Below are 72,089 nucleotides of genomic sequence, written 5' to 3'. Positions count from 1 at the left end.
TACTCAGATAATATACCGCGTGCTCCACACCGGTGTCCCCTTCTTGGGCCAGCATTGCCCCAATAGATCGCTCCTCCATCGCTACATAGAGGAGAAGCGGTTTTCCTAGTTTAGGCGGTCTCAGAACTGGTGGATTAGACAAGTAGTCCCGGACCTTCTCTAAGGCTTGCTGACACTTATCATTCCAAATCGTGGGTTGATCCTTCCGTAGCAACTTAAAGATCGGCTCGCAGATTGCAGTGAGTCTTGCTATGAATCGACTGATATACTGAACCTGCCCCGGAAACCCTCTCACTTCTTTCTCATTCTTTGGCGCTGGCATTTCTTGTATGGCCTTTACTTTGTCGGGATCTACCTCAATTCCCTTGTTTCCGATTATATAGCCTAAGATTTTCCCCGACGAAACGCCGAAGAAGCACTTCTTCGGGTTTAACCTTAGTTTGAATTCTGCAATTCGGGCCAAAAACTTCTCGAGTGCAGTGAAATGCCCCTCTCTCATCTCCGACTTGACCATCATGTCATCCACATAAACTTCTACCTCTTTGTGTATCATATCACGGAATAGTGCCGTAGCCATTCGCTGGTAAGTTGCCCCGGCATTTTTCAAACCAAACGGCATCACCCTATAGCAGTATGTTCCCCACTCAGTTGTGAACGAGGTTTTCGCTTTGTGTTTCTCAGCCATCTGAACTTGCATGTAGCCCATGAAACCGTCCACATTAGTGTGTAAGACGCTTGATGCTGCACTGTCGACCAACACGTCAATATGAGGCAACGCGAATTCATCTTTGGGGCACGCCTTATTAAGATCTCTATAATCGACGCACATTCTCACTTTGTCGTCCTTCTTTGCGATGGACACTACATTTGTGACCCAAGGGGGATAGTCGATTACTTCGATGAACCCTACTTCTAACTGCTTCTTCACTTCTTCTCTGATCTTATCTGCCCATTCCGGTCTCATGCTTCGGAGTTTCTGCTTCACGGGCTTCGCGTCGGGGTATGTTGGAATACGGTGAGTTACGATTGATTGATCAATTCCTGGCATGTCTTCGTATGTCCAAACAAACACTATTTCGTATTTTTTAATTATTCTCTCAAATTCTTTCCTCTCTTCAATAGTTAATTCTTGAGCAATTTGTATAAGTTTAGGATTTTCATCCGTACCAAGATTGAAAGTTGACATTTCTATTGTATTGATTTCAAATGTAGGCATGTTATATGAATGAGAATGCATGGAATGATCACGATCAACATCAAGCAAGTAAGCAAAATCAGAATTCATTTCATTGATAGTGTTGGCGAGTACATCATCGGATTCAAATAAAGCAGTAATACAATTCTCATCCTCAGGGTTCTCGGGTTTCTCATAAGCTTTGGAGGTACCGGGTTCATCTACCGCTCTCGCAGTTGCTTCAATAGTGATGACCTGTTCCTCGGCATTCAAATCTAACATCATGATCTCCTCGACGAAGCAGCTTGCCTTTCCTTTGCCCCAGTCGGTAACATCATTGAAGATCTCAAAACCTGGCAGAATCTTTCCTTCGGTGCTAGTCCATGACTCGGGAGTCCCCAAATAAACCTTTCCGTGCCCCTCATTCACAAAATACTTCTTTAGGCCCACCTTTCCTTCACCACTTGTGTTGGACGGACCCCCCAGCTCATATCCTAAACCCCTCTGGGTTTTCTGACTCTTGAAATCCGGAAATTCTGGCAATCCTTGATGGTGTGCTCCCAAGCCCATACCGGGGATGAAACCCCCCTTCATCATTTTCACCACATCGGAGGTCATGCTAGACTCGTAGATCCCAGAAACTTGGAATCTGGAGAAAAGTTGAGGCTCAATTCCCAATGCCGCCACCGAGCTCAATTTTTCTGCTCTGATCGTCACTATCTCCTCCCCGAAGGGGAATTTGATCATTTGGTGGAGCGTGGAGGGCACACCTCCCAACTTGTGGAACCATGTGCGTCCCAACAACACAGCGAAGGTCACCGGTATATCCAGCACAGTGAACTCAGTCTCCTCCTCATGCGGCCCTACTTTCAGCTTTGCCTTAAAAACTCCTTCGATATGCCTACGGCTATCATCATAGGCCCTGATCACGGTTTCCGAGGCAGTCAAATCTCCTCTTTCTACCCCCAACTTGGACAAAAGTTTTAGTGGGCAAACATTAATGGCCGATCCATCATCGACCATCACACAGCTAGTCTTTTTCCCATTAATTTCAGCTCGGATGTATAAAAGCTTGTTATGAGCCTTCCCCTCTTCTGGGAGATCTTCGTCAGTAAACATGATTTCGGTCTTCTTCCGGGCCATAATTGCCCCTACTAACGCTGCCGGCTCAGTATCGGTAGAAATAACCAAATTCTGCAGCTCTTTCATCAGATTTTCACGGTGGTACTTGGAATGGCATAGGACTTCCCACACCGTGGACTTAGCTTGTGTTTTCTTCAACTTCTCGAGGACTTGGTCATCTGGCTTGGGAGCCGATCCTTCCCCTATCTCAGTCTCAACCATAGGTGCCTTTCCCTTGGCCACTCGACCTGATCTTGTCATGACGGCGATTTCCGACTCATCATCAGATTCATCCCAAATATTGATAGGAATCCTCCGATCAGTATCCTCCTCATCCGAGGAACTCTCCCAAATGTCCACAATCATTAGATCCATTACGTGAGGAACGTTCGGATTCAAATAAAAGGGATCCGCTGATCCATATAAAGCCCAGCCTATCAAATCATCATAATCCCTGAGGGATACTCTACTCATCCTCCTTGCCGCCAACGGAATTGCACCTCTCTGTATGCACATGAGATGCACCTTATCACTCATCGTTTCATGACACTGCTCATAGCGGTGCCTCCATCTCCTAACATAATCCATGAATGGTTCCTCGGGGAATTGCCTGATCCTATCTAGATCTTCCAGGGATCCTGTCCATGGAACATACATCTCGTATCTCGCCACAAAAGCATCCCTAAGCGGTATCCAATGACCCATTTCCTCCTCTAATAGGCCTTCGTGCCACAACAAGGCTTCTCCCATGAGGGTTTCAGGGAAATGTTCATGTAATTCACATTGAGGGAACCCGGCGTCATACATATGGTTGCGGAATATCCTCGCATGCTCAATAGGATCTCGGTATCCAACATACCTAGGCATTGCCAACACTGCCTCGGGTGTTTCATAAGAGGGCGAGTCCGGGGTTTGCTCTGCCAGCATCCATACCGTATACTCTTTGATAAACCTCTTTGTCATTACCGCCCAATCGGTCTTGACATGCATCGGAAGTGACATATACCACATCAACGGCTCACCCATCAATGAATTACATAACAAACTGGTGATCTCTTCCTCCTTAAAACCCAAAGGCCCCATGGCCGACAAGTAGAAGTGAATGTGTTCCATGGGATCTTTGTTGCCATTATACTTACTGACCCTCGGTAGCGGACGCTTGATAGGTCCGATCTGCATCGCGAAGCGCTCTGCAGTCCTGTCCTTAGCTCTTTGGTACTTTTCTAGAAATAAATCTGACAATCGATCCCAATCATACTTGCAAGAGTCGGGTAATGAGTGGAACCACCCCAAAGGCTCGCCTATCAGCGAATGGTGGAACCACTGAGCAATATCGTCCACCCCGAAGGATTCAACAAACATATCGCGCATATATTCACGCAAGTGCACATCGGGATTCTCTCCACCACTAAACAGACCCAATTCTGGCACAATAGTTCGAGACGACCCTTCCCTGGTCTCTTCAGCACTATCTTCATCATACGGTGCTCCACCATCCAACCCTTCATCCATCGGTTCACCCTCCTGTTCCTCGCCAAGGAAGGACACATATAGACCATTTCCTATATTGCCTCTTTCATCGGAGTCCAGCAGCTCCTCTTCATTTTCCTCGAAGGATTTCATCACTACACTTTCTTTCAGACCGAATCCGATCATGCTCACCCTATGATTAGGCAATGGATTACGCCTAGTGGAAGGGTTTGCTGATGAAGGATCAGCTATCTTTTTCTCCTCAATCAAATCTTGGATCTCGTGCTTCAACCTCTCACAGTTCTCAATAGTATGCCCATAACTGCCGTGGAATTCGCAGTATCCCCTAGCTTGTATCTGCGGAGAAGGTGGAGCTTTGTTATAAGGAGCAAGAGCTTTCAGCAACCCCTTTTTCTGCAATCGTTCAAAAACTTTTACGTAGGTCTGATCAAATTTGGCGAACTGCCACTTTTCGATAGCATTAAGATCAAGCACTTTCACTGCTGCAGATTCTGCACTCGCACTTGGCCCTCCGGCACTATATCCAGACTTCGTCCACTTGGTATACGCCTTTTTTGGTTCTCCATCCCCCTCAACTGTCAAGGCGCAGCTATACATTTGGTTGAAATCGGTAAAAGGCATGTATCGCAGCTCATTCTTAATATACGGCAAGGTGTTACCGACTACCATTCGGATTTGATCCTGCTCAAGCGGCTTCTGCTTCATAACCGCGGCCTTGGCCCTCCATCTTCTTACAAAATCGGAGAAAGATTCCCCAGTCTGTTGCTTAGTGCTCTCTAACTCTTTCAAAGTAACCTCAAGCATGGTGTTGAAGCTATACTGAGCGATGAATGACTTTGCTAACTCCTTCCAATCTCTCTTCGTCACCATTGGCAACGCATGAAACCATGTGAGGGCCGCCCCCTCCGGATAAGTGTTAAACAGCCCCAGGACTTGATCCTCAGTCAGGATCGTGTGCTTCATCACAGCAACATACTGATTCATGTGAGCAGTAGGATCTCCAGTTCCATCGAACTTTTTCATGTCCGGGAGCCAGAATTTCAAAGGCAAAGCAATTGCCGATAAACAATTCTTCAAGTTATAAAAGTCTTGGCTCCCGGAACTTCCCCCACGTAGATCCTTCACCTCCTGAGTGATGTGTTGCTTCCACTCCTCTTCCTTAGCTTTCTCTTTCTCAAGCTGTTTACGGATATAGTCCTGATAGTCATCCTCGTTCCCAAAGCGAGGACCATCGTTCACCTCATTCTCAGCGTGCTTACTGCCACTCTTGTCATCCTTTATGGCCAACTTAGCTATCTGGGCCAAAATTGCGGCCAAATGATCATTGATATTGTTCACAGAGTTTTCCAATTCTGCCACTTTTTCGTCAGTCGCAGACATACTGACTGAAGACTGAGTATACTCGGACGAAGATGATTCAGAAGCCACAACTGCCGATTCAGAACTGTCAATCTGTAGCTGATCAAACTGCCTGACTAACCGGTTACTCTCGCGAAACCACAACCGCTTAATGATGACGTCTGCGCGAACGGTCATCCATTAGTATGTATGCATGATTTTATATGCATGATTCGTGGTGTGTGCATTTATTTATTTACGGATATATAAGATAAGAAGAACAAACGTTAGTCTAATTTACACGTATCACAACATCTCTCTTCCACCCTTATTCCTCCACACACTCGATGGTCCAAGCTTCTTTCCTAGGATTTTGGTTTGGGGCTCACATTGCGGTCCAGGGGATGCGTGATGCCATCGATTATTGCGGAAAAGTAAATCACTCATCAGACAATACAGTTCGTTTTGATGTATCAACGTTCAGTGACTAAGATATCGACCAAGCGGATTGTCCTTTCGGGATAACTCGTCTTTTGTCATTTTGCGAGATGCATTAGTTCGGGTTTTGACTCCCTTTGAGCGCATCTCGGTTTTTTAGACGTGGTACGAGTTATTCTTTCAGTCCAACCGTTCGTTATTGACAATGACTCGTTCCCTTTTATTCGCGTGGGTTCGTGTCTCGATTTTTGGATTATGACGGGATCTTTTGGATCTATCGAGAGACGTAACCACGTGTTTGTTTAGTGATGAAATCACTTTTTTAGGGAACAGACTCATCACGTAACGTGTTTGTTTTTAGCGTTAAGAATTCGTTTGCTCGTTTCGGCTACGTAAAAAGACGGCGAGTCTTATTTGAGCGCACGATAATCTTTCGGCTAACAACAATTCTTTATTTCTTCCAATTTACGGGATATATCATCCTAGTGTGGTTATAGAAAGTCAACGTTTCGTTTAATCGCATGCTTATTCGAGGCAGGGATATTACCGTTCTTTTTCATTTAGGCGCGAGTTAAGCAACCACGCAGATCGGGCCATATTTCTTGTAGTTTTGATAACGGTCGAAATGATCGAGCCATTAGTCAAACCCACAGTCTCGTCCATATGGTGCAATCATGTGGTTTAGCTTAATTCGCCTTTATGATTTTAAACGGCGTACATACCGGCTCGAGGCACGTATTTAACAGCATTGGTTTATTTTCTTTAACTACCCCCGAGATGGATATATATCGTAGATACAGAATGACTTTGGTCGTTTATTTCTGTTTTTCTTTTATTTTCTTAGTCACTTTTGCGGACACGTCCATTTCTCTTAAGAACGACACGAGGCATAACGTAAGAGCTCGTCTTTTATTCGGAAGGGACGGGCCACGTTTGTGAAACTCTTTACGTTACAACGGGGTCGTTCAAAACACAAATTTTCTTCGTTTTCGTTTCGTCATAATCTCGTTTTATCCCAACCTATTTAAAGAATGTGAATAACGGCTACTGTTAATATAGTCTTTTGAATCGAGATATAACTATCCTTAATACCAAACCAATTCATACTAATATGTGCTTACATCATAGCGCATTTCCTGAACATGTGCCTTCTTCGGGACACGGAAAGGGACCAGGCGGGTCACACAAGTTCATTCATACGAGATGACTAAGTCGTCTTTAGTTTGAATCGTTTCGACGTTTTGGGGTAGTTTGTATATCGGTTTAAGAGTATATATTAACGTATCGTTTCATTTTCTTTACATATTTTAGGATCAGACACGTATCATGGCAATTTGAAAACACGAACTGATTCATTTATCACATCAAAAATGGTAACGGGTAATCCTATGGCAACTTCTAAGGCTACTATATACTGACACGGCTGATCGTGGGACCGCACAAATTCGCCCCTAACGAATGGATGGGGACCCTTTGGCGCCTTACTGTAAGGGGGAACTTACACTAGCCTCTTTCGAGCGACGAATGGACTCTCGCTAGAGGTTTCGCGGAAATTACCCAAAAGGTTTGCAATAATGCTTATGAATGCATACGAAAAGAAATAATACGATCCGTCCCCGTTAAGGGCTTAATACACGCCTTCCGGAATCAAATTTCTCACTTCCCCAACAGAGTCGCCACTTGTTAGACGAGGTGTCGCGGCCTAATCTACCGGGCGGACCGGAGGGTGGACACCTCATGGCGACGTAAGCGGTGATTGGCGCCGAACGCAACCAATCGTGGAATCAAGCTGCTCGGCAGGACCGGAGCTCGGAGTATGGAAGAGTCGCCACCCACGAATGGGAAAATGAACACCGATCCCTTGCGGGAGACCGGTGAGGGTTCGGAAAACTTAGGTACGAGCTGAGAAGGCTAGCTCCTTTCCGGAGAAAGGCTACTAGGCACCCCGACATCGCCCGGTTATGAACCACCGGCCTCCTACTCAGCGTGTTAGGCGATAACGGACTAATCGCATATTTCTTTAAGTTTAAAATTCATTTGAAACCTTTTCTTTCTCATTTTGAAAACCGTTTTGAGCATATATTATCGAAAGCCATTTTGGTAAAGAATCACCCATTTACATCAGTTCAAAATACATAGGAGAGAGAGGGGGGAGAAGAAAGAATTGATTTATTTTACAGTGTGTCTTATGCTTCGATTCACATGTTAACCCTACACTAAACTCACTCTCCGAAAACGAGTTTATTTACATGGTTCGTACCTTAATCGCCGTTGGAACGATTTAGGTACGTTTCAAAACCCCATTGATTTACATGGCATCTACTCGAATCGCCGTTGGAACGACTCGAGCGTTTGAAGATGTGGAATAAATAATTTTAACCCAAAAACGTGGTTAGGCATACAAGTCAATTTATTTTGTACAAATCATTTAAGAAAACGATTCAAAACTTTATTATTTACAATAAAAATGATTTTAATTACAAGGTTCGCCTAATCCGTCGTTGGAACGGATTAAGGTTTCAACACGTGATATTTTGGAAATAGTTTAAAAAAGGTCAAGAAAACGTTATTTACACTTTAAGAATATCTAGAAAACTTAAGTTTAAATAAACAAATTAAAGTCTATTTTTGTGATTTTATTTTCCCTTTTTCACTCAATCAACTCTTTATTCACACATAATTACACCAATGAACCAATTAAACCAAAATTCACCAAGTAAAACTCATTTGGAATATATACATATATACCAAAAATAAAATAGAAATACATACATATATATATATGATTTTATCTAAAAATAAGGATATATTTATATATAAAAATAAGTGAGAAATACTATATGATATAATAAAGAAAATGAAAAAGAATACAAAATATAATACATTTTCATCCTAACTAAAACTATGTGAAAGTAATGGAAGACCATAAATGCAAAAAATTGATATAATAAGTATATAGAAAACCCCTCCCCAAATAATAGCTAAACCCCACATTTTGATAACCCAAAAATATATATATATATGTACAAATAATGAATCAAAACAAATTAAATTTCAAATATGGAGTAAATAACTACATAATAGATAATTAATAGTTATATGACCCCAAAAATAATTTTTATAATCATATTATATAATTACATACTTATATATATAAGAATCAAATACCAAAAGGTGGAGAAAATGGGCTAAAAAGATGAATTTTCGTTTTCCAGCAGATTACCAACGGAAACTCCGTCGCCAATCTGCTATTAGTGACAGAAAAGGGAGAATTACAGCAGCAGTCCAAAACTTTCCAGATTCGTTCAAAAGCTTTAAATTAAGTCTAATTCGATCGTTTTGGATCTCCGAACTACAAAAAATGGATCATAGTCTATAACGGAGTTTCCTAAAATGACGTTTTTATTTTAAAACGTTATTTGGAAATATCTTTTTAAACTTATAATTACAACGTTTTTAATACTCGAACTACCTTTGAATCGGATCACGGTTCATATTGGGATATCAAAACGAGGTTTTTTATTTTAAAACAAAACCGAATTTTTATTTAACACGGGATAAAAATAAATAAATACGGGAAAGTAAATAAAACGTGACAAATAAATAAACAACTAAATAAATAAAACTATAACATAAAAATAAATAAATAAATCAAATAAAATAAAACGAGTCTAGTCCTCGGATAATACCTCAAGTTCGGTATCTGACAGTCGAAGTCGGTTGATTCTACAAATCGTGATTTTTTGGGTTTTTTGTGTTTTTTCATCTTTTTTAGTAAAAATTTAACTTTTGGGAAATTCGGACTTTTTGAGAAAAAAAATATTTTTCTCAAAAAAAATCACTTTCTCTCTCTAAAAATGTCTAGAGTGAGAAAGTCTCCAAAAATCCTCTCTCTAAATGCATTGGAATCCGTGCCTTAAATAGGCAACGGATCCCGGAAGCTTTGGGCGACGCCCAAATAAAGTTGGGCGTCGCCCAAAGCCGGTTGGGCGGACGCCCAACATTAGTTGGGCGAATGCCCAACTATCGTTGGGCGCGCGCCCAACCAGCGTTGGGCGCGCGCGCCCAACTGACGTTGGGCGTTCGCCCAACGATCGTTGGGCGTCCGCCCAACGTTGCTGGGCGCTCGCCCAGCGGCCATCGGGCGTGCGCCTCGCGCTATCGGGCGCGCGTGCCCCACGGTCGTCGAGCGCGCGCTCCGCGCTGCCGGGCATGCGCGCCCAACGGACGTCGAGCGTGCGCCCCGCGCTGCCGGGCGTGCGTCCAACTGTCGTCGGACACGCGTCGGCTGACGCTAGGCGCTCGCACCAAGTCGCTGAGCACTCGCGAGCCGTCCACTTGACGACCGCGACTCACATTAACTTTTCTTTTCTTATTATATATTTTTGTTTTAAAACTTCCGAAATCAACCGCTTCGACCGTCCTGTTTATAGGTTTTCGTCACAGGTCCTCCGACTCGGTGTCTACAGCTGGGCTTCTTTCGAATTAGATCCTCCTGCAAACTCTTACATGTTGTGTTTTTTACCAGGGATTCCACTGCCATGGAGATATCCACATAAACAATTTGTATACACAATTTGTTAAAATTGTTTACATACTCCCGAAGGGATTCATTCGCCTTCTGCTTTAATTTAAAAAGCTTCCGTGACTTGACCACTGGAGGGATACATCCGGCGAATTTAGCACAAAACTCTCTGCTTAGTTGATCCCAACTGTCTATCGTTCCAAGAGGTAAAGATTGGAACCAGTCATAAGCGGGACCTCCTAACGTGGTGATAAACATCTTGCATAGCACCGGTTCCGTTGCACGGTTAAGGCGAAGCAGTATTCGATATTTTCTGGCATGGGCCTCTGGGTTGTCAGCACCCGTGTATATTGGGAGATTAGGTATTTTAAAATGCCTATCCGTTTGCTCCGCTTCGATCCAAGCCGTAAAGGGCGAATCACGATTGGCGAATGGATTATGTCGAGCATCCTCCTTATTCATGCGGAGCACCGCAGCTCGAACTCTATCATTAAATTCTCCGGACCTGCCCTTGGACGTCCTCTCCGTGGAGATCTACTTGGAGAAGATGAAGAGCTGGATCTAGAAGACGGATCCGATGGTGAATGTCCGCCTCCGCTTCCACGTCTGTCGCCACCTCCACCTCCACCTCCTCCTCCCTGTCCGCCCGGAGGAGCTTGACCGTTACCCCCTCCATGGCCTCCTGAGGGAAGGCATGCCTATCATCCCCTTGGTGTGGCGGTGGTGGTGGCCTATCCGAACGTGGTATTTCTACTGGACTTTTGCTCTGTCTACGTCCAGTAGATGGGGGTGATCTACCCTTGCGGGAGGATCTCGGTCTCCGAGGCGAAGGTGATTCGGACCGCCTACTTTTCTCTTTTCTACGCTTTTTGTGCCTTCGCCCTTCTGATCCACCCAAGGAAAGATTTGACCGTGGCCGCCTTGGGACACTTGATCCGCCTAGGTTTATCCCCTGGCTTACAGACCCGCCAGGAAGAGTTTGATCGTTCCTTTGATTTCCTCTTGCGCCAGCAGGGAATAGTTCCCGATTGAGCGGTCGATCCCCAAGCGCTGTCGTGGAAGTTATCATGGATTCTGTATTATGAGCTTGGAGAAATGAAGAATTGAGGGCGTTTGATCCTATAGTCGCTTGGGGCCACGAAGATACCGTAGACGTGGGCGTCATGCTCCAAAATGGAGGAATGATCATGAATGATCGTAGGCGATTACCCACCTCAGGACCAAACTCCCTACCTATTGCTTCAGCACACATGTTGATGAATGCATCTGGTGGCACACTACCTTCAGCTTGTGTTGTGGGAGCACTTGAATCAGCACGACCAGCACTAGTTACAGGTTGGCTTGATGGTGTTACTAATGGTGTTTCTTCCCCCGATGTGGGGTTCGGTTCCCCATTTGCCATGTCCTTTTAAAGTGAACGAAAAACCCTTTATTTGATTAAGGATTCCACGTTCACCGCACCAATTGATGACTTATGGAGAAATTCTGATCAGCTTCCGTCCCTATGGGGGCGTCGTTGGGTTCGACGGGGGGAAGCTCCGATGCCAAAGTCAGTAAGGAAGAACAAGAGAGCAAACTGAATTGACAGAGGGTAAGTGAATGTGTACCTTGATAGCCTGAGACATAGGCTATATATAGTCATGAAGTTGTAACTTTTGGTAACTAGAAAGTCTCCATTAATGTCCCATTAATGGCGGTTACAGGTTACTCTTAAGTCGGTGGTTAGCTAATTGATAGCTCATTAATGGCCTTTATTGCTAGATCGGCCCAGCCGTTCTAATGGCGGATTGAGTGTTTATGGAGATCCGCCTCATAGGTTCGCCGGATCCCTTTATTCCCATACACCGTGGTATTCCCGTATTACGTGACCAACACGTGGCGTTTTTTAGGCGAATATCCCTTTTGATCCTTGGGATAATATCACGATGTTATCAGTAGTTAATATTCAATATCTTTACAAGGAAACTTTTGATAACATCGAGATATTATCCTGAGGACCAAAAGGGATATTCACCTCAAAGTACGCCACGTAGTGATCCCCAAGGGGAAGCTGGCTGGCGGATCTCCGCGGATCAGCTCCAAGAGATCCGCTGGCAGACCTATAAGGCGAATCTCTCCATTCGCCTCTATAACGGCTGGCCGTCGACTCGGCCATAAAAAATCATTAATGAGTTATTAATTAGCTAAACCGCCAGGTTAAGGATAACTCGTAACCGCCATTAATGAAGCATTAATGGAGGCTTTCTAGTTACCTGAAGGTTACAACTTCCCAGCTATATATAGCCCGATCCCCTAGGCTATCGAGGTACACCTTCTTATAACCTTTGTCAATTCAGTTTGTTTCCTTGATTCATCTTACTGACTTTGGCATCGGAGCTTCCCCCCGTCGAACCCAACGACGCCCCCACAGGGACAGAAGTAGATCAGAATTTCGCTACCTGTTATCAATTGGTGCGGTGAACGTGGAATCCTTGACCAAACAAAGGGTTTTTCTTTCACACTAAAAAACTATGACAAACGGAGATTAAAATCCCTCCTCAGGGATTGAAACACCATTAGTTACACCATCTAGTGCTGGCCGCACTGATTCTACTACTCCTGCAATGCACGTCGAAAATAGTATGCCTCCAGATGCTTTCATCAGTATGTGTGCCCAAGCAATTGGAGAACGGTTTGGAACCGAGACATGGAATCGCCTGCGATCATTTATGACCCTCCCTCCACACTGGAGCATGGCGTCCACATCGGCCATATCATCTTGGCCTTTGTTAAGCTTTGGACCGGGCGCCCAAAGTTCTTCATTCCTTCAAGCTCACAACACGGATTCTATGATAACCACCACAACGTCGACTGGCGAACGGCAAATCAATCGTGAGTTATTTCCTAATGGCGCTGAAGGAAGTCAAAGAAATAATTCGTCCTTATCGGGTGGATCCGCGAGACCTGGATTAAATCTGGACGGACCCAAAATCCCCAGGCGTCCACGGACGAATCTTCCCCCTGGCGGATCCAAAGGGCGAACACACAAAAGGCACAGAAAGGAGAAAGGCAGGCGGTCCAGGTCACTTTCGCCCCGACGACCGAGATCCTCCCATCGTGGTAGATCGCCCCCATCTACTGGTCGTGGACGGAGTAAAAGGCCAAAAGAGACACCCCATCCAAGTGGACCACCACCACCACCACCTTCGGGAACTGTTGGACACATCCCGTTAGGAAGCCAGGGAAGGGGAAATGGGCCGGCTCCCCTTGGCGGAGGAGGTGGAGGTGGAGGTGGCGGAGGAGGAGGTAGTGGAGGAGGTGGCGGACGCGGTAATGGGGGAGGGCGTTCGCCATCAGATCCTTCGTCTGATTCAAGTTCTTCTTCTTCTTCTCCAAGCAGATCGCCACGAAGAGGTCGTCCCAGGGCAGATCTAGAAAATTTTGATGATAGAGTTAGGGCCTTGGTGCTCCGTATGAATGAAGAAAATGCTAGGCATAACCTGTTCGCCAATAGGGATTCGCCTTTCGCAGCTTGGATTGAGGCGGAGGAAACAGACAGAGCCTTTAAAATTCCCAATCTTGCAATATACACAGGAAGTGACAATCCAGAAGCTCACGTTAGAAAATATCGAATACTGCTTAGACTCAACCGTGCCACCGAGCCCGTGCTCTGTAAAATGTTTATCACCACGCTGGGGGGCCCAGCCTATTTGTGGTTTCAATCTTTACCTCCAGGTTCGATAAACAGCTTTGATCAATTGAGCCGGGAATTTTGTGCTAAGTTTGCTGGCTGTATTCCTCCAGTAGTGAAATCTGGGAAACTTTTTGAGTTAAAGCAAAAGGCGAATGAATCCCTTCGGGAGTACGTGGACACTTTCAACCAATTATGCATACAAATTGTTGATGTGGACATCTCCGTAGATGTGGAATGCTTCGTAAGAAATACCACCTGTAAGAGTTTGCAGGAAGATCTCATTCGAAAGAAACCCACCAGTATGGTAGAGTTGATGGAGCGTTGTAAAGATTTTATTGAGGTGGATGACATTCGCCGAGGTTCACCGTTATCACCAATGAGGGACAAGGGTGAATCTCGTCCCCGAGATAGAGACAGAGACAAGCGTCAGGATTCTTCCTCTAGAAACAGGCGAAGAGATTCTAAGAACAAATCAACGTTTGTCACCTCTTTCACACCTCTTAATGATTCTAAAAGTGAAGTCCTTATGTGGATCGAGAACAATCAACACAAACGGAGCATTTCATACCCCGAACCGAAGGGAGGGGAGTACACCAATAATGGTAAAAATCCTAAAAACTATTGTAAGTATCACAGGAAAAATGGCCACGACACTGATGCATGCTGGGAGTCAGCTCGAGAAATTGAGCGTCTCATAGAAAGGGGCAAATTGGATCGGTTCATCCAAACTGAAGGCAAGAGAGGAGATGGTGACAGATCCAAGGAGGATCCAAAGAAGAAAGGAAATGGTACCATCAATGTCATAGCAGGCGGACCTGGGTACCAGCCAATGTTAAAAAAGGCAAGGACTACCGCCCTTGACAGGACATCGTTAAATCGCCCCTTTTCCGATGCAGGTCCTGAGATACCACCCCACGTAGATGCACTGGTCGTCACTATGATGGTGGAAGGCTGGGAGATGAAAAGGGTAATGATTGATACTGGGAGTTCATGCAATATCATCACCAGAGGAGCTTTCACCAAACTCATGATTGATCCTGTTCAAGTAGAGCCAACCGTGGTCGATATCTTGGGAGTGACAGGACATACTATTCAAACAAAAGGCCAAGTTACTTTGGACTGTGAGCTTACAGACGATGATCAAGTTTGGAGGGGAGATTTAGAATTTTCGGTCTTGGATGGTCAGTTAGCTTACAATATCATCCTCGGACGGCCTTTTATCTCCGAAGTTGTAGCTCTTATCTCCATTCGCCACTTAACACTTTACATTCCCACGGCCAAGGGAGGTGTAATGATCAAAGGTAGCCAAAAGGTGGCCCAAGAGACGTATTCGACATCACTAATGATTCGCCCTCAATCTAAGGAGGAAGATGAAGAAGAACGCGTCACGATGGCCTTGGGCGAGACCGAAATGTACCTTATGACGGATGAAAAGCAATTGCGAATGGCCAAAGGGGCACAAAAATGAAATTAAAAATGCAATCACCAAAGTGCTCCACGAGGCAGAAGATGTCTTCGCATGGAAGGATGAAATTCTCCCCGGAATCAGCCCAGACGTAATCACTCACAAGCTCAACATTGATAAGGATGCAGTTCCTGTGGCTCAGAAATGGAGAAATCATGGCCCAGAAAGGCAGAAGGTGATAGAAGAAGAGATCACCAAGCTCCAGAAGGCGGATGACATTGAGGAGGTGCTTTACACTCAGTGGTTGGCGAACGTCGTTTTGGTAAAAAAAGCTCGCGGATCTTACCGCATGTGCATTGACTTTATAGATCTCAATAAAGCTTGCCCCAAAGACAACTATCCTTTGCCATGTATTGATATGCTTGTAGATGGAACTGCCGGTCACGCAATGTACTCCTTTACTGATGTGAAGTCAAGTTATCATCAGATCCCTATGGAGCCCTCAGATAGAATCAAGACCTCATTCGTAACACACCAAGCCACTTATTGTTTCAAAGTTATGCCCTTTGGGCTTAAGAACGCAGGTGCAACTTATCAGAGGATGATGAACAAGATATTCGCAGATAGTAAAGGGGGTAACTATTCTGTCTATGTAGATGATATGATCATCAAAAGTACGACAATAGAAAAGCATGCGGCTGATATAAAGGAGGTACTGGACATACTCCGACGCCACAACATTAAGTTGAACCCAGAGAAGTGTACTTTCGGGGCAACATATGGAAAATTCTTAGGGTTCATGATCAGCGAAAAAGGAGTTAGCCCAAATCCTGACAAAGTTAAGGCAGTTCTGGAAATGCAAGCACCGCGGAATATCAGAGAAGTACAACGCCTTAACGGGCGTATCATAGCCTTGGGCAGGTTTATCTCTTGTTCAGCCCGCAGATGCCAGCCCTTTTACGAGGTCATTAAGAAGCAAAAGGCATTCGAGTGGAATGAGGATTGTGAAAGAGCCTTCAAAGGAATCAAGCGGTTCCTCACGGAGCCACCCATGATGAGTCGACCTTTGAAGGGAGAAGACCTCTACATGTATGTATCGGTTACGGACAAAGTCGTATGCACGGTCATGATACGAGAAGAGGACGGCCAGCAGTTTCCGATTTATTACGTGAGCAAGGTTCTGAAAGACACCGAAACCAGGTATTCAAAGCTTGATAAAATGGCACTGGCTGTTGTAACCACGGCAATCCGCCTTAGGCCATATTTTCAGGCGCATACTGTAGTGGTTCGAACAAATATACCAATGAGAAAGGTGTTGCAGAAACCAGACACTTCGGGAAGGCTGATGGAATGGGCAATCCGCCTGGGCGAATTCGATGTGAGGTATAAAAGCAGGTCAGCTTTAAAGAGTCAGGTCCTGGCGGACTTCGTGAATGAATTCACTGACGAAGGGATAGATCATCCCAAGCCCCCGATAGAGGAATGGTCGATGTACACCGATGGCGCCTCCTCGGCGGATGGAGCTGGCGTAGGCGTTGTGATCAAGGGTCCCCAATACATAAAATTACAATACGCAGCAAAATTAAATTTCCATGCTACTAATAATGCTGCTGAATATGAAGCTCTGATATTGGGATTACGCCTACTCAAAGAAATCACTCCGGAGCGGATCGTGATCTATAGCGACTCTAAACTAATGGTCAACCAAGTAATTAAGAATTACGAAGTGAAAGACGAGGTTCTGGCCAAATACGTAGCGGAAGTCAAAAAGTTGCTGGATCACCTTGAAGCTAAGGAAACTAAATGGGAACTGATTCACGTACCGAGGGAATCCAACACAGAGGCAGATCATTTGGCCAAAATGGCCTCTTGTGAGGAGAACTGGACGGATCCGGATTGTCCCTTCGAAGTTAAAATAGCTCCAGCATTCGCCTCAGAGGAAGTTTCTCTACTCACAACAGTGGAAGATGATTGGAGATCAGTCATCCGCCAATATCTGCTGAATGGAACCTTACCTGAGGACAAAGAAGAGGCACGGCGGATAGTTAGGAGAGCGGCTTATTTCTCCGTGATCAATGACTGCCTTTACAGAAAGTCCTTTAGTCATCCTTGGTTGAAGTGCATTCTACCGGAAGAAGGACAACAAATCCTCAAGGAGATACATGAGGGATCATGTGGGGCACATGAAGCATCCGCCGCCATCTTGAAAAAGTCCAGGTTAGCAGGTTTCTACTGGCCCACGGCTGAATTGGATGCCCAAAAATTGGTAGAATCTTGTCACAATTGTCAGATTCATGCGAATGAATCACATACTGCCAAACACATTCAGAGGCCAATCATAGAAGGACGTACATTCGCCCTCTAGGGAATAGACATTGTCGGCCCATTTCCTCTGACTCGTCGGCAGAGAAGGTACGTGGTAGTGGCAGTGGACCATTTCACCAAATGGGTAGAAGCCGAAGCTGTTTCCTCCATTACTGCAGAACGAATGGTGGAATTCGTCAAAGACAACATCGTAGGAAGATACGGTGTTCCACATACCATCATCACCGATAATGGAACACAGTTCAACTGTGGCGAATTCAAGGCTTTCTGTGAAGGGTTGGGCATCCTGAACAGATTCGCCTCCGTTTATTATCCCCAATCCAATGGAATGACTGAAGTTACTAATCCGACGATCGTGAAGGGGATAAAGAAGAGATTGGGAGAGCATGATAAGAAGTGGGCGGATTAGCTGACAAGTGTTTTATGGGCTTATCGTACCACCCTGAGGACGGCTACGGGGGAAACACCATTCGCCCTTTCTCATGGCATTGAAGCCGTTATTCCAGTCGAAATACAGGTCCCCAGTGATCGAGTGGCCTTTTATTGTGAAGAGGACAACGGCAAACGGCTAAGGGAGCACCTAGATCAGATAGAAGATCGCAGGGATCAATCCTATGTGCGCATGGCAGCATACAAACAGCGGATTGCGGCTTACCATGATAAAAATGCCAAGCTTGTGGATCTAAATGTGGGAGATCTTGTGCTCCGTAAAGCTGATAAAGTCCAATCTCGAGAAGGCAAGGGCAAGTTAGGACTCAACTGGACAGGTCCATATCAGATAGTGGACAAGATTGGATCTGCCATGTTTAAAATACAAGACATGGAGGGCAATACATTGCCACGCACATGGAACCTCCAAAACCTCCGCAAATATTTTGTCAGAAAATGAAGTGTATATACGGTCTTGAGTACTCTTTTTCCTTTAATAAGCTTTTTCCCATGTGGTTTTTCTTATTAAAGGTTTTAACGAGGCTCACCTATAAGACCTACATGCTGTAATAAGGCATTTCTCCCATTAATAAACATCATTTGTTCTATTATCTGTGTTCTTTTTATTGTTTACTGCAGCAATATCAATATTCCAGTCTTAAAAAGAGGGGGGGGCATCCAGCGCTCTCCACATTTACAATGTATCGCTATCTTAGAGATACGTCCTCGATGCCTTAAAAGCATAAGAAGATCAATTTTGTGAGTGGATCTCAATCTCCAATAGAGTTAAAACGATCCTTGGACGCAAGGTCTTTACACTCTCTTATCCTTTCCAGAGAAAGATTCACAAGTCCTACGGGCGGATCATTTCACCTCAAAGATAGGTAGCAAATTGATCCCCTGGGCAGCTTTACTTCCTCTAGAAGGAATAGAACAGCTTCTAACCTTCACAAAGGTTCATAAAATGGAGTATGGCTGGCCACCTACTTCAAATCCTAGATGCCTATATATTTCCTTACGCAAACGTAAAGGTAAAATAACATAGCTTCCATAAAGGATCAAAACAAATTGTACTTAAAAATGTTTTTACAATGTCACAAATAAAAGCAAGCTAAGCAACAATAGGAGCATCCTCCTTTGCGCTTTTTTTGCCCACAGAGCTTGCTTGGGGATCCTCCTTCTCCACATCCGCAGACATGCCATCAGGAGATACCTCCTTATCCACCGAAGATGTGGGACCAAGGAGAAGAGCCTGATCAGGAATTGGTCCTGCATCCGCCTTGAGGGGCACTTCTTCAAGCTCATCCGCCAAGACCGTAGTAGAGGGTTTGGTTTCTTCCACAGGCCCCTTCATCCATCTCCGAACGTAATCATAGAGGTACTCCTTAGCGTCTGACATTTTATTGAACTTCACCACATCTTCTGGTTCGGGGACGGCGAATTGCGGATCGGTGAAGTTAGTCTCAGGATGCGCCAAGGAGAAGTACGCCGTAAGCATCTCGCCATAATAAAAGGCTTGTTCACCCGCCATGTATTCAGCTTCTCCAAGGGCGTCTTCATGGCTTTTGGCATCAGACACAATCTTTGCCTTTAACCTCTTAATTTCCTCATCCTTGAGAACTAGGGCGGCTGTGGCGAAAGCAAGGTTGGCATTCGCGGAAGCAAGACCTGCATTAACAGAAGCGATAGTGGAATTGGCTTCCACTATCTCTTTCTCTAGCCTCTCGATAGTTGCCTTATCCGCCACATTCTGAAGGAGCTCAGTTTCCATGGTACGTAGGCGGGCATACAACTGTCCAAAAACAAACGATTCAATCAAAAGGCAAAAAGGATTAAGGAACTAATATTGTCTGTATCCTTTCTAAAGAAACTCACCGAAAGGAGCTCCGTCTTCCCCTTTTGGGCATGAATTGAACCAGGAATCTGGCTATAGTTCCTCTGCACTTCGCCCACCTGACCCAAGGCCTCATCCAAATCGTTTAGAATGGATTCATTCTCGAAAGAACCTTGGGCTCCAAATTTGGCGGACCAGTATCCACCGATATCGGGCTTCGCCGTCTACACAAACGTTCTAGGGTCAGAACTCAAGTCCAAAACTTAATAAACAAATAAAGATCAAAGGTAACCTACCTGTGCAATCTCCCCAGCAGGCTTGGCGGACCTCAGGGCATCCGCCATAAGCTTAAGACCTCCAGTGGTGTTAGGCTTCCTCCTCTTTAGTGGCGGCTGAACCACTGTTTCTGCAGGACGTTTTCCAGCATCCGCTTGAGGATTCGCCGCTTGATCTTTCTTGCGTGCTTCAGCCTCCAGAAACTTCTTAAGCTTCTCTGCAAGAGCGTGATTGGCCTTAGATAAACCCCTGCCAAGGAAAACATTAAAGTAATCAAAGTTCGCGAAGAAATGAAAGGTACCTTGGTCAAATTGCGTAATCTTTGAGTAAATGAATTGATCCCCTTCCCGGCGAATCAATGGAATATCACTCATCATGAAAGCTAAGGCATCCGCATATGTCCATGCATCCGCCTTGATCTGCTTCATGAGCTCCGTCACCTTCTCATCACTATCCGTTAAAATTCACATATCGCCCGCCATATGCAACGGCCTGGGATTCCAAAATGAAGGAAAACCCAGTGGTTCGCCATCTTTTATCTTCACGTAGAAGAATCTCTCATCCCAGCAATGAACATTGGACATTTTGTCACTAAAGGGCGAATACACTCCGAATTTGGCGAACGAAAGATAGGATTCGGACTTCCGTTTTGATGGTTTGTGAAAAGCTCTAAAGATACGACCCGTATATACTACTCCTAAATTTGAGGCGAGGTAGCAGTCTAAAGCGATATCCAACCAGCAGTTGGGATGTAGCTGGCTAACCGTAATGTCAAAGTAGGAGAGGATCTCCGCCATCATCTTTGGAAGAGGAAGTCGGAATCCTCTCTCCACGTGACTACAGTATACTGTAAGGAAACCGCTAGGCGGACAGGAAGGACGTTGATGAGATGCGGCAAGCTGAGTTTCATAGTTCTTGATCCAGGGGAAGCGATTCGCCAGATCCACTAGATCCGCGGCGCTCATACGAGACGGAGTAGACTCCGCTCGGGGATTCTTTTTCTTAGGAGGAATTGAAGAAGAGGCCATTGTCCCCGGAAACCACCTAGATGCACCGGCCGGAACGGCGCCGGAGACAGAAGGAAAAAGAGTCGGGTTCCTAGTGGAACGAGTTTGATAATGATTACGCGCCGAGTTACTAAACCCAGCTAAATCAGAGTTAATCGTGCCCTCGGAAGAAGAAGAGTTCTCCGATGACGAAGTAGTCCAATTAAAATCGACTTCTATTTCAGGAGGGGAGGTTGAATTAAAAAGTTCTGAAGTTGATCTAGAAGATGAAGAAGAACTTCTAAACATCCAGGAAAAAGTTAAGCGAAAGAAAATGAACTTACATGAGAAATCGGAAGCTTGGTGCGAAACTCTGACGAAATCCCAGAAAAAGCTTCGAGCGCAGGAGAAAAATGAAGAAATGAGGAAGAAAGAGAAAGCGCAAGAAGAAGAAGAAGAGAGTTTTCTCCTTCCTGGGACAGTGTGTCCACTACACGTGTCGATCGTCCAATGGCATTGAACAGTGTGCTCATTAATGCAAGTGTTTATGACGGCGTGCGGAAGTCCAAAAGCCCTAAAGGACTTTAAGGGCATTTTGGGGGGCTTCTGATAACATCGAGATATTATCCTGAGGACCAAAAGGGATATTCACCTCAAAGTACGCCACGTAGTGATCCCCAAGGGGAAGCTGGCTGGCGGATCTCCGCGGATCAGCTCCAAGAGATCCGATGGCGGACCTATAAGGCGAATCTCTCCATTCGCCTCTATAATGGTTGGCCGTCGACTCGGCCATAAAAGATCATTAATGAGTTATTAATTAGCTAAACCGCCAGGTTAAGGATAACTCGTAACCGCCATTAATGAAGCATTAATGGAGGCTTTCTAGTTACCTGAAGGTTACAACTTCCCAGCTATATATAGCCCGATCTCCTAGACTATCGAGGTACACCTTCTTATAACCTTTGTCAATTCAGTTTGTTTCCTTGATTCATCTTACTGACTTTGGCATCGGAGCTTCCCCCCGTCGAACCCAACGATGCCCCCACAGGGACGGAAGTAGATCAGAATTTCGCTACCTGTTATCAACTTTGTCGAACACTTAGGCAAATTCATTCTTAAGGACGATATGCTCGTTAAGTCGGCTTATCGGAAATAAGTATTAATTTGGTTAAGGTAGCAATCTAACCCGACCGTAGGAGGATTGTCTGCGGTTCAAAGCCTTTTAATTGAATGAGTTTACGTTATTACACTTTTATAATTTATACAAAGTTTAAAGTTCTTTTCTTTGCTTAATGCAAACGAACACAATTAATCTCTTATTTTAAACACTAAACGTTTCTGTTTTTTAATTCATATTCAAAATAAAATTGATTTCTAACATTCTACATATATTCTATCCTAATTCTTATTAAATCAATCTCAAAACCAATTTCAAATAACGATTATCTATTAAATAAACCTTAAGTCTTATTTAAACTGTATTAATATAAGTTTTCGTTAAAAAAACGTTCCCTGTGGGTTCGATATCTTTTTATTACTACAAGCGAAACCGTGCACTTGCGGAAATCGCTCAACAAGTGAGTTAAACCAATTAAATAAAGCATAAGACAAAGATTAAACAAATAAACCATTGAACAAAATAAGAGCTAAAATATTATTAAAGATGAAGAACATTGTCACGGGGATACAATTAGCCTAGGATTCATAGACTGTATCAAGGGATAAAAATAAAGTAAGATGAAAGAGATGAGAAAATCCCTTTCAAGGAACCTGTCTACCCTGCAGCTGGCTTCCTAGGACTTAAGGACGGACCTTGAATAATCCTCGGTGGATGGAGCTTCGGAAGTTCTTCAATGGAGGTTGAATGAGATGGAGGATGTGGAGAGGATTCTTCAAGGGTGAAAGCTAAGGAGATTACAAGAATGAAAGATACCTAATTTACAATAAAAAGGTCCTATTTACAGTTGTGTTTGAGTCCCGATGCTAATTGGATTTGTTTCCTATTGCAGGTGGGAGAGTTGGGACGCAATCGTGGAGTCATGGGGTCAGGAATCAGTCAAAAGACTGATTCTCGAGGCGCAGCTCGCCGAACTGGCCTCTGGCAGCCAGCTCGGCGCGAGCTGGGCACCAGCTCGTCGAGCTGGCTCTCTGTAGGCCAGCTCGCTGAGCTGGCCTACAGAGGCCAGTTTTTGCGCTCTGGACATGCCCAATTCGCCGAGCGACTGCCGGGGGGTCTCTAAGATGCCATTTTTTACCAAAATTGATCCCGTTTTAACCTGCACACGCACATAAACTCCAAACAACGTTAGTCCAAAGGCTAAATTGACCCACCAGTCATTAGATTTGAGTGAAAACTCCATTTAGTGAGACCTTTGGTGGATCAATTAGCCATAATAAATAATTGGAAATTATCATACGTGCTATTTTGGCAATATTTGCCCAAAAACAATTAGAAAGCGACCTCAAACTACAAAAGTAAATAAAATATATACAAAATCTAACTAATATGCACACATGCATAAAAATGCGAGAATTGCTCGCTTATTGAAGGAAAATTAAACTAAACCGTTGTTAGACGAGGTGCCACGGCCTAATCTCCCGGGCGGACCGGGGGGTGGACACCTCATGGCGACGTAAGCGGTGATTGGAGCCGAAAGCAACCAATCGTGGAATCAAGCTGCTTGGCAGGACCGGAGCTCGGAGTATGGAAGAGTCGCCACCCACGAATGGGAAAATGAACACCGATCCCTTGCGGGAGACCGGTGAGGGTTCGGGAAACTTAGGTACGAGCCGAGAAGGCTAGCTCCTTTCTAGAGAAAGCCTACTAGGCACCCCGATATCGCCCGGTTATGAACCACCGGCCTCCTACTCAGCGTGTTAGGCGATAACGGACTAATCACATATTTCTTTAAGTTTAAAATTCATTTGAAACCTTTTCTTTCTCGTTTTGAAAACCGTTTTGAGCATATATTATTGAAAGCCACTTTGGTAAAGAATCACCCATTTACGTTGATGCTAAGTATAAAAGAGAGAGGGGAAGAAGGAAGAATTGATTTATTTACAGTGTGTCTTATGTTTCGATTCACATGTTAACTCTGTTGAGAAAATTAACTATTAATTTAAAACAATTAAATAAAAAAAAGTGGAATTGTTGTGAAGTCCCAATTAATGAGAGACTATTTTTGTAATTTGTATTAATAGGAGATTGTTTATGTAATTTGTATTATTATTAAAAAAATGGTCAAACAAGTTGTGCCATGATTTATGGGCACAAATCATGGCACATATGAAACCTTGACTTTCTCAACTAATTAGTTGAAAAAGTCTTCAAGAATATGGCTATATAAGGCCATGGATTTAGAGTGCCAATGAAAACAATTGTGGGAAAAAATAAAAAGAGAGATTGGAGAGTTGAGGAAGATGTAGTGAGAGGAGGCACAATTGTGCCTTGTGAATTTTGAGAGTTTATTTAGAGAATAGTCTAATTATTTTGGGGAGAGATAAAAATAGTAAAGATAATTATTTTGGGTAGTTTTGGAAAACACCCGAGTGCTACTATTTTTATTTTATCTCATTGTAACTCTAGAAAATTTCTAGAGAACACCCTCTTGTAAACCTCATAAATTCAATAAAATTCTTATGTTTGAGATTTATCGCTTCCGCTAAATTGTCGCAATCAAGAAAAATTCCCAACAGTGGTATCAGAGCTATGGTTCAATGTTGCGGCTCCTGCTGATATTAGCGTCACGCACCAAATGAATTGGGCGTGAGAAAATAGAGAAAACGAGCAAGCAGTTGATGGAGTTTTCTTTGTCCAAGGTTCAAAAAGGACAAAGGGAAATTCCTCGATGTGGTCATTGCAAAAAAAAAAAGCATGGTCGTGATGAGGACTGCTGGCAAGGGGAAGTCTCAATGTTTCGTGTAAAAAGTTTGGGCTCGTGCAACGGAATTGCAGGAACGAGAGAAAAGAAAGTGTCAATGTGGCAAATCATGTTGGCGAAGAAGAATTTGTTTAATTTGGAGAGAAGTGCTCCAATAGTTGAAGGTTGATGAGAAGTGCATCAACAAATTGATTCGGTGAAAAGTGCACCGAGAAGTTGTTTGCGGAGAGAAGTACTCCGTTTACAAGGTGATGATGGGAAAGTACATCATTGATTCGGTGAGAAGTGCACCGAAAAGTCGTTTGTGGAGAAAAGTGCTCCGTTTACAAGATGATGATGGGAAAGTACATCATATATATATTTTAAAAAAAAAAGTTTTAAATTAATAGTTAAGGGGAAGATTGTTGAGAAAATTAACTATTAATTTAAAACAATTAAATAAAAAAAGTGAAATTGTTGTGAAGTCCCAATTAATGAGAGACTATTTTTATAATTTGTATTAATAGGAGATTGTTTATGTAATTTGTATTATTATTAAAAAAAATGGTCAAACAAGTTGTGCCATGATTTATGGGCACAAATCATGGCACATATGAAACCTTGACTTTCTCAACTAATTAGTTGAAAAAGTCTTCAAGAATATGGCTATATAAGGCCATGGATTTAGAGTGCTAATGAAAACAATTGTGGGAAAAAATAAAAAGAGAGATTGGAGAGTTGAGGAAGATGTAGTGAGAGGAGGCACAATTGTGCCTTGTGAATTTTGAGAGTTTATTTAGAGAATAGTCTAATTATTTTGGGGAGAGATAAAAATAGTAAAGATAATTATTTTAGGTAGTTTTGGAAAACACCCGAGTGCTACTATTTTTATTTTATCTCATTGTAACTCTAGAAAGTTTCTAGAGAACACCCTCTTGTAAACCTCATAAATTCAATAAAATTATTTTATCGCTTCCGTTAAATTGTCGCAATCGAGAAAAATTTCCAACAAACTCTACACTAAACTCACTCCCCGAAAACGAGTTTATTTACTTGGTTTGTACCTTAATCGTCGTTGGAACGATTTAGGTACGTTTCAAAACCCCGTTTATTTATGTGGCCTCTACTCGAACCGCCGTTGGAACGACTCGAGCATTTGAAGACGTGGAATAAAGAATTTTAACCCAAAAACGTGGTTAGGCATACAAGTCAATTTACTTTGTACAAATCATTTAAGAAAACGATTCAAAACTCTATTATTTACGATTAAAAGCTATTTTAATTACAAGGTTCGCTTAATCCGTCGTTGGAACGGACTAAGGTTTTAAAACATGATGTTTTAAGAAATGGTTTAAAAATGTCAAGAAAACGTTATTTACACTTTAGGAATATCCAGAAAACTTTAAGTTTAAATAAGCAAATTAAACTCTCTTTTTGTGATTTTACTTTCCCCTTTTCACTCAATTAACCTTTAACATTATCATAATTACAACAATAAACCAATTAAACCAAAATTCACCAAGTAAAACACATTTGGAATATATACATATATACAAGAATAAAATAGAAATACGTATATACATAGTTTTATCTAAAAAATAGGGATATATCTATAGATGAAAATAAGTAAGAAATATTATATGATATAACAAAGAAAGTGAAAAAGAATACTAAATATAATACCTTTTTATTCTAATTCAAAATATGTAAAGACAATGAACCAAGTTTATGAATGGGAAGAATAACATTTAATCTCCAAAATAGTTTTACCCAATGATAACTAACATAATTCAAATGAGCCAAAAACCATATATATATATACATATATACTACTTTATAATATTAAATCCAAACGAATTAAATTTCAACATGAAATAAATAAATATATAGTACATAATAAATAGTTATAGGATTAAAAAATAATTTTTATAAACATATTACACAATAATATACATATATATATAAGTAGAAATGTCAAAAAGTGGAGAAAGGAGGGTAAAAATGGTGATTTTCGGTTTCCAGCAGATTACCGACGGAAAATCCGTCGCCAATCTGCTATTAGTGACAGAAAAGGTAGAATTACCGCAGCAGTCCAAAACTTTACAGATTCGTTCAAAAGCTTTAAATTAAGTCTAATTCGATCGTTTGGGATCTCCGAACTACCAAAAATGGATCATAGTCTATAACGGAGTTTCCTAAAACGACGTTTTTATTTTAAGACGTTATTCGGAAATATCTTTTCCAAACTTATAATTACAACGTTTTTAATACCCGAACTACCTTTTAATCGGATCACGGTTCGTATTGGGATATTAAAACGAGGTTTTTTATTTTGAAACAAAACCGAATTTTTATTTAACCCGGGATAAAAATAAATAAATACGAAGAATTAACTTTCCCGCGGACGCCGAGCGCACGCCCTGCGCTGCCGGACGTGCGTCCGACTGTCGTCGGACACACGTCGGCTGCCGCTAGGCGCTCGCTCTACGTCGCGGAGCGTCCATGAGCCGTTCACTCAACGACCGCGATTCTCGTTGACTCACCATTTTATTATTATACGTTTTTCTCTTTCAAAATTTTCCCGGAACCAACCGCTTCGACCGCTTTGTTAAAGGTTTTCGTCACAGGTCCTTCGACTCGGTGTCTACAGTTGCCCCTACTTTCCTATTTTGACAGTGATGTGTGTGTTTTGAAAACGTTTTTTGCTAACGCAACACATCCAATGTAAAACATATAAAAGTAAGAGACACGTAAAGAGTAGGAGGAAGAATACCTGACCTTTGCGCTGCGCGTTCCGGCGTCATTCTCGATTCTTTCCGTCCTTGCCTTTGAATCGGATGCCGACGGATGCTCTTCTTACGGACCCTAGCCTAAGTGGACTGCGGGTAAAAGTGGTTCAAAAGCTACCCTAGTCTACGACTGTGGGTAAAAGTGGTTCAAAAGCGACCCCGGTCTACTACCGTGGGTCAAATGGCTCAAGAGCAACCCTGGTCCACGACCGTGGGTGAAAATGGCTCAAAAGCAACCCTAGTCTACGAATGTGGGTAAAATGGCTCAAAAGTGACCCCGGTCTACTACCGTGGATCAAATGGCTCAAAAGCAACCCTGGTCCACGACCGCGGGTGAAAATGGCTCAAAAGCAACCCTAGTCTACGACTGTGGGTAAAATTGCTCTTTCCAGCTACCCTAGTTTCTAAATCAACCGCAGGTAAAATTGCTCTTTCTAGCTACCCTAGTCTCTAAATCAACCGCATGTAAAATTGCTCTTTCTAGCTACCCTAGTTTCTAAATCAACCGCAGGTAAAATTGCTCTTTCCAGCTACCCTAGTCTCTACATCAACCGCTGGTAAAATTTCTCTTTCCAGCTACCCTAGTCTTTATCTCGACCGCAGGTAAAATTGCTCTTTCTAGCTACCCTAGTCTCTAAATCAACCGCAGGTAAAATTGCTCTTTCCAGCTACCCTAGTCTTTACATCAACCGCAGGTAAAATTGCTCTTTCCAGCTACCCTAGTCTTTATCTGGACCGCAGGTAAAGTTGCTCTTTCCAGCGACCCTAGTCTTTATCTCGACCGCAGGTACTCTTTCATTTTGCATATCTCAAAATCCATCGTTCTACCCTAATCTCTACATCGATCGCAGGCGTTTTCTTGTATCATAGATCTCCAAATCGAACATTCGACCCTAATCTATACATCGATCGTAGATGTCCTTTTGTTTGTATATCTCCAAATCAACTGTTCGACCCTAATCTATACATCGATTGCGGGCGTCCTCTCGTTTTGCATATCTCTAAATCAACCTTTCAACCCTAATCTATACATCGATCGCGGGCGTCCTCTCGTTTTGCATACCTCAAAATCCATCGTTCTACCCTAATCTCTACATCGATCGCAGGCGTTTTCTTGTATCGTAGATCTCCAAATCAAACATTCGACCCTAATCTATACATCGATCGCAGGCGTCCTTTCGTTTGCACATCTCCAAATCAACCGTTCGACCCTAATCTCTACATCGATTGCAGGCGTCCTTTGTTGATGATAGCTGGGCTTTATCACTCGTCCGAGAGTTTTTGACCGCAGTCGCTTTGATATTTGGGCTTTATCACTCGTCCGAGAGTTTTTTTTTTTTTTTGACCGCAGTAGCTTTGATATTTGGGCTTTATCACTCGTCCGAGAGTTTGTGACCGCAGTCGCTTTGATATTTGGGCTTTATCACTCGTCCGAGAGTTTGTGACCGCAGTCGCTTTGATATTTGGGCTTTATCACTCGTCCGAGAGTTTGTGACCGCAGTCGCTTCTTTTTACCAGGATCGTCTGCGTTTGATCGGAGTCGATGATGTCGTAGACCGAAGTCCGTAGCAGGGCCTGTGCCTATTGATGATGCCGTAGACCGCAGTCCGTAGCGGGGTCTGTGCCCATTGATGATGCCGTAGACCGCAGTCCGTAGCAGGGCATGTGCCCATTGATGATGCTGTAGATCGCAGTCTGTAGCGGGGCCTGTGCCCATTGATAATGCCGTAGACCACAGTCCATAGCGGGGCCTGTGCCCATTGATCGAATTTTAATTTACCTATCGGAGCCTGCCTAAACTCACACGGATTTCTTAGAGCTATCCGCGTATTTCTGCATGCGGCTTGACTTGAGTCACGCCCATCACCTGGTGAATATTTTTATGGTATGACCTAGTGTAGTGATATGTATGCACATGATTATGAATGAATATTTTTCTCTATTTTTCTCTTCTTTTTTCTTTATACATTGCTTTCCTCCTATTTTCTTTACAGGGAGACCTCCATTCTATTGACCGAAGATTACAGGAGAACGTGGCGGTTGGGCAAGGGGAGTGGCTACTGGATGCTGACGCTCAGATCGGACGTCGTTGTCGGGATAGGGAGGATGAGTGCTCCAACTGGGAGGAGCGAGGCTGAGCAGCCGAGGAGAGGAGCCGTGTGGATATAGAAGCCCAGCGAGCTGCTGCGGGGAGTTTGCGGATTGGGGTGGAGAGCCGCCGAGTTGCCATGGAGCGGGAACCTTACTTCGGAGGCTTTGATTCGTTTGAGGGCTTTTGGGACTTTGGGATTCCTTCTCATTGATAGTCCCGTCATTATTTTGGTTTACAAATCTATTAGTACTACCGTGATGTACGGCGGGTATATGTGAAAAAGATATTTGGGTAGGCTTTTTATTTGGTGGTGGGGAAAAGAAATGTATAACTCATGACTTACAATACCATGCATTCAATCGATCATAATAATTCCAATCATTCTCTTCAAATATATTCATGCCTTTATTTATTTACAAACAATAGAAATACTTAGCCGCTTATACATTATTTTTATAATTGCTCAAGATACAACTACTGTTACCAGGACCTGCCTTTTTCGGTTTTCAGATCCCAGCGATTTTTCATCTCTCCTTTTACTATCCCGGAATTTTCAAATGAGTGCCCTTTCGGGTTTTCACCCATTGGGATGTCCCTTATTGTTGCATAGGCCGCCCTTTGCGGGTTTTCAACCTATCGGGAATTTTTCTTTCTTTTTTTTTTTTTTACGAAAAGTATTTCTTAAGCCTATCCAGATTGGTAGGTGTGGAGAATTCAATGCCATCCATCGTGGTTAGTTTCACGGCCCCTTTGCTTAGGATCTTCTTCCCGAGAAACGGTCCTTCCTAGTTTGGCCTAAACTTGCCCCTAGGGTCGGTGCGCGTCATTCGGATCTGTTTCAGCACCATGCCTCCTTCTTCGATAGGACTGACCTTAACCCTTTCGTTGAAAGCCCGGGCCATCCTACTTTGATATAGCTGTATATGGTACAGGGCCTCCATCCCCTTCTCATCTACTAATGCCAGCTGTTCATAACGCTTCTTCACCCATTCCACTTTAGGGATCTCTACTTCTACCGCGATTCTCAGCGATCGCTTCTCAACCTCAATAGGCAGAACCGCTTCTGCCCCATATACTAAGGAGAACGGCATTGCCCCAGTTGACGCTCTAACCGTCGTGCGATAAGCCCATAAAGCGAGTGGAAGCTGCTCGTGCCAATTCCGATGCGATTCTACTGTCTTTACGAGAATCCTATTAAGGTTCTTATTGGCCGCTTCTACTGTCCTGTTAGCTTGTGGGCGATATGGAGACGGTCTATGATGCTCAATACCGTACTCTTGGAAGAGACTTTTAACTTCCCCTCGAAACTGGATCCCATTATCCGTGATCATGTGGTGAGGCACCCCAAACCTGGTGATTAGATGCTTTTCAATAAACTTTCTCATCTGCTTCGATCCTAGCTTACTAAACAATTCTGCCTCTACCCACTCGGTGAAGTAATCAATGGCAACCACGATGAACTTGTGTCCATTTGATGCATTAGGCCTCACCTCACCGATGATATCAATGCCCCAAGCTTCAAACGGCCAAACGAGTGCTAACACGTGCAGTTCCATAGCTGGTAAATGATTATAAACTCTGTGGATTTGACAATCATGGCATTTCTTCGCATACTCGTTACAATCTCTTTCCATGGTGAGCCAATAGAAGCCTTGTCTTATGATTTTCTTTGCCGATACCGCTCCTCCCATATGGGCCCCACAAATTCCCGAGTGTACTGACTCCATTGCCTCACGGGTTTCTCCCGTATCCAAGCACCTCAGTTGTAAACCATCGGTGTGCCTTTTGTAAAGCAAGTCGTTGTGGATGACGAACTGCTGAGCTAACCTCCCAATCACAGCCTGATCCCTAAGTTCTGATTCTGCCGGGTATGTTCCACTCTTCATGAAATTTACGATATCGAAATATCAAGGCTTTTCATCTGCCCCCAATAGCATTACATCTTCGTAGCGTGGTTTGTGAGACCTCCTCAATACCAAAGGCTTTGAGGCAAGGTTCCGAGGGTTATCCCATACTGATACCAAAGTGGCCAAAGCATCCGCTGCCCGGTTCTACGCTCGAGGAATGTGATAACAACGACACTCGCTGAAGCTCTGCGCCAATCCCTCCAACTGGTCTAGGTATGGACGCAACCTTTCTTCCCTTACTTCCCAGTTTCCCTGCGCTTGTTCGATAATCAGTTTTGAGTCGCCCCAAATTTCAACACATGATGCTCCCAGCGCTGCTAATGACTCCAACCCATAGATGCACGCTTCCCATTCGGCCATATTATTGGTGAGAAGGAAGGATAGCTTCTTTGCCATTGGGATCCTTTCCCCTTTCAGTGAGATAAGTAGCACTCCTACCCCGGTTCCATTCGAGGCAACCACTCCATCAAAGAACACTTTCCACGGTATAACTTCTATGGCGCTCAAATGCTCGTCGGGAAAATCATAGTTCGTCTCCTCTTCTTCCGCACTTAGGGGCTGATTGGCCAGAAATTCTGCTACGGCTCTCCCCTTGATAACCTTCTTCGTTACATATTCGATGTCGAATTCCGACAGAAGCAACAACCATCGGGCCAGCTTTCCGATTAAGGATGGAGTTCGGTACAGATACTTCACGGGATCCATCCGGGAAATAATGACCACTTTGTAAGACTGAAAATAGTGTCACGGCTTCTTCGTTAGGCATACTACTGCCACGCATGTCTTTTCGATCATATTATACTTAAGCTCGTATTCCAGAAACTTCTTTCTCAGATAATACACCGCATGCTCCACACCGGTGTCCCCTTCCTGGGCCAACATTGCTCCAATGGATCGCTCCTCGATCGCTACATATAGGAGAAGTGGTTTTCTGAGTTTGGGTGGCCTCAAAATTGGCGGATTAATCGAATAGGTCCAGATGCTCTCCAAGGCTTGCTGACATTTGTCGTTCCAAACCGTCGGTTGATCTTTCCGCAGCAGTTTAAAGATTGGCTCGCAGATCATGGTGAGTCGTGCTATGAACCGACTGATATACTGAACCTGCCCCAGAAATCCTCTCACTTCTCTCTCATTCTTCGGTGCCGGCATTTCCTGTATGGCCTTTACCTTGTCGGGATCCACCTTGATCCCCTTGTTACTGGTCACATAGCCTGAGATTTTCCCCGATGAAACACCAAAGAAGCACTTCTTCGGGTTCAACCTCAGCTTGAATTCTGCGATTCGGGCTAAAAACTTCTCGAGTGCAGCGAAATGCCCCTCTCTCGTCTCCGACTTGACTATCATGTCGTCCACATAACCTTCCACCTCCTTGTGTATCATATCATGGAACAGTGCCGTAGCAATCCGTTGATAAGTTGCCCCGGTATTTTTCAAACCGAACGACATTACCCTATAGCAGTACGTTCCCCACTCAGTTGTGAATGAGGTCTTTGCCTTGTGCTTTTCTGCCATTTGAACCTGCATGTAGCCCATGAAGACGTCAACATTTGTGTGCAAGATGCTCGATGCAGCACTGTCGATTAATACGTCGAGGTGAGGCAATGCGAATTCTTTGGGGCGAGCCTTGTTGAGATCTCTATAGTCGACGCACATTCGCACTTTGCCGTCCTTCTTTGCGATTGGCACTACATTTGCCACCCAAGGGGGATAGTCGATTACTTCGATGAACCCTGCTTCTAACTGTTTCTTCACTTCCTCTCTGATCTTATCTGCCCATTCCAGCCTCATGCGTCGGAGTTTCTGTTTCACGGGCTTAGCCTCGGGGTATGTTGGAATACGGTGAGTTACGATTGATTGATCGATTCCTGGCATGTCTTCGTACGTCCAAGCAAACACTATTTCGTATTTTTTTATTATTCTCTCAAATTCTTTTCTCTCTTCAATAATTAATTCTTGAGCAATTCGTATAAGTTTAGGATTTTCATCCGTGCCAAGATTTAAAGTTGACATTTCTATTGCATTGATTTCAAATGTAGGCATGTTATATGAATGAGAATGCATGGAATGATCAGAATCAACATTAAGCAAGTAAGCAAAATCAGAATTCATTCCATTGATAGTATTGGTGATTACATCATCAGATTCAAACAAATGGGTAATCTAGTTGTCATCAACAGGGTTCTCGGGTTTCTCATAAGTCTTGGAGGTACTGGGCTCATCCACTGCTCCCACGGTGGCCTCAATAGTGATCACCTGCTCCTCGGCATTAAGATCTAACATCATGATCTCCTCGATGAAACAGCTTGCTTCTCCTTTGCCCCAGTCGGTAACATCATTGAAGATCTCAAAACCTGGCAGAATCTTTCCTTCGGTGCTAGCAGCCATTTCCAGCTCATCATCAGACTCATCCCAGATGTTGATCGGAACTCTCTGATTGATACCTTCCTCGTCGGAGGAACTTCCCCAAATATCCACGACCATCAGATCCATTACGTGAGGGACGTTCGGATTTACGTAGGAAGGGTCCGACGATCCATACCGGGCCCAGCCTATCAGTTCTTTATAGTCCCTGAGGAACACTCCATTCATTCTTCTAGCGACGAGTGGAATAGCACCCTTTCGGATACACATGAGTTGCTCCTGATCACTCAAGGTGACCGGACATGAGGCATACTTGAACCTCCATCTCCTAGCATAATCCACGAATGCTTCCTCGGGAAATTGCTTGATCCTTTCTAAATCTTCCAACGACCCAGTCCACGGGATGTACATCTCATATCTCTGCATGAAAGCCTCCATGAGGGACCCCCAGTCCCCTCTTGCCTTTGCCGAGAGCATTCGGTGCCACATCAAAGCTTCTCCTACGAGTGTCTTTGGAAAATGCTGAACCAACTCACTTCGATAGAGTCCTGCGTCAAACATGTAAGCACGGAAACAGTTTATGTGGTCGATGGGGTTCTCACCTCCTTTGTACTTAGCCATGGTTAACACCGCCTCAGGTATCTCCTCATCGGGTAACATCGGCACTTCCTCTGGGTATCCCCCTGCGGTGTACTTCTTGATGAATCTCTTAGTCATTTCAGCCCAATTCACTTTAACGTTCATCGGAAGAGACATATACCACACTAGTGACTCTCCTGTCAACGAGTTGCAAAACAAACTCGTGATTTCATCCTCTTTGAAACCCAAAGGACCCATAGCGGATAGGTAAAAATGCAAGTGTTCCATGGGGTCCTTGCCTTCATTATACTTGCTGACAGTCGGAAACGGACATTTGATAGGCCCAATTTGCATCGCACTATGTTCCCCCACCTGTGTTTGGGCTTTTCGATACTTCACCAAAAACAAGCTTGACATCAGTGACCAATCATGCTTAGTCGAGTCAGGTAGCGATTGAAACCACTTCAAAGGTTCGCCCACCAGCGAGAGATAGAACCGTGGAGCGACTTCTTCCACTTTGTATGGCTCCCCAAACATAGCGCACACGTATCCATATAAATGAGCTTCGGGGTCTTCTACCCCACTAAACAGTTTCCACACAGGCATGATCCTCCGAGATAATACTTCCTCGGTTTTCTCAGTTTTAGTTCTATCATCCATGACTTCTTCCGTTGGCTCTTCCTCCAAAACAGGCACGTATAAACCGTTTCCCACATTACTTTTCTCATAGGAGTCCAACAGCTCCTCCTTAAACTCGCAGAATGACTCCACCACAAAGCTCTCTTCCAACCCAGATCCAATTGCGCTCACCCTATGACTAGGCGATGGATTGCACCTAAGGGGAGGTTTTGCTGACGATGGGTCGACTATTTTCTTTTTCTCAATCAGATCCTGGATCTCATGCTTTAGCCTCTCACAATTTTCAATGGTGTGCCCGTAGTTACTATGGAACTCGCAATACCCCCTGGTTATCATCCGTGGTGTGGGTCTTGTCTTGTTCTTGGGAGTAAGGGCTTTCAACAACTCCCTTTTCTGCAATCGTTTGAAAACTTTCGCATAGGTCAGATCAAATTGGGCGAACTGCCTTTTCCCGATAGCGTTAAGTTCAAGAACTTTCACTGCGGTAGGTTCTATATTAGTACTTGGCCCTCCGGCACTATACCCCGACTTCGTCCATTTAGTACACGCTCTTTTCGACTCTCCATCCCCCTCAACTGTCAAAGCATAGCCATACATCTGATTAAAATCGGTGAAAGGTATGCACCGCAACTCATTCTTAACATACGGCAAAGTGTTGCTGATTACCACCCGGATCTGATCCTGCTCCGATGGCTTTTGTTTCATAACTGTTGCCTTAGCTCTCCACCTACTCACAAAGCCAGACAAAGACTCCCCAGCCTGCTGCTTGGTGCTCTCTAGCTCCCTCAAAGTAATCTCAAACATCGTGTTGAAGCTATATTGGGTGATGAATGTCTTCGCCAGTTCTTTCCAATCTCTCTTCGTTCCCAGCGACAATGCATGAAACCACACAAGGGCAACTCCTTCCAGATAGGCACTGAACAGCCTTAGGAACTGTTCCTCCGTCAGAATTATATGCTTCATTGCTGCCATATATTGGTTCACATGGGCGGTAGGATCCCCAGTTCCATCGAACTTCTTCATGTCCAGGAGTTGGAATTTCAAAGGCAAAGCAGTCGTCGATAAGCAGTTCTTCAAGTTATAAAAATCCTGACTCTCGGAGCCTACCCCGCGTAGATCATGCACTTCCTGAGTGATGTGCTGCTTCCATTCCTCTTCCCTTTTCTTTCTCTTCCCCAAACTGCTTGTTACGCAATCCTGATAGTTATCCCCAAAACGGGGACCCGTGCTCACAATGTTCTCAGCTGGTTTACTGCCACTCTTGTTACTCTTAATTGCAAGCTCGTCCAGCTGGACTAAAATTGCGGTTAACTGATCGTTGAGGTTGTTTACCACTCTTTCTAACCCTGATATTCTCTCATCTGGCGTAGACATACTGACCGAAGACTGAGCTGATTCTGACAACGATGATTCGGACGTCACAACTGCTGATTCGGAATTGTCAACCCGTAGCTGATCAGACTGCCTGGCTAGTCGGTTACTCTCGCGAAACCACAACTGCTTAATGATGAAGTCTGCACGGACGGTCGTCCATTAGTATGTATGCATGATTTTAAATGCATGATTCGTGGTGTGTGCGTTTATTTATTTACGTATATATAAGATAAGAAGAACAAACGTTAGTCTAATTACATGTATCACAGCATCTCTCTTCCACCCTTATTCCTCCACACACTCGATGGTCCAAGTCTCTTTCCTAGGATTTTGGTTTGGGGCTCACATTGCGGTCCAGGGGATGCGTGATGCCATCGATTATTGCGGAAAAGTAAATCATCCATCAGACAATACAGTTCGTTTTTGACGTATCAGCGTTCAGTGACTAAGAATCGACCCAGTTGGATTGTTCTTTCGGGATAACTCGTCTTTTGTCATTTTGCGAGACGCATTCATTCGGGTTTTGATTCCCTTTTGAGCGTATCTCAGATTTAGACGCGGTACGAGTTATTCTTCTGGTTCAATCGTTCGTTATTGACAATGACTCGTTCCCTTTTATTCGCGTGGGTTCGTGTCTCGATTACGACGGGATCTTTTGGATCTATCGAGAGACGTAACCACGTGTTCATTCAGTGATGAAAGCACTTTTTATTTTAAGGAACGGACTCATCGCGTAACGTGTTTGTTTTTAGCGTTAAGAATCCGCTTGCTCGTTTTGGCTACGTAAAAAGATGGTGAGTCTTATTTGAGCGCACGGTAATCTTTCGGCTAGCAACAACTTTTTATTCTTTCCAATCTTCGGGATATATCACCTTAGCGTGGTTATAGAAAATCAACGTTTCGTTGAATCGCATGCTTATTCGAAGCAGGGATATTACCGTTCTTTTTCATTTAGGCACGAGTTTAAGTAAACATGCATATCGGGCCATACTTCTTGTAGTTTTGGTAACGGTCGAAATGATCGAGCCATTAGTCAAACCCACAGTCTCATCCATATGGCGCAATTATGTGGTTTAGCTTAATTCGGCTTCATGATTTTAAACGGCGTATATACCAGTTCGAGGCACGTATTTAACGGCATTGGTTCATTTTCTTTAACTACCCTCGGGATGGATATATATCGTAGATAAAGAATGACTTTGGTCGTTTGTCTATTTTTGCTTTTCTTTTATTTTCTTAGTCACTTTTGCGGACACGTCCATTTCTCTTAAGAACAACACAAGGCGTAACGTAAGAGTTTGTTTTTTATTCGGAAGGGACGGGCCATGTTTGCGAAACTCTTTACGTTACAACGGGGTCGTTCAAAACAGAAATGTTCTTTTTCGTTCTGTCATAATCTCGTTTTATCCCAACCTATTTAAAGGATGTGAATAACGGCTACCGTTAATATAGTCTTTTGAATCGAGATATAACTATCCTCAATACCAAACCGATTCATACTAATACGTGCTTATGTCATAACGCATTTCCTGAACAGGTGCCTTCTTCGAGACACGGAAAGGGACCAGGCGGGTCGCACAAGTTCATTCATACGAGATGACTAAGTCGTCTTTAGTTCGAATCGTTTCGATGTTTTGGGGTAGTTTATATATCGGTTTAAGAGTATATATTAACGTATCGTTTCATTTTCTTTACATATTTTAGGATTAGACACATATCATGGCAATTTGAAAACACGAACTGATTCATTTATCACATAAAAAATGGTAACAGGTAATCCTATGGCAACTTCTAAGGCTACTATATGCTGACACGGCTGATCGCGGGACCTCACAGGACCGCATAAATTCGCCCCTAACGAATGGATGGGGACCCTTTGGCGCCTTACTGTAAGGGGGAACTTACACTAGCCTCTTTCGAGCGACGAATGGACTCTCGCTAGAGGTTTCGCGGAAATTACCCAAAAGGTTTGCAATAATGCTTATGAATGCATACGAAAAGAAATAATACGATCCGTCCCCGTTAAGGGCTTAATACACGCCTTCCGGAATCAAATTTCTCGTTTCCCCAGCAGAGTCGCCACTTGTTAGACGAGGTGCCACGGCCTAATCTCCCGGGCGGACCGGGGGGTGGACACCTCATGGCGACGTAAGCGGTGATTGGCGCCGAAAGCAACCAATCATGGAATCAAGCTGCTCGGCAGGACCGGAGCTCGGAGTATGGAAGAGTCGCCACCCACGAATGGGAAAATGAACACCGATCCTTTGCGGGAGACCGGTGAGGGTTCGAGAAACTTAGGTACGAGCCGAGAAGGCTAGCTCCTTTCCGGAGAAAGGCTACTAGGCACCCCGACATCGCCCGGTTATGAACCACCGGCCTCCTACTCAGCGTGTTAGGCGATAACGGACTAATCGCATATTTCTTTAAGTTTAAAATTCATTTGAAACCTTTTCTTTCTCGTTTTGAAAACCGTTTTGAGCATATATTATTGAAAGCCACTTTGGTAAAGAATCACCCATTTACGTTGATGCTAAGTATAAAAGAGAGAGGGGGAGAAGGAAGAATTGATTTATTTACAGTGTGTCTTATGCTTCGATTCACATGTTAACTCTACACTAAACTCACTCCCCGAAAACGAGTTTATTTACTTGGTTTGTACCTTAATCGCCGTTGGAACGATTTAGGTACTTTTCAAAACCCCGTTTATTTATGTGGTCTCTACTCGAACCGCCGTTGGAACGACTCGAGCGTTTGAAGACGTGGAATAAAGAATTTTAACCCGAAAACGTGGTTAGGCATACAAGTCAATTTACTTTGTACAAATCATTTAAGAAAACGATTCAAAACTCTATTATTTACGATTAAAAGCTATTTTAATTACAAGGTTCGCTTAATCCGTCATTGGAACGGACTAAGGTTTTAAAACATGATGTTTTAAGAAATGGTTTAAAAATGTCAAGAAAACGTTATTTACACTTTAGGAATATCTAGAAAACTTTAAGTTTAAATAAGCAAATTAAACTCTCTTTTTGTGATTTTACTTTCCCATTTTCACTCAATTAACCTTTAACATTATCATAATTACAACAATAAACCAATTAAACCAAAATTCACCAAGTAAAACACATTTGGAATATATACATATATACAAGAATAAAATAGAAATACATATATACATAGTTTTATCTAAAAAATAGGGATATATCTATAGATGAAAATAAGTAAGAAATATTATATGATATAACAAAGAAAGTGAAAAAGAATACTAAATATAATACCTTTTTATTCTAATTCAAAATATGTAAAGACAATGAACCAAGTTTATGAATGGGAAGAATAACATTTAATCTCCAAAATAGTTTTACCCAATGATAACTAACATAATTCAAATGAGCCAAAAACCATATATATATACATATATACTACTTTATAATATTAAATCCAAACGAATTAAATTTCAACATGAAATAAATAAATATATAGTACATAATAAATAGTTATAGGATTAAAAACTAATTTTTATAAACATATTACACAATAATATACATATATATATAAGTAGAAATGTCAAAAAGTGGAGAAAGGAGGGTAAAAATGGTGATTTTCGGTTTCCAGCAGATTACCGACGGATCGTGCTTTTCCGGTGTTTTTGTGTTTTTGGTAAAATTTTAACTTTTAGGAAATTTGGAATTTTTAGGAAAAAAAATGTTTTTTCCCAAAAAAAAGATTTTCTCTCTCTAAAAATGTTTAGAGTGAGAAGCTCCTCCCAAAAGTCCTCCTTTAAATGCATGGGGATCCGTGCCTTATATAGGCAAACGGATCCCCGGAACTTTGGGCGACGCCCGAGTAAAATTGGGCGTCGCCCAAAGGGGGTTGGGCGATCGCCCACACTGGTTGGGCGAACGCCCAACCTATGTTGGGCGAACGCCCAACTTTTGTTGGGCGAACGCCCAACATTGTTGGGCATACGCCCAACTGATGTTGGGCGTTCGCCCAACCATCGTTGGGCGTCCGCCCAACGTCGTTGGGCGCCTGCCCAGCGGCCGTCGGGCGCTCGCCCAACGGCTGTCGAATGTGCGTGCCCGACGGCCGTCGGACGTCCCGCGGACGTCGAGCGCACGCCCTGCGCTGCCGGACGTGCGTCCGACTATCGTCGGACACACGTCGGCTGCCGCTAGGCGCTCGCTCTACGTCGCGGAGCGTCCACGAGCCGTTCACTCAACGACCGCGATTCTCGTTGACTCGCCGTTTTATTATTATACGTTTTTCTCTTTCAAAATTTTTCCGGAACCAACCGCTTCGACCGCTTTGTTAAAGGTTTTCGTCACAGGTCCTCCGACTCGGTGTCTACAACCGTCCTAAAAACCGTACCTAAAGATGGGGTTTTTGACCCCTACCACTCACCCTCTGCATTCCCTATTTCCACATTCCCTACTTCCTCACCTCTACATTACTCTCTTCATCACTCTCTACATTTCCCTCTTCATCACACTTTACATTCCATGTTTCCACATTCCCTGCTTCTTCACCCTCTACATTACCATCTTCTTCATCTTCTACATTACCTTCTTCCACACCCTGATCATTCCATGCTTCGTCACCATCTACATTACCATCTAAATTCACACTAACCTCCTTATCATTCATTATCACATCAACATCATCATTCCTTATCACACCAGCATCTAATTCACTATTCACATCAGCGTCTAATTCACTATTCACATCAACATTTAGACCATCATGCATATTCACATCCACACTAGCATTCACACCAACATCCATATTCACATCCATACCAGCATTCACACCAGCATCTATATTCATATCCACACCAACATCTATACTCCTATTCACATCACCATCTAATTCACTATTCACATCATTATTCATATCCTCATCACTCTCTTTATATGGAAGAGCTAATGACTCGGTAACAAAAATAGGCTCATCTATTTGATGGCAATCATATATATGCATCACATTATTTTCTGGACTAATGCACGACAACAACCTCCTAATTCTATCATCTCCATTTAATTCAAACAATCTACCCGACTTTAATAAACTTCCAGGTTCTAGACATAATCTTTCACTCACATTATGAAACTTTAAGTCTTCATAATACAAATCCCTAAGCTGAATGAAGTTTAAAAAGTCAAGATCAAATTTTTCGTTGATTAAAAACTCTCCATTTATGTAATCTAGGTGAAGATCAATAATCCATCTACCCCAAAAATGTAAATAAATGGCCACTAGAAGCATTTGAACCAAAAATAGTAAGAAAGTAACAAAAAAAAACCATGTATCAGGTTACATTCAAGTACAATCAAATAATACAGAACCAGAATGCATAAAGCCCATACGATAACCAAGAAACATAAAGTATAACACATAAAAAGAAACATAAATCATAATAACACAAAAACATATGGAATAAAACCCATCTAATACAGAACCAAAAAACATACGTCATAAAACTCATACGATAACACAAAAACCATTTCGCATGCATATAACACATAAACATGACGCATAAAGCCCAAAACAGAAGCAGAACACGTAGAACACGGAATTCATAAAACCCATAAATCATTCTGAATGCATCAAACCTAGAAATCATTTTGCATGCATAAAATCCAGAAATTATTTTGCGATTTAGATTTTTACCTCGGATAAATGTATTCCTTTAAATGTGCGATGAACTTGTGATCCAATATCTTCCTTCAAATGTGATTCTCCAACATCTCTTATTGGTCTGATGCTTTCTCCACTGAAATTCGAAGAGTTTTCCAGTCCAAAGGTTATGAACTGAGGGTGAGCTATGTAATGGGTTCCTTCACGTGTAGGACTCCTCTGTCTCTTACTGGCCTGAGTATTTCTTCTCCACCAAAATTCGAAGAGTTTTTCACTCGAAAAAGAGAAGAAGTGGAAGGGTTTTTCAGTTCAAAGTTTGTGAACTAAAGGTTTTTTAGTCGAAAAGTTTCTTACTAGGGTTATGGTTTTAAATTTTTAAATATTAGTTGCCACATAGGTCTTAAACAATTAATTATTTCTAATTCTGTAAATAGGACGTGTAATGTTTTGGTACGCCGTTTATACCAAATAAGAAATCAGTTTTTAAAATTATGATATAATTACTTGTTTTTTAAAAGTTTCAAATTATTTTTTATGGGTTTATTTGATAAATAGCATATCTGTTTATCTGTGGACAAATATATCATAAATATATTGTTTTGATAGGTGAACAAGTCACAAGAAAGAAAGAGGCAATATTAAAAAAAATCATAATCTAACTGTACCACATGTGAACTAATTAAATCGTTATGTATAATTTAATCAATTAAAATATATACAACTATTACATCCAATCGTTGCTATACATATGTTCCCTCTGGTTTATTTTATTTTTTTTTGACACAAAATCGGCATATTACTATCTTCCTGTACATATTAATTAATAATGATTAGGTAAAGGCCATGCTTACTTTGTTTTTTACAAAATAAGTCTTACTTTGTGTGTTTTAACCATTGGACTAATTTTATACTCCATCATCCAATGGTGAAAACACACAAAGTAATGGTACTTTGTCAAAAACAAAGTAACCATAGAAGGCACCATAATGATTATGATACTAAATCAATGAATATAAGAGAAAATTATAAAACTGGGTCATATTTAACCTATTTATTATATATCTAGATTGTATTTGTGTGATTTTTTCAAAATATTCTTAATATGTTTGTAATTTTACGGTACGGATGTCTCCCTTCCGTCTGACTTCGCGAAATCGATGATTTCGCGAAGTCTGCAAAACTAATGTTTGGTTTAGTTGATGGTTTTAATTAGCATATACGAAATATGGACGTGTTTTTAACAAAATTTGTAAAGTGGTATATAACAACAAAAAGTCACAACAACAAGAGATTCCAACATTAAAATCATAATATTATCAAAATTTACAACAAGATTGCCACAATAACAACATGAAAATCATAACATTATCAAAATTTATAGTAAGATTGTCACAATAAACTCATAACAAATCATTTTAAAGTGAACGTACCGAATCTAGATGAAAATTTCTCCCTGTATTGGAAGTTCAGACCTTTTGGGATGAGAAATGGAAGTCCGGATTTTTTGGGATGAATGTGTCTCACTGTACAGAACAAGATTGACACAATAACACTTAACTAATCACTTTAAAGTTGAATGTGACCAATCTTGATGGAAATTTCTTCCCGTATCAGAAGGAAAGTCATCCCATCTGCATCTGATGCCACCGTCTTCTTGCGGGATGTTATGTATTCAACCACTTTCAGAAAAATTTAATCGTGTTAGTGAGAAAAAAAGAAAGATTTGGCTTCACGAAATGAGGATTCGCGAAGTATGCGAAAATAAATGTGCAAGGAAGATGATGATTTTACTTAGCGAAACGATGATTTCGCGACGTCTGCGAGGAGAAATGTGATGCTCTGACTTCGCGTATTCATTGTTTCGCTAAGTTAAATCGATAAATTTTTCCCCGCAGACTTCGCGAAAATGGCATACGCTAAGTGAATTTCTGGGAAAAACGCAAAGAAAACAGTATATACTTACATTTTTCGATAAAAAACAATATGATAAACTGGGAAAAACGATGAAAATAACGTAGAATCGCAATTTCTTCGATGGTCACAAGAAGAAAGAAACCAAGAAACGAGCAGGAAATGGAAGATGAAGAACCATGACTTTGTTTTCTAGGATTAGGAATATGAAGAATCAAGAGATAAAGAGAGGAAGAAGAGAAATACATGGTGATTTAGAGAAATGGTGCAGATCTAGCGCAATTTAAAGGAATTGAGGAAGATCAATGGTCTGAGAATCATTTGGGGAGAGCAACCGTTTGCGTAACCAGCAAAGAGGAGAGAGATGAAAATGTAAGAGTATTTTGGGAAAGTCACACAAATATAGTCTAAATATGTATTAGATTGAATAAATGGGTTAAATATGTAAATGGGTCTTCCATTTGATTCAATTTTGTAATTTTCCCGAATATAATAACGGACATAATTAGTCAAAGAAAAAGCTGGCAAAAAACATAATTGAATGAAAATAAATAAATAATTAAAATTGATTAGAATCCAATCCAACCTGTGAATAGCAGTTGCAGGATAGCATGATGATGGCACAAAAAGCGTGTAATTAGTCAACCACATAATATATGTTCTTTTTTACACAAATATAAATTGCAAATACCTCAAAACAAAATTAATTTTTTTTTTTTTGTCTAAACAAAAGAACTTATATTTTAGTTTCTGTATTTAATTTAGGGGAAAGTTCAAATAAAACCCTTGTGGTTTTACTAATTTTTAGATAAAGGACTGTGGTTTACTTTTTGTCAAAACGATGACTGATGTTTCGCACTTTTAATAATGCTATTAAAACTATCTTTAACGACCTGAAAATGAAAATTTTCAAGAATTAAAGTTGTTCAATGTCATATTTTCTATGGAACTACATTTTCGATTTTAGAAAATCATCTTTTTTGAAACTTTCTCTCTCTAAACATTAACTTTCTCTCTCTTTACCAAACATTATCTAAATAATCTCGAAATAAAAAAGTTGAAGAATTAAAGTTGCTTAGAATATTAGTAGTTCTTAAAATATGTCATTTTTGAAGTTGTTAAGGGTGATTTTAATAGTATCAATCGAAAAAGTCCTTATTTTGCTAAAGTTAAAAGCCTCAGTCCTTGTTTTGACAAAAAGTAAACCACAATCCTTTATGTGAAAATTAGTGAAACCACAAGGGAACTTTAGCCTTTAATTTATTAATAAGTTTTTGTATTGTGATTTAACTTTTGCGTTTTACAATTTTAGTTAAAATTTATAGTTAAAAATTACTATATAATATTGAGTTAAGATTAATTATATAATTTTAAATAAAAAACTGCAATTGGTTACATTAATTGTTAACTAAGCCAAATGGAAATTCTTCTAAGTAGGGGTGAGCATCGATTCGGTTCGGTTACTAACCGAACCGAACTTTCGGTTAACCGAACCGAATTTTGTGATATTTTCATAACCGAACCGAACCGAATAAGATTGGTAACCGAATTTTATTTAACCGAAAATTTTTGGTTCGGTTCGGTTACCGACCGAATAACCGAAAACTCATAATGTTTAATTTTTGCATGTTTTTATTTAATTAGTTTTCAAATAATGCTCTTATATAAAAGTTACAATTGAAGAAATTAAAGACTAATGAACCAAAATTCATATATATAAAGATAAAAGTATATTTTTTAGGGGTTGGATTTTATATTTTATAAGTTATTTATATATGTAAAAATAAAATTATATTTTTTATATTTATATAATAAGTTCGGTTCGGTTATCGGTTATACCGATATATTTTTTCAGTAACCGAACCGATAACCGATTACCAAACTAAGTCAAAATTAAAACCGAACCGAATCAGAATGTTAAAATAACCGAACCCAACTAAAATTTCGGTTCGGTTATCGGTTACCGGTTGTTTTGCTCACCCCTACTTCTAAGAAACGGCAAATGAAAATTGATAACGGCTGAATAGTATTCGGTGGATCTATACGAAAAGTTTGGGTCTGATGCTCCAAATCTAATAATTTGTGGATGTAGATCATGCGCATGGGCGGATCCAGAGGGGGCGGGGAGGGTCGGCTGACCCTCCGGCCCTCCGGAACACCCTTAAGGAATAGTGGTTCAGCTCCGAGCAGCTCCCAAAATAGTTAAAATTAGTAGTTATAATATACGACGTGATAATATGATATAAAATTAAGTTTACATAGTTGGTTTTAGTGGTAAGTAAAAGAACTTCCACAACCAATTGGTCCCATGTTCAAATCTCCATCTCTCCATTTTTTTATCACATTTTAATTTTTTTTCCCTTAAATCTCATTATCCTTATTATTTTTAATTGTAATTTTTTTTAGTTCAAATTGACTATTAGTATCTAACTCTTAATTAGTAATATTAATTTATAGGGATAAAGTATGAAATACCTCTAACGTGTACAGACATGAGTAATTTTACCCCTAATTAGTGATAAAATACAGTATATTTTTTAAAAAAATTTACGTTTAATCATATATCTGTGATTTGTTACTAATAGATGATAAAATGACACACATGTGTGAAGTATAGATGACGAGATTCATGACCGAAAAGATCATTTGACAACGTTAGGGGTAAAATTGCTCTTGGCTGCCAATGTTAAGGGTAAAATTACATCATTTTAGACGTTACGAGGTAAAATTGTTCTTAAGTGTAAACATTAGGGTATTTTTACACTTTATCCTTACTTTATATTGAAGCTTAGTTGTTTTGCACCTTAACGTTTCCAATTAAGATCAAATTTACCCTTACATTATCAAAAATTTGAAATTTTGATTTGACTACTATGAATCAAAGCCTTAAGTCGTTATTAAGAAGAAAAAAAAATCCATGCAGTGGAGCCCCTCCAGACTTTGAGCTATGGCTCCGCCACTGATCATGCGTGGATGAAGGTAATCGTAGACACGTGCCTTAAAAGTCCATTCTTGATGATTTCTGAATAAGAAGAAAATCCGATTCTATCAGGTATAAATGGTAAGAAATACAGTCTTTTTTTTTTTTTTTTTTTTGTAGCCGATTCAAAGTGAGACCATTAAAAATATTACACAAATTATTTTGAATACATGTTAATAAATTTATTTGGAAATATAGTAGTTAAAATATGATTTTTTTAAGAAAAAAAAAAGAAAAGAAAGAAAAAAGCTTCGCTGGCGCCTAACTTATGGTTTGAGGTTGGGCAAAGGGAAAGGGATCACATGGATTTCACTTGAAATCTGAAATCATTTATTCCTCAACTCAACTCTGAGAAAAGAAGAACTAAATTAGATATCGATATTATGGATAGCAACCCCAACAGAAGGCTTCTGCTTAAGGTCATTGTTCTCGGCGACAGTGGGTATGTTTTTTATTTTTCTTTTTATAATTTGCTTGTTATTTGATTGATTGATTCTCCAATCCATTTATGTGATTTCAGGGTTGGAAAGACATCATTGATGAACCAGTATCCTACCCAGCTAAGCTATTATTGTTTGTTTTCCTAATTTAATTTGTTCCTTTCCTTAGCTGCATATAGATATGTGTATAAGAAGTTCAGTAAACAGTATAAAGCTACAATAGGTGCTGATTTTGTCACCAAGGAGTTGCAGCTTGATGATAAGCTCGTCACTTTGCAAGTGGGTATTTCTTTCTTTATTTTTACTTATTACTAATTGTAAGTAATTAATTAATTAATGTTAATAATGGCAGATATGGGATACAGCAGGGCAAGAAAGATTTCAGAGCTTAGGTGCTGCGTTTTACAGAGGGGCTGATTGCTGTGTTCTTGTTTATGATGTTAATGTTCTCAAGTCTTTTGAAACACTTAACAATTGGCATGATGATTTTCTCAAACAGGTTTTCTACTCTTTCCATTTCTATCATTACATATTCTTCATTAATAACATATCAATTAACAATTACTCTAATGTTAATTTAGTCAATATCCAAACATAATTTTAGATTAAATTGATCATACTAACCAGCTTAAATACTAAATTGATCTTTAATTTGATAATGTATTTATGTCAAAGATTAATATAAAATCTATAATTGGATATTAACTATCAGTTCCAGCTTTTAATTCAATCTATTACTCCTAATTTGGTATGAGCTTTAAATTTGCGAATTTTGAGGTCTGGGATAGGTGGCTTGAGAGGCCGGCTTAAAGAGGTTTCAATTCAAAACTTGTATTATTTGTTAAAAATTATGTTAAGAATGTTGTTTGGTCCTGAATCTATAAAAATATTGGCGTTTACTGATTTGGTAATATTTATATCATCAGCTATCAAAATAAATCAATTTGTACACAACTTTCATAGATAAACATTAATTGTGAAATTAAGCATTTGATTACAGACCGTAGAATGGAAAATTACAAAACAACCTATAATAAATGTGTATTTTGTGTATAGATTATTACAAATTTGGATTATTTGTAGCCTATTGTTTTTTAATTATTACATATTATGATATGGATTTTATTTGCCACATGTTTTGCGATTTTCGATTTTACTATGTACAATAAAAAAAACTTGATTTCGCTGTTTGTGATAGTTATTTTCAAATTAGTTTGTGTTTTATTAATTTTGATAAGTGATAAATGTTACCAAATCATACGTGAAGGTTCAAACACCAACATCTTTCATCAGCTAAATGCCAAATAATGCTTTAACCGTAAAAAAAAAAACAATGCGACTTTCTAAATGGAATTTAAATTCAACAACAATAATACACAACTTTCTCAACAATAATAGAATAATAGAGAGATAAAATTTATTTCACAACTTATCTCTTAAACAATAATATTCATAATATTCGTCCTCTGCAATTGATTTTCTTGATTCAGTAGAAAATTATTTAAATTTTATATTTATTAACTCTGTCCTACTTTCTCCACATGATAATTCTACTAATTATATAAATTGTAATTCAATTTTATGATTATAAGTTTTGGCACGTATGGACATTTTTCTCTTCCATAAACTCCAACTACCAAGTTGATGTTGCATGTTTATAAATAGAAAAATTTCTCAACAGGTCAGAACGAGTACTGGTCTCGACCATTCAGATAATACCACGTTAATTCAACTACTAACGTGACATCATCTGAGTGAAGAGACCAATACTAATCCCGGTCCATAATAAAATTTCTCTTTAAATGACCATGCAAACATACATGAGGGACTACTTACTACTATAATGATTCTATTAGTTATATAAATATAATTAATTTTTTATAGTTATAAGTTCAGGTATGCATGGACATTTTTCTACCATAAAATTCAACTACTACCAAGCTGATGTTGATATAAAACTTCCCAAGCATCCAAAATTTGAGAGAGCAATATTTGCTTTAGAGTTTGAGAGAGGTCCTGTGGTTAGGAGATTTGAGCATTTGAGAGGCAAATCCAATTATTTAATATTTAATAGAGCGACAAAATAGTAAGATAATTATTTTTGGGATATTTTTTTTTAAAATAACTAAGTGTTACTATTTTGGTTTTATCTCATATTGTTGTAACTCTGGAAAATTGTCTAGATAATGCTTACTATTTTATAGTGGAAGATTTAACTGTGGAGTTTGTTCGCGGAGTAGCCGAAAATTAAAAGTGAACCACGTTAAATGATCGGTTATTGATTATTTTTATTCTTCTTTATTGTACGCTCTTCTTTATTTTTGTGAGATATTTAATTTTAATCCTAACAAAATATTAGGTAGGGCACTGCTCCGAATTCATAATCTTAATTATGTTGAATTGCAGGCTGATCCGATTGATCCTGATGCTTTCCCGTTCATATTAATTGGAAACAAGATAGATATAGATGGTGGAAGCAGCAGAGTGGTAACTAAATTAATAAATACTTTATATAGTAAAATTGGAATTTTCATTAATAAGAATGAAATATTAAAAAAAGTGCAGGTTTCAGAGAAAAAAGCAAGAGAGTGGTGTAATTCAAAGAGAGAGATGCCATATTTTGAGACATCAGCTAAAGAAAATTATAATGTAGATGATGCTTTTTTATGTGTTGCCAAAACTGCACTATCTACTGACCATCAACATGACATGTAAGTTTTCTATTATCTCAATTTCTCCTTTTATGTTTTGTGTATATACTTATCAATCTTACCAAAAGACAGGCGGCGCGGATGCAGGGTTAAAGTGCAAAAATACCCCTAATGTTTTGGACTAAGAGTAATTTTATCCCTAACGTCTAAAATGGTATAATTTTATCCCTAATGTTGGAAGCCAAGAGCAATTTTACCCCTAACGTTGATAAATTGGATCAATTTGAGAAATAATTCATCAAACTGTCTTCTCAGTCATTAATAATAGTGTCTGAAATTGATCCAATTTATCAACGTTAGAGGCAAAATTGGTGCAAAATTACAAAATTGACATGCAATTGGTGCAAAATAAAGAAGAAAATGACTGTATTTTATAATAGTGTCTGAAATTGATCCAATTTATCAACATTAGGGATAAAATTGCTCTTGGCTACAAACATTAGGGGTAAAATTGCACCATTTTAGATGTTAGGGGTAAAATTGCACCTGACCCAAAACGTTAGGGATATTTGATGCGTAACAACCCGAGAATCCCAGAAATAGATGATTACGAATCGGAAACATTATAATTTACGTTTTTTATAAAAAAAAATCATGAAAATAATGCATGACAATTAAACGATTTTGCATTTTTCGTCACCAAAAATTGAACAATTTTACATTTTTTGTCTAAAAGTTTTTTACATAGAATTTTGCCCTCCGCTCTTTCAAATCTTGGATTCGCCACTGCCAAAAGAATGGATTTTTTTGTAATATTATTAAAATCTAACCATTTTGTTCTCTCTAGATATTTCATTTTGCTATTTGTCAAAGTGTCAAAATACAAAAGTACATGTTTTTTTTAAGTTTGGCCAAGATTATGTTGGCAAATTGTCATCCAAGTTGAAAGCTAAATTACATATGTGATTTTTTTTTTTTTTTTTTTTTTTGAATTTTGTTGTTTTTCAAGTTTTAATGAATATATGGAAACTTATATAGTAACCTTTTTCAGTTCACGCAGTTATTTCCAGGGTATATCGGAAACTGTTTCGGAAGTTGAGCAAAGAGGGGGGTGTGCTTGCTGATTAATTTTCTTATTAATTAATTTTGTTCTTTTTAAAGAAAATAATATCATCATTTGTATGTTGATAACTTGGTAGAAGTTTCTTTCACTAATTTTATATATATATATAATTTGAGTAAATTAATTACCATCATTTGAGATTTGACTTGTAATGAATTATTTAATTTTGTCTAAGGACATTAATCTAAAATGATTATTATTATCTTTACAATCTGAAATGATTATTAATAGCTATATATGACTTGATAAGATGATAGACCGGTTGATTTCAGAATAAAAAGTCACAATAATAACTATAGTGGAAGCACTAGGTTTATATTAAATGTTTTAGTATATGTTAAATCATTAATTAAAAAAATTGTAATTATTATCGGGATTAGTGTTTCCAAGCTCCTTGTCCTACATTAAGCAACGGTCTCATGCGTACACTTTGACGATCAAATTGATGATAGGTGTAATAAGAGAATATAAAAAGAGAGAGAAAGAGAGGCTACCCTCTATCTTGGAGGCTTAAGATGCCCTTATATTGGCTTTAGGGACAGGTGGAAGATGACTTATTATCCTCCTAGATGGGGTTCGAAACTCATCTTAAATGGATTTGGATCTAGTAGAATTATGATAGGCTTTAGGGAGTAACCTTTGCTCCGTGAGCAAGGGTCGATTTGTATAATAAATGTTACTTATTATTGGGCCTAATGGGTTCAAAATCCATCTTTCAGAACTTTCAAAGTTGTTATCTTCGTGTCCGGGTTGCTGATCTACGTTCTCGTCTTGTGCTCATCGGTTCGCCACACACGATAAAACTGGAAAAGCGCTTAAGATGTAACTGTTGAAACACCTTTCCACAAGATTTTGATTTGACAAAATCATCCATGATTAAGAGACAATTAAATTTAAATGTTTTGATTTAATTGTACTAATATGTTTGTTGAATCTTGAGTGCAAATATATATATATATATATATAAAGTAAAAGACAGGACAAAAGTCAGCACAAGCGAAGCTGAGTAGAAAAGAACTCAGCATGAAAGTATGGGAGCTAAAGTGGAGTTAAAGCTCAGAAACAAAACGAAGCTGACTAAAGCTGAAGACCTCTTCAGTAACGGACAAACAAAACAAGGCTGATCTTGGAGGAACTCAGCATGAAACATGAACAAGCAAAGCTGGGTATTCATCAGGACAGCATGAAGGATCCGTTCTACTAAAAGACAAAGTCTGCCAAACATCTGCACCAATAATTGGAACCTCGAAGATACCTAAGAAGACTGATTCCGAGAGTCATGGGACGTTGGATTATTGGAAACAGACAACTGTCACAAACAAACAAAACAGACGCTAAAAGACAACCTGACGCCTGAAGAAAAATAGAAGCAGGGAATGGTGTGCAGCCTGAAGATTTCCAGCAAATGTTCCCCAAAAGAGCCGTTTTGGTCACAACGGTCAAGACATTTTAAACAATCAAGTCCACAGTTTTCCGTCTATAAAAGGACAATCGAAGAACCAAAATAGATATTAGACAGAAGCATAAAAAGAAAAATACAGAGAGAAAGTTTCAAAAGCACTCAAATACAAAAAGAATCTTACACCCACGTTTCTATTCTATGTGTAAATGCTAGATTGAGTTGTAATCATCTAAAGTGTTCTTTAGTTCAAAAAGGAACAAGTCTGTGATCAATAGCAATATTGAGAGAGTGAAGCTGAGTGCTAAGTTGTAAGCATTTCAGTAGTAAAGAAATCTAGGTGCTGGGTTGTAGCACTTAGTAGGAGTTGAGTAGACGAATAGAGGAAGGTACTCTTGCATATTCAACTGCCTTGTAATTGGTTTGTGCTCTACCGTTAAAGAGCTCAGTATTGGATTCAAAAATCCCGGAGGACTCTGGGGACTGGACGTAGGCAGAAAGGCCGAACCAGGATAAGTGATACTGAGTAATCTCTGAACTCTCTTATATTGTATGTGTTGTTTGCTAAATTTACTCAGCATATAAATTGCCTAAGCTGACCTTGAGTAAATAAGTGGTGCTGAGTTAGAAGCTGACCTCCAAGAGTGTCAATTCTCAACTCACAAGAAGACAACTTTAATCAACATCTGATTAAATCTGTCTTCGAACATATCTCACCAAGCTGACCAATAGCAGAGTTAATAAACTCTCAAAAATTACTTCCAGTCAGCTTAATTAAATCGTGAAAAAGTTATATTAGTTCCTAACCCCCCCCCCCCCCTTGGAACTAATCATCAGGGACCAACAAGTGGTATCAGAGCCCAAAAGCTCACTACTCAGAGATTTAACAATCTTGAGCTGATCCCTAAAAATGGGTGAGAATAGCACTCGTTTCCTTCCTGGAAACCAAACAACACAGATACTCCCTGAGGGATTATCAATCACTAGACCACCCCTATTCTTTGGATCGAATTATACATTCTGGAAGAATAGGATGAAGAACTTTATTCAAGCCACAAACATGAGTGCATGGCTTGCAATTGTTCAAGGTCCACATGTGCCATACAAAACTATTAACGATGAGAAAATTGTTAAGAGTGAGGCTGAGTGGACAGAGGATGACCTCAGAAAACTACAAAATAATGCTTCGGCTATAAATATGCTTCACTGTGCGTTAGATGCTGCAGAATACAATAAGATTTCAGGTTGTGAGTCAGCACAGGAGATCTGGAAGAAGCTTGAAGTAACCTATGAAGGCACAAGCAAAGTTAAAGAGTCTAAAGTCAATCAACATATGAGACTCTACGAGTTGTTTGAGATGAAAGAAAATGAAGACATCTCAGAAATGAACGCAAGGTTCACAAACATTATAAATGAGCTAAAAAGGTTTGGAAAGAGCTTCACTGAAGAAGAACAAGTGAAGAAGATTCTGAGAAGTCTGCCCAAGAGCTGGCAAGCAAAGAAAACAGTCGTAGAGGAAGCTCAGGACTTGACTACCTACAAATATGATGAGCTGATAGGATCCTTGCTGACTCATGAAATCTCTATGAAAAACTTTGAAGCCAAAGAAAAAGAAAAATCAGAGGATAAGAAACAAAAATCCCTTGTCATGAAAGCAGACTCAACTGAAGCTGAGTCAACCGATGATGAGGAATTGGCCATGTTCACCAGAAAGATGAAAAAGCTGTTCAGAAGAAATGATAGAAATGGCAAAAGATCATTTAGAAGAAATGATAAGTACAAAGCAGAGTCAAGCGACAAGTACAAGAAGGACAGCTCGAAATCTGTCACATGTTTTGAGTGTCATCAAACCGGGCACATCAAGTCAAGCTGTCCCAATCTCAAGAAAGAGAAGAAGGGAAGCAAAAAGGCTATGGTAGCCACATGGAGTGACAGTGATGAGTCAACATCATCTGAAGCTGAGCAAAATGAAACAGCCAACATATGTTTTATGGCAGATGATGGAGCTGACCAATCCCAGTCTGAGCATGCTGACCTTTCTGATGGAACTGACCAAGAGAACCACAACAATGAGGTAACATCTTTACTTTTGCTTAGAAATGAAATGGTGAATGCCCTGAGTGACTTATATACACTTACTAAGAAGTGTAACAAAAAGATTAAGGCACTCAGCAGGCGCTGTGATGAGATTGAAGAGGTCAAGCTGAGTGATCTCCGATATCTTCTCCAGGATAACTCTGACTTGCATACCAACATGCAAATCTTACATAAGTTTGTCACGGAGATCCAATCTGAGTCAAAGAAACTTAGGAAGGATATCACACACCTACAAAGTCAAGGGAAAGGCTTAAACAAAGCCCCTGCTGAGTACGCAAATAATAGTTAGCATAAGCAAGTCACTCAATGTGAATGGTGTGGAAAACGTGGACACACAAAGGATGTGTGTTGGCATAACAAGCGGACTGTCCAATGTGACTTCTGCGGAAGAAAAGGGCATACCACAAAAGTATGTTGGCATGCCCAACACAATAATGCTGACTATACTCAGTTCAACCCACAAAGGGTACCTTTTTGTGACTTCTGTGGTAAACCAGGCCACACCATAAAAGTATGCCGTCATAAGATGAAACACGATTTTGCACCTGTCTACACTAACAAGAAAGGACCCAAAAGAAATTGGGTACCTAAAAATGAATAGTTTGAACTGCAGGTCAGCTTGACATGCGTGGAGAAGTCAAAACTATGGTATATAGACAGCGCATGCTCAAGGCACATGATAGGTGATGAAACTCAGTTCATCACACTAGAGCTTAAACGAGGTGGAAGTGTAAGCTTTGGAGACAACAAGAAGGGTAAGATAGTCGGCTCAGGTTCTATCGGAGGTAACCCAACCATTTAGTATGTCTCCTTAGTTAAAGGTCTAAAATACAACCTGTTGAGTGTAGCTCAGCTTTGCAAAAGCGGCAGAAGGGTTGTATTTGATAATACTAAGTGTCAAATACTCGAGGGAAATACAAATGAATTGATTTTAACTGCCCCTCGTGTAGAAAATGTATATATGTTGAACTTGGAAAAACAGTTTTCTAAAAATATATGCTTAGTATCTAAAGAGGACAACTCCTGGCTATGGCATAGAAGACTTGGGCATGTCAGCATGGATCTTCTTGCCAAATTAGCTAGAAAGCAATTAGTTGAGGGATTACCCAAATTAAAGTTTGAAAAAGATCAGTTATGTAAAGCCTGTCAGCAAGGAAAACAAACTAAAAAGTTATTTCATAGTAAAACTGTCGTCTCAACCAAAAGACCATTGGAATTACTACACTTAGATCTTTTCGGACCTATCCAGCCACTCGGCTTGGGAGGTAAGAAATTTTCTTTGGTTATTGTAGATGATTTCTCTCGGTATACTTGGATCATCTTGCTTAGTAGCAAGGATGAAACCTTTGAGATGTTCACCACATTGATCAGAAAACTTGAAAATGACAAAGACCTAAAAGTAGCTCACATTAGAAGCGACAATGGTGGAGAATTCAAAAACCAACAGTTTGATGAATTCTGTGAAACCTGTGGTATTGACCACAACTTCTCTGCTCCAAGAACACCTCAACAAAATGGGGTTGTTGAAAGGAAAAATAGAACCATTGTTGAAATAGCTAGGACGATGCTGAGTGAAAATAGGCTTCCAAAGTACTTCTGGGGTGAAGCTGTTCACACAGCATGTTATATACTGAACAGGGCTCTAGTCAGACCTATACTTAAGAAAACCCCATATGAACTTTGGAAAGGTCGAAAGCCCAACATTGGATACTTTCGTGCCTTTGGTTGTAAGTGTTTTATACTCAATACAAAAGACAACCTTGCTAAATTTGATGCTAAAGCTGATGAGGCGATCTTTTTAGGGTACTCAACAAACAGTAAAGCATATAGAGTATTTAATAAAAGAACTCAAGTTGTAGAAGAGTATGTACATGTTGAGTTCGATGAAACTGACCCTACAGGTAAGTCAGCTCAGTCTGAAGAAGAAGAATCAGGCTCAGCTTCCGCTGATCAACCTGAAGCCACAATGCCTGACATACAGGAGCTGACTCAAGGTAAGCAAGAAATTGAAATATCATTTGCTGACCAATCTATTCCTGTAGAAATTGTAGAAACACCTCTTCCAAACGACTCAGCACTGCCAAAGGAAATAAATATCCCAAGAGGGCATACAGAACAAGCCATTCTTGATGCCGCTAACAACAAACTGATGACCAGGGATCAACTTAGAAAATACCTCAGCAATGTTGCATTCGTATCAATACATGAGCCAAAGAATTTCGCTGATGCTGAGCAAGATGAGTATTGGGTAAATGCCATGCAAGAAGAGCTTGATCAATTCACCAGAAATGAGGAATGGGATTTAGTACCTAAACCTAGGAATCAAAAGCCCATAGGAACTAAGTGGGTCTTTAGAAATAAGCTAGATGAACATGGGAATGTGGTTAGAAACAAAGCCTGACTTGTAGCTCAAGGCTATAGTCAGGAAGAGGGTATAGACTATGGAGAAACATTTGCCCATGTTGCTAGATTAGAAGCTATACGAATATTGTGTGCCTATGCCAGTTACATGAATTTTAAATTATACCAAATGGATGTAAAAAGTGCATTTCTTAATGGCTTTATAAACGAAGAGGTATACGTCAATCAACCTCCTGGATTTGAAGACTCAAAATTTCCAAATCACGTTTATAAACTCAAAAAGGCTCTGTACGGCCTAAAGCAAGCTCCAAGAGCTTGGTATGAGAGGTTGACCAACTTCCTGCTTACCAGAAACTATGTCAGGGGAAAAGCTGACACAACCTTGTTCATTAAGAAAAAGGGTAAACATACCCTACTTGCACAGATATATGTTGATGATATAATCTTTGGTGCTACTGACGAATCTTTGTGCAAAGAATTTAGCCAATAGATGCAAACTGAATTCGAAATGTCCATGATGGGTGAACTCAACTTCTTTCTTGGACTCCAAATCAAGCAAGGCAAGAACGGCATATTTATAAGCCAATCTAAGTACACCAAGGAAATGTTAAAGAAGTTCAGCATGGAAGAATGCAAACCAATATCAACCCCCATGGGTATTGACACTGTCCTATGCAAGGATGAAAAGAGTAAGTCAGTTGATAGTAAAATCGAGGTATGATAGGTTCATTACTCTACCTCACTGCTAGTAGACCAGATATTCAATACTCAGTATGCTATTGTGCTAGATATCAAGCTGACCCCAGGGAATCTCATCTAACTGCTGTAAAAAGAATTTTTAGATACTTGCAAAGCTCAGTTGATGCAGGTCTATGGTATCCAACCTCAAATGACTTCACACTCATTGGATATACTGATGCTGACTACGGACGAGATAAGCTAGAACGAAAAAGCACTTCAGGAGGATGTCACTTCCTTGGAAGCTGTTTAGTATCCTGGTTTAGCAAGAAGCAATCATCCGTAGCTCTATCTACAACTGAAGCTGAGCATGTAGCTGCTGGAAGTTGTGTTGCACAAGTCCTATGGATAAAGCAACAGCTCGAGGATTATGGAGTCAAAACAAAGATAATAGAGATCAAATGCGACAACAAGAGTGCCATTGATCTATCCAAAAATCCAGTCCAACACAACAGGATGAAGCATGTTAGCATAAGGCATCACTTCATCAGAGATCATGTACTAAAGAATGAGATCAAGCTGACCTATGTACTAACAAATGATCAGCTTGCAGATATCTTCACAAAACCCTTGGCACGAGAGCAATTCAACACACTAAGGGAAGCAATTGGTATGTCAAATCCACTTTAACTAAATTTTACATTGAATATTTATGAGTGGAGCTTTGAATGATTGTACGTATGTCATGTTGAGAAAAATCTTTATTATCCACTAAGCTTAGGTTGACATAGCCATCCTGTGTACACATGGTAAGCAATTACACTAAGTTAAGCATAATGGTTAAATAGACATCCTATGCTGAGTAGATAAGCGAATTACTTCATGCTGAGTAAAGACTCAAGCTGAGTGCGTAACCTATGCTGAGTCAATAGGAAATAGAAAGATCGCCTTAACAAACGATAGGTACTCAATATCATTGACGTTTCGAATTTCGGTAATAAACCATTCTTATAAAGTGAACCTACACGTGTAAAATCTGACACATTGGGAAGACGCACATTAATGGCAAAAACCCATGCGCCAAAGATATCATAATTAACAGAGTATCTGACGATTGAACGTCCCTAGAAGAAAAACGGCAAGGTAATAATTTAGGATCCTCAGAGATTTATATAAAATAGTTGAACCCTCACTCGTCCTTTCTCATTCTTGCAATCCCTAAAACTCAAACCTCTTCCTTTCCAAAAATCTCAAAATCGCCAAAAATGTCTCCAAGCAAAAAGAAAACCCCTGAAGCGCAAAACACGTCTACTGACCACGCTGGTACTTCAACAGAAAAAGAGAGGATAATGATCAAGGTACACTCGAAGGTCAACAATATGGAAGTGTTAAAATGCCGGTGGTTCTCTTCGAGCTTCGTGTCAAGTGAAACGCCATTCTGTGAATGGATTGCTAAAAACAACTGGACAGGTCTCTTTTCCCTTCCAGGAACAGCCTACCCAAGATTAGTTCGAGAGTTCTACTCAAATTTACGAGTTGATGCAGACGACTCAGATTACTTGGAGACAAATGTGAAAGGTCAGAAAATCGTTATTACCCCTGCTTATCTAGCCACACTATTAGAGATACCGAACAAAGGAATCCAATTTCGAACAACAAAGGAAAAGATACCTAAAGCCACGTCTGAAAAGTTAAAAGGGTTCGGCAAACCCAAAGATCATAAAGGAGAAATACCCAGTACTTGTATGGGTAAGGATCAGAAGATGGTTCATTTTATGCTGACTAACTTTGTCTTTCCTAAACTCAGCTCTGCCTCCTCCGCGTCCAACTTCGAACAGTGCTTTATATGGCACATGTTGACTTCCACTCCATTTAATCTCCCTGTATTTCTAGTTGGAGCCCTTCAACGAGGCGGTAGGAAACTACGTTTGGGTTCACTCATTACAAAGATTATACAGGACAAGCAAATAGAAACTGTGGGTGAGGTAAGTTCATTGGGAAATGAAATCACTGATGTCCTCCTGAATGGACTATTGTACAATCAACCCTTGAAAGGGTATGAAAGAACTAGAGATGCAGAGGAGGATGAGGAAGAAGAGCATACAGAAATGGAACCTGAAGCAGAGCCTGCTCAAGAAGTTGAGGCTCATACTGAGTCACCCAAGTCAGTTCAGCCTGAAAAAGGGAAGAAGAGGAAGGCTTCAGAAGTTAGCTCCAAGGATATCCACTCTGTTCCAAAGAAAATAAGGCTTTCATCAAGGCAGAAAGCCAAAGCTGACAAAGTTGATGAGCACGGTGAGAAAAGGAAAAGGCCAGAAGTGCCTGAAGATGAGGATGAAGAGACTCCGGAAACCCCACTAAAGAAAAGAAAAAGAGATCACTCCTTGAGGATAGTGGAAGCCGTACCACAAACTGAAGGTCATGGGATTGACCTAGGAAAGAAAGATGTGGAACAAGCTGAGCAACAAAAAGGTCATACTGAGGAGGAAGCATGCCCTCGTGATGATACTGAGCAAACAAGGGAAAAAGGTAATATTGAGCAACCAGTAGGGGAAGGAACTGTTGCTGCTGAGTCAAGTGAAGGTCTTCAACTTGACCATTCTCCGCCAAAAACTGAGACTCGGCGGAGATTAAAGAAGAAAGCGCAAAAACATCTTGATCTAATGACCGATTTTCCCCTTGACGAGCCAGAAACAGATCTGTCTACAATACAGTTCAAGTATTTCTCTACTGCCACTGAATCTCCACCGGAAGATCTGGCGGAAAAGCAAGCCACTGTTACTCAACATGAGGAACATGCCAAGAACTCTACAAATCCAAGTCAAGCTGCACCAATTGAGCCAACTCATATCTCAACTCCACCTCCATCACAGAATGTTGACAACTCAGCTCAACAACTTCATAAAAGTCCAAGTACTCAGTCTGGAAAAGAACCAACACCTCCACCATCAGAGAATCCTACACCAGCCTCTGAATCCAATACTGCAAAGTTCGCATACCTGAATGCAACTGAATCTGGCCGTAGGGTCATTGATTCAGCTCAGTCTTTACTTAAAGACTTTCATTCTACTCAAGCTGAAGGTAGCCAGCCCACTCAAGAGCCCTCTCACCTAACCAGTATCACTCAACTTCTACAAGAACTCCGAAGCCTGAAAGACTTGGTCAGTATTATTACTACAGTACAAACCCAGCAACTAACCCAAGAGCAGATGGCCAAACTGACTGATGTAGTGCTCATCATGGCCGCTCATCTGAACACTCTTGAAGGAAAAATTCAACAATTATCTGAAGTCAATCCAGGGTACGTCACTTCCTCTGAGCTTCAAAACCATTTTGTTAAGCTAGCAGAGGAACTATCCCCCTCCAAAGCAACTGCCCACACTGGATCTGCAACATCTGCTGAGTTGCATGATTGCTTCACCAAGCTATATGCTGAGCTAACTAAATCCAGTCCACCAAGCAATACAGAATATGTCACCTCCACCGAGCTCCAACAATGTTTTACTAAGCTTCAAGCAGAGCTGACAAGTACCCGTGACCTTGTATCCTCTTCCTCTCAATGCACGATTGATCAACTGAGTGAGGCAGTAAGACTCTTGAACATTGATAGGGCACAGATGGATGTTGATCCAGTATCCAACACAGAGCTAATGGGCTTCTCGCAAGCCATCATGAAAGCCATGAGGATCAATAATGCACAACGAATGTTCTATGACTCTGCGTTGTTAAAACTGTTCCATCAATCCTACAGTCAGGTCACTAGCTCTATTTCTTGTCTGAGTAAGGCACATGAATGTCTCCTGAGCATGATAAGCAGTTCTCTTAGAGTCCCCAGACATGTTCAGGATGATAGCGTTCCTGTAATTGACTGTTTGGGAGAAAGCACCAAAAGGCTTCAACGCTATTCCAATTACCTCTCCTCTGCCGCCAGGAATAAAACCTTCCTTTATCAACCTGATGATGGCAAAACGGGGGAGACTAGTAAAAGTGAAGTAACTCAGAAAGGAACTCAACCTCTAACTTTAGGAGGAACTGCGTCTGCGTCTGCGTCTGCGTCTGCGTCTGGAAGCAAAGGCAAAGGCATTGCTCATGTTGACCCATCAGCTCTAAGGAAGAAGAAGTGAAGTAAATCTAGCCAGTCTGTGTCTAGAGTTTGTGTCTAGAATTTTGGGAATTTTGGCACCATATCATATCCTGTTTTGTTTTTATCCACTGTTTAGGATAATGTGCTTTTGTTCTGTTGTCCAGAAATTATGGTTGTTGTGTGTGTTGTTAACAGTTATCTAATATCAGTTTGTCCCTTTCCTGATCTAACTAGTCAAAGAAACAACATCTTTCCACAATTAAGGCAATATAATCAAAAGCAACAAATCTAATCATAGAAGGCGTAAGATAAAATGAATGCAACCCTTACGGGGGAGTCAATTCAGAAATTTCAATCATGGGGCAACTTAAAACTGAGTTCCGTAATTATGTATTTTGCCAACATCAAAATGGGGGAGTTTGTTGAAACACCTTTCCACAAGATTTTGATTTGACAAAATCATCCATGATTAAGAGACAATTAAATTTAAATGTTTTGATTTAATTGTACTAATATGTTTGTTGAATCTTGAGTGCAAAAATATATATATATAAAGTAAAAGACAGGACAAAAGTCAGCACAATCGAAGCTGAGTAGAAAAGAACTCAGCATGAAAGTATGGGAGCTAAAGTGGAGTTAAAGCTCAGAAACAAAACGAAGCTGACTAAAGCTGAAGACCTCTTCAGTAACGGACAAACAAAACAAGGCTGACCTTGGAGGAACTCAGCATGAAACATGAACAAGCAAAGCTGAGTATTCATCAGGACAGCATGAAGGATCCGTTCTACTAAAAGACAAAGTCTGCCAAACATCTGCACCAATAATTGGAACCTCGAAGATACCTAAGAAGACTAATTCTGAGAGTCATGGGACGTTGGATTATTGGAAACAGACAACTGTCACAAACAAACAAAACAGACGCTAAAAGACAACCTGACGCCTGAAGAAAAACATAAGCAGGGAATGGTGTGCAGCCTGAAGATTTCCAGCAAATGTTCCCCAAAAGAGCCGCTTTGGTCACAACGGTCAAGACATTTTAAACAATCAAGTCCACAGTTTTCCGTCTATAAAAGGACAATCAAAGAACTAAAATAGATATTAGACAGAAGCATAAAAAGAAAAATACAGAGAGAGTTTCAAAAGCACTCAAATACAAAAAGAATCTTACACCCACGTTTCTATTCTATGTGTAAATGCTAGATTGAGTTGTAATCATCTAAAGTGTTCTTTAGTTCAAAAAGGAACAAGTCTGTGATCAATAGCAATATTGAGAGAGTGAAGCTGAGTGCTAAGTTGTAAGCATTTCAGTAGTAAAGAAATCTAGGTGCTAGGTTGTAGCACTTAGTAGGAGTTGAGTAGACGAATAGAGGAAGGTACTCTTGCATATTCAACTGCCTTGTAATTGGTTTGTGCTCTACCGTTAAAGAGCTCAGTATTGGATTCAAAAAGCCCGGAGGACTCTGGGGACTAGACGTAGGCAGAGAGGCCGAACCAGGATAAGTGATACTGAGTAATCTCTGAACTCTCTCTTATATTATATGTGTTGTTTGCTAAATTTACTCAGCATATAAATTGCCTAAGCTGACCTTGAGTAAATAAGTGGTGCTGAGTTAGAAGCTGACCTCCAAGAGTGTCAATTCTCAACTCACAAGAAGACAACTTTAGTCAACATCTGATTAAATCTGTCTTCGAACATATCTCACCAAGCTGACCAATAGCAGAGTTAATAAACTCTCAAAAATTACTTCCAGTCAGCTTAATTAAATCGCGAAAAAGTTATATTAGTTCCTAACCCCCCCCCTTGGAACTAATCATCAGGGACCAACAGTAACTTCTCAAAGGTTTTAAAAGCCTTCCCTTTTAATTGCAATTTGTTTATTTATTTTTGTTTTCTGGCTTTTATGAGTTTTCTGACATGAAACGAGACAATCTTTCTGTGACCACTTACCGATCGGCGACCTAGTCACCGATTGACGGTGATTGTTATCGATCGGGCACACTGTGTCAGATCTGTGACGCAGACAGACGGACAGATTTCCGCTTCTAGTCCGGGAAGGATAAATTTCATTTCATTTCGATAATTTTATCATTTTCCGTTTATATAACGACATAAAAGCAATCTCGGGTAAAATGGTGTTTTCGTCTTTTAAATATATTAAAAACCGATTAGACATTTAAACAAGGATGTGGACACAATCACATGATGTGTGTTAGATCGTAGGCTTGAATCAGTCCTATTTGATCGAGTCCGGCGTCGTAGTTAAATCTGAAAGACGGATCCCAATATCCCGCGACTAATGTTTATTGTTTTGTAGGTTTAATAGCTTTATTTATTAGGACTGGAATTGATGTATTAGGGCTATTTGTGCCATTTAAATCGCGATGTAATATTTTTTATCATTTCAGTATTTATTTAACACTTTTGAACGTAAATCGATAATTAAATGGAATTTGATTAGAATATAAATGGTATTTTAATAAGAGACAAGTCTACGAGTTTATTAATCAGACCCTTAAACAATTTAAGTCACGAACCTAACTTTAAAGAAATGTCATGTTGTGAGTCTGTATGTCATCTAACTTTTTTGACATGTTCCCGAACATTAAAACTCGGGTGGCGACTTTGAAATAATTAATGTAACCTCAAAACATGATAAAGAAAAGGTTAGAAAAATAGTCAATTGTATACATCGGAAAGCGTCGTCCTTAAAAACGGTAAGTGACGGTGTAATGTAAAAACATAACCCCTTTTACCAAAACCTCACATCAAAAGTACGGTAATCAGGTTCCGCGGCCGCTCACAAGTACTAACCATTGATTTCTTCCGATGATGTTTCTATATAGTCATTAGGGTAGATCCATGTCGTTCGACGGATCTGGGTCCGTATTCCCTCTGGCGGATACTCATTCAAGGCGGGTCTAGGACCACGCCACGTGGCTGGTAATTATGTTAATAAGTACCATCTTTTTCTTTTATTTAGTTTTGACCCCAAGGATAATTTATGGATGTTATTAGGATCGCATTACACTCATGTCAACCCCAATGCCAGACAACAACGGGGTCAGTGAACATCGAGCCTCCAGCCACTGGTGTAATATGTGTGGATTCAATAATGGAATAGGTTGGAGTGCACAAAAAGGTCCATATGGTCAAGATTGGGGACTGGTAAGAAGAAAAAGGTGGATGTTGTCATAGAGAGTCAGCTAGAGAAAAACGAGGTTGAGGTGGTCAAAGTGGAGAATGAGGTCGGGGTGCCCACGTAAAAAATAAATAAATGGAGATCCTTTGAAGGCTAAAGAAGTCTGGTGCGAGCAGGTGGATGTTGCAAGTGTTTAGCCTAGTGAGCATGATCTATATATGGTGGAGATAAAACATCAGGCAGTTGAGTACCTGCATTTTGCGGGGCAAATGGATCTTATGGAGAATGTGATGAACAACATCCTCATGAGAGAGTTGAGGTCCCTAGCTTTGGTGAATGGTGAAAGAGAGGGAACTGAGGGTTTCATTATAAGAGGGATGATTAATTGGTCCATGCGTGAACGTTGGAGTGGTAAAAGGTAGTCCTCGTGTTTTGCCTGTTTTGAAAACCTCATTTATTGTATACTTAGTGTTTTTTTTTTTCAAATGATAGGGGATATGGTGAACACCATGTATCTTGATTAGCAGACCAACTTCGAGGAGCGGAAGAAAATGAGCATTCTTCGATGGAAAGAAGCGGTAGAGATGTAAAGTCATTGAGAGTTGGAAAATAAGGAGAAGGATGATGTGCATGAAAACCTCAAGCATGAGATAGAGACCAACTGGAGCATGATAGAGTTATACTTCTATACAAAGTACTCATGATAGAGTTATACTTGTATAAGAAGTACTCCTGATATAAGAGTTGTATTATTTAGGAAGTCTTAGCCACCACGATTGTATAGACCGAATATTCTGTCTATAAATAATTCTATATGAAGGAAAATAGACAAACCTAGGCTGAACGAAAATATAATTGTTTTTATCTATTTTATCTATTTCCCTTTTCCAAGATCCATTAATCGTTATTTCATACAAAGAGGGATTAAACAAGTGTATCTTTTCTGAAGATCAATCTACTGTTGCAAACGAAGTGCCCACAACTTCTTAACCGTATTTCACGAACAATGAAATCAATAGAAAATAAAACGGTTAGTAATCAACCAATGAATAACAATCTAAATTGATTGCCTCTAAAGGAATCGACACGAGATCAAAGAGAGAGTAAACGATGGAGTAATTAAGACAGGATGATGTCGGAAGAATTCCTAGCCTCTAATCTTTAGCATGGCCAAAATACATAGGGTAGAGGGGTTATTTATAGCCTTCTCAAATCCAAACCCTAGTTGTATGAGTTAATTAATTAAATTAGAATCCAATTCGGAATAGGATTACTAATTAGATAATTAATTAAATATCCATCATTATCTTAAATCATATCCTAATATAATTAGATAATGATCCTAATCCAATTAGATATTAATTTATGTTAGGGATAATTAATTAGAGATATAATCATAATAATCCTCATAATTAACATTATCACATAATCACATAATTGAATTTATATAATCCAATTACAATTATTAATTAAATTATTCTATCCCCTATTAATATATAAATTTCGGCCCATGTATATTCATCCCTCTAAATTACGATTCCGTCCTCCAATACAAGTTCCATGTGTGACCCATTAGGTTCTTACCGCTGCTAGCCGTATATATTTATTGGAATTAATTCAACCTGATTAATTTCAACTTAATATATAACGGAATGAATTCGAGGACTGTTACTAGCAGAATCGTAGACATTCCCCCAGAGGGATAAGAAGCCAGGTTGATACTGACGTTTACCTTTCCGTATTAGGTCCAGTATAATTTGATCATTCATCAACTATATCTTTAGACGAATTTGTAACTATGGAATATGTCAAGTTACATATATTGAGATGTCTGTTTTACTTGTTCATGTAGAATTAACTCTGAATAGATATGTTAAATGAAATCTCTACTTCTACTCTTAACTCTATCACATTGCAAGGATTTCTAGTTAATTCTCCACAAGAGGCCATGGATACATCTCCTATCCATCAGGAGTGATGAATGCTCAATCTAACATTAACTATCCTATAATTACTTCATGTGATACCCAACGTCTGCTTCACACACCCTGGAGTCCCCTCTACTGTGGATCGTGCTTGAACAGAGTCTAAGCACCACATTCCATAATCTAGAATCACTAATTAATGTTTATTTAAGTCCAAGGATTACTTATACCTATTAATACCATTTGAGATAAACAAGTGACATTCGGATAAATCCATCCATCATGTTATCTCAAGTCGGGTCCCCAATCCTAATGAACCCCTTCACAAGATCCATGTAACTGTCTAGATATCTCCATATCTAAAGCTTGTGAGATCAGCTCTTTGTTCACAATAGAAGAGACTGTTACGTGCAAGTCTCAACAGCAATGTGTTAATCCCATAAACATATTACTCGACCTGGGGTTGATTTAAGTTTATTGATTTATTATAAAGTTTAGTCTCCCTTCATGTTTGTATTAACACTTTTGTTGAAACACAATTTCCACATTGATTTTGATTATGACAAAAATTATTAAAGTAAATTTATATCTCCATAATTAATAACACATTAAAATAAAATGTTGATTTATTTATACTAATGTGTTTGTTGAAGTGTTTGATAATATAAACATTAGTTTAAAGAAATTGAGAATGGGCCTTAAGGCTTAAATCCAAGCCCACTTCACAAAGGCTTGTGAAACAAAGCTTGAGCCGAGCCTTTAGAAGGATCCAGACGCCTTCCAGCTATCTCAAAGATAGGATCATTTCCGGAAGACAAGAATCAAGCCACGCTGGACAAGATCAACAAGCTCAAACATAAACAGTTAGTTGGCAAGCTATCTGCATTTCTTGTGAGTCGACCCGCGCACGGGCAAGCAGCGGAGGTAAGATCGACGCAAGGGCCGCATTCGTACATCAATCGCATGTGTATAGTGCGGTTAGCAGGTGAGGGCAACATTGTTTTTCCAACAGCCCTATCTTCCTAAGCAACCCTATCTTCCTAAGCAAGAAGGAGATTTAGAGAATACAATGTATATAACACTATCTAAAAGGTTATCCTCACTACTAGCAATCTGTAGATAAAGGAAATTAAGCACTACCACAAGTAACAGCTGATTCAATAGCAGTTCTCCTTTCCTTAATCTGGCGGTGGAGTCTTAGCTTTTACCCTAAACTCTAACATCTTTCCCTGCCTAATTGCTCCCTTTTCTATGCTAGTCATTAAGCCTAATTCCAATTGCCGTAACCCTTCTTTTCTTCTCTATTTCAGTCAAATGAAATGCAATCTTTCATTGCCAGCTTCAAATCGAAACTTTTATGGACAAGAGAGAGTTGACTTCTGCACAACTGACACTGCCCATACCAAATAAGGAAAGTTTCAGAACCACAGATGATTTGTCTCCTGGTCAACCTAAGAACTTTGCCTGGTTTGGCTAGACCAAAAAGTCTGCCTCCGACCAACTCTAGAGAACAGCACAACAGACAAAGACAATGGTAAAGGATAGAAGATCATTGGCTGTTGGCACTGGCCTTTGAGTACTGAAAACGACAGCCGAACATTTTCCATCTCGACGGTTATTTTGAATTTCAAATTCAACCCAGCCTCAAGTGTCAATTATAAAAGGCCTCTCATTTGCAACTTTGGAACTTGATCTTCAACGAACAAAAACTCTGAGTGATTATTCCTTGAAGTTCCAAGCAAACAAAAGTAAAGCAAAGCAAGAACTATTTACACACACCTTCATATCTTTCTATGTAATCTTTTCTTTAAGTACATTCAAAGTGTTCTTAGATTAGAACAAAATTATCAATTCTTTAGAATAGTTCAGAAGCTCTGTTTGTTCGGTATTTAACAAATAGAGTTAGATAGTTCGGAGTGTAGAATTATAGAGGAAGGTGCTCTGTAATTTCTCAACAACTATTGTAAGGGTTTGTGCTCTACCAGAAAGAGCTCAGTAGTGGATTAAAGCTCGAAAGATGAATTCTAGAGACTGGATGTAGGCAGGAGGCCGAACCAGGATAAATCTGCTGAGTATCATTTTCTAACTCCTACTCCTTATAATTGCTTGTTATTAATTTGAAACCATTAACTAATCAGAGTTATACCTTAAACGTGTAAATTTCGGAAGACTCCTAAGCGTTATCTTCCGAACCAAGGACATAAGCAATCTTAGTTGGTAATCAACTAAAGTTGCCTCTGAACTGTAATATTTGCACTCTTAGTTGTGCTACTGTGATGTGAGAAATGTTTTACACTTGGCAAATTTTTTAATCTTTAATAGTTCCATTAACCCCCCCCCCCCCCCTCTTTGGAACTAATTCTCATATAACTAAGGGACCAACAAGTGGTACCAGAGCATACAAAGCTCCATACACAAGATAACACTATCTTGAGCTGATCCCATATGGCTACCAATAGCACTCGTTTCCTGCCTGGAAATGAAACAACTCAGATCTTTCCTGAGGGTTTGTCTATCACCAGACCACCTCTATTCTTTGGATCAAATTATACCTTTTGGAAGAACATAATGAAAAAAATCATCCAAGCCACGAATATGAGTGCCTGGCTAGCAATAGTCGAAGGCCCATTCATTCCGTATGAAATGGTGGATGGTAAACAAGTTGTCAAGGAATAGTCTAAGTGGTCAAAGGATGACCTTAAAAAATTGCAAAATAATGCTTCTGCCATAAATATGTTTCACTGTGCGTTAGATGTTGCAAAATACAACAAGATTTCAGGTTGTGAGTCAGCACAGGAAACTTATTGCACATAAGTCTTCAATATTTGTTGCTTTCCATCCCATTTAATGGTACATGAAGTGTTCTTAATTATTCCGAATAAGTCAAATCAAGTATCCATCAGAGGGAAAGGAAGGCATTGCATCTTTAAAGATAAAGATAGATATGAAAAAGGTATACAATCCTATTGAGTGGAGCTATCTTATCTTAGGGATGTCATGTTAAAATTGGGTTTCTTTATTTCTATGATGGTTGTTAAATCTCACAAGGATGGTGAGATTGGCCTGATAAAACAAGAAACAAGGTTGAGATAAGGCATGAAAGAAGGGTGGGTGATCCATGATATTTTAAGAATTTATGAAGAACCTTTTGGGTAGCAAATCAATTAATAACCTTGAGGCGAAAAAGAGAGATCAACAATTTCCTTCGGGTTCATGCAACAAATAATCATGTCTTTGCTTTTGAAATCTTGCTAAAGCATTAACTAACTATGCTATGAATGTTTTCCTCCTTCCGAAAAGTACTTGTATCGAGTTAGAAGAATATTCAGGAAATTCTGGTGGGGTGGGGTCTCTAGCAATAATATGGAAGTCTTTGGATACCTTGTGTTTTCTGAAGAAGTGGGTAGGACTTCATGGAAGCTAAAATATGCTACAACACGACCTACACTTTGACAAGTATTTGGGAAGATATGACTTTCAGAGCTGGAAATGTTGAAACCATACAAATTTGGAAAGATCCTTACCTTCCGGACAGTCCACTACAATGATAGATAAAGCTATGGTTTTATGATCTTATAATTTCAGGGGCATCTAAATGGGACTATGATCTCATCAATTATGTGATTAGCAAAAAAGATGCCTCCTTGATTCATTAAATCCACCTCCATATCCTCAGATAGATTAATTTGGCGTTGGGATCCCAAAGGCGCGTTTACATTTAGATATTGCTATAATAATAATAATAATAATAATAATAATAATAATCTAGGTGCCTTAATCTATGCAACCTTGTTATGAAATTCCTAATGTTTTACCGAATAAGCTACAAAAAATGTTGAATTCTTTCTGGTGGGATAATAAAGAATCAGACACTCAAAGTATGAATTGTCTGTCTTGGGATATGCTATGCATCCCGACACATTATGAAGGATTAAATTTCTGAAATTTCACAGCTTTTAATCTCGCTATGTTGGGAAAACAAGGTTGTCGCTTTCTATCGGAGCCCAACTCTCTTGCCAGTGAAATTTTCAAAGTCAAATATTTTCCTAAAGGGGATTTCTTGAAGGCTCGGCTGGGTCATTCTCCTAGTTACATATGGCAGCGTATTTGGTGTTCCCAATTAGTGTTGCAGAATGGAATCCGTTGGAAAGTTGGAGATGGAAATACCGTTAGTGTCTGGAACGATCTTTGGCTTCGAGACGAAAGTAACCTACATTTAGACACTTCTATAATTGAAGGACTTGAAGGGTTGAAGGTTAGTGATTTATTTATCCCAAACTCGGTGGAATGTGATTTTGAGTTGATGGAGAAACTATTTTCACCAAGAGACATATCGACTATTGGGAAGATTGTGGTACCTCGACAGCTTTTATGACATTTGGATCCCATATGGAAGTATTCGGTAAAGTCTGTGTATCGACTGGCTACTTCAATGGAGACATATACTGATCAATTCCTGCAGGGAGATTGGAACACGGTATGGAAATTACGAGTTCCATGGAAGGTACATTTTTTTGTATGGAGTATGGTCTGCAACCTGCTGCCTGCTCAAGATAATTTATGCCTTCGTGGTTTACAAATTAATAATGTTTGTGTTCATTGTGGATTTACGAATGAGATCATGCGCCATGTATTTCCCGTGTGCCCTGTTGTAATCAAGTTGTGGAAGGAATGTCGGTTCAAAAATCTGTTTCAACAGCTCACTGGCCCATTGTATGACTTTTGCTCCCGGTTCCTTGAGATTTTGAGCAGAATTTCGGAAAGTGCAGCAGATTAGGTGGCGGTAATGTGCTGGAGTTTATGGAAATCAAGAAATGACAAACTATGGTCGAATCTAGAAACCTCAACAATGGATATGTGTTTCAAGGCCCGTACAATACTCTTTGATTGGGTGCAGGTCATTAGATTAAGGAACGTTCAAATGATAAGCACTCGAAACTGCAGGTCCACTGTTGAAAATGGCATCCGCCTCAACAGACTTATCTGGTGTACGATACGGATGATGCCGTCTTCTCTTCGTCGTATCAGACAGGCGCAGATGCAGTT

The 72,089-nt window shown here is 40.3% G+C and overlaps 1 protein-coding gene across 2 annotated transcripts; it reads left to right on the top strand.

The window, feature by feature from the left end:
- The first annotated feature begins 47,393 nt into the window (after positions 1 to 47,393).
- LOC136230028 (ras-related protein Rab7) lies at positions 47,394 to 51,492 on the top strand. 2 transcript variants are annotated; one of them, XM_066018955.1, is made up of 7 exons: positions 47,394 to 47,587; positions 47,666 to 47,692; positions 47,765 to 47,864; positions 47,938 to 48,084; positions 49,992 to 50,072; positions 50,151 to 50,296; positions 51,297 to 51,492. In XM_066018955.1, exons 1-7 carry the CDS (start codon positions 47,529 to 47,531, stop codon positions 51,358 to 51,360), a joined length of 624 nt encoding a protein of 207 aa, XP_065875027.1. In that variant the 5' UTR covers positions 47,394 to 47,528; the 3' UTR covers positions 51,361 to 51,492. The 2 variants fall into 2 exon arrangements, with proteins under 2 accessions (XP_065875027.1, XP_065875026.1); XM_066018954.1 differs by having other exon boundaries at positions 51,288 to 51,492.
- The last annotated feature ends 20,597 nt before the right edge of the window (positions 51,493 to 72,089 follow it).

Source organism: Euphorbia lathyris, chromosome 5 (assembly GCF_963576675.1).
Source record: "Euphorbia lathyris chromosome 5, ddEupLath1.1, whole genome shotgun sequence".
Taxonomy (NCBI): Eukaryota; Viridiplantae; Streptophyta; class Magnoliopsida; order Malpighiales; family Euphorbiaceae; genus Euphorbia; species Euphorbia lathyris.
This window is presented reverse-complemented; position numbering and strand designations above follow the sequence as displayed.

Excerpts from the sequence above, each read along its gene's own strand:
- LOC136230028 (XM_066018954.1), top strand. The coding sequence starts at position 47,529 with ATGGATAGCAACCCCAACAGAAGGCTTCTGCTTAAGGTCATTGTTCTC. Across the intron at positions 47,588-47,665 it reads ATTGTTCTCGGCGACAGTGG|GGTTGGAAAGACATCATTGA; the intron begins GTATGTTTTTTA and ends ATGTGATTTCAG. Across the intron at positions 47,693-47,764 it reads AAGACATCATTGATGAACCA|ATATGTGTATAAGAAGTTCA; the intron begins GTATCCTACCCA and ends AGCTGCATATAG.